This window comes from Pelmatolapia mariae, linkage group LG10_11, assembly GCF_036321145.2.
Source record: "Pelmatolapia mariae isolate MD_Pm_ZW linkage group LG10_11, Pm_UMD_F_2, whole genome shotgun sequence".
NCBI lineage: Eukaryota > Metazoa > Chordata > Actinopteri > Cichliformes > Cichlidae > Pelmatolapia > Pelmatolapia mariae.
This window is the reverse complement of record NC_086236.1, coordinates 9666260-9738348: the sequence shown is the minus strand read 5'-3', so window position 1 is coordinate 9738348 and position 72089 is coordinate 9666260. Positions and strand designations below refer to the sequence as shown.

At 37.9% G+C, this 72089-nt stretch overlaps 3 protein-coding genes across 4 annotated transcripts in view; 1 reads left to right on the top strand and 2 right to left on the bottom strand.

Annotated features, from left to right (window-relative positions):
* trim37 (tripartite motif containing 37) overlaps positions 1–16015 on the bottom strand; it is a 24854-nt gene extending 8839 nt beyond the window's left edge. The window contains exons 1-20 of one of the 2 annotated variants that reach the window (XM_063485326.1): positions 15803–16015; positions 13913–13982; positions 13647–13748; positions 12301–12341; positions 11813–11929; positions 11410–11497; positions 11171–11293; positions 9261–9384; positions 8079–8146; positions 6961–7085; positions 6646–6696; positions 6186–6267; positions 5967–6043; positions 5170–5349; positions 4956–5070; positions 4505–4696; positions 4030–4163; positions 3822–3904; positions 1905–2144; positions 146–454 (exon numbers count right to left, since the gene is read on the bottom strand). In XM_063485326.1, the coding sequence (XP_063341396.1) occupies positions 146–454; positions 1905–2144; positions 3822–3904; positions 4030–4163; positions 4505–4696; positions 4956–5070; positions 5170–5349; positions 5967–6043; positions 6186–6267; positions 6646–6696; positions 6961–7085; positions 8079–8146; positions 9261–9384; positions 11171–11293; positions 11410–11497; positions 11813–11929; positions 12301–12341; positions 13647–13748; positions 13913–13933 (2272 nt within the window). In that variant the 5' untranslated portion in view covers positions 13934–13982; positions 15803–16015. The remainder of the gene's footprint in view (positions 1–145; positions 455–1904; positions 2145–3821; positions 3905–4029; positions 4164–4504; positions 4697–4955; positions 5071–5169; positions 5350–5966; positions 6044–6185; positions 6268–6645; positions 6697–6960; positions 7086–8078; positions 8147–9260; positions 9385–11170; positions 11294–11409; positions 11498–11812; positions 11930–12300; positions 12342–13646; positions 13749–13912; positions 13983–15802) is intronic. The other variant, XM_063485327.1, reaches the window with a different exon arrangement.
* Positions 16016–29313: 13298 nt separating this feature from the next.
* On the top strand, positions 29314–47866 carry pou2f3 (POU class 2 homeobox 3). Its single transcript, XM_063487783.1, has 13 exons — positions 29314–29384; positions 29708–29764; positions 35739–35767; positions 37415–37516; positions 38392–38497; positions 39096–39184; positions 41616–41792; positions 43284–43425; positions 44499–44632; positions 45309–45473; positions 45753–45795; positions 45902–46016; positions 47761–47866. The coding sequence occupies exons 2-13, from the start codon at positions 29716–29718 to the stop codon at positions 47801–47803; spliced, it is 1194 nt and encodes a 397-aa protein (XP_063343853.1). The 5' UTR covers positions 29314–29384; positions 29708–29715; the 3' UTR covers positions 47804–47866.
* Positions 47867–51276: 3410 nt separating this feature from the next.
* slc37a2 (solute carrier family 37 member 2) lies at positions 51277–71804 on the bottom strand. Its single transcript, XM_063485912.1, has 18 exons — positions 71330–71804; positions 69431–69512; positions 68443–68533; positions 66763–66841; positions 66535–66670; positions 64557–64633; positions 61937–62103; positions 61802–61839; positions 61564–61725; positions 59731–59821; positions 59559–59621; positions 58268–58353; positions 56348–56396; positions 55791–55864; positions 55627–55705; positions 54564–54661; positions 53356–53420; positions 51277–52691 (listed from the first exon to the last, which is right to left on the bottom strand). Exons 1-18 carry the CDS (start codon positions 71386–71388, stop codon positions 52676–52678), a joined length of 1512 nt encoding a protein of 503 aa, XP_063341982.1. The 5' UTR covers positions 71389–71804; the 3' UTR covers positions 51277–52675.
* Between the last annotated feature and the right edge of the window lie 285 nt (positions 71805–72089).

Below are 72089 nucleotides of genomic sequence, written 5' to 3'. Positions count from 1 at the left end.
ATAAATTCATTTCCTCAAACAGAGATTGAGATAATCAAACAGACCAACTGTAGCGTGGGTAACCAGATAACTCAGATTCCCTGTTTGGTTGAAACTGTCACTGTTTACACATTAACACTGAACAGCCTGCAACAGCAGTCCTCACCGGGGCGGCAGGGTCTGGATCGAGTCGCAGCTGCTCTCCCCACCAGGTCGAGCTCGCTGGGTTTATGACAAGCTGCCATCTCTGAATCGCCGTGATGAGACGGGAGCTCTTCAGTGCCAAAGGCCCCAGATGGGCCAGGCCTGGGCTCCGCTGACCCCCGCACCTCCAGCACTTGACTCTTGACATCGGCCATCTTGCTGCGGACCTCAGCCATCTGAGCCTTGAGGCGGATGAGGACCCCCGAGTCCGGAGCCGATCGTCGCACCACCTGCGGACGCCGCTCTCGTTCCTTCCTCGAGTGAGGATGAGCTGAAGACACAAGAAACAAGTTGGAGAAGCAGATAAGGTGAAGCCCCAAATATACAGCTTAAAACTATGTTTGGGGCTATGGTCTCAAGCTGCATGGTGGTTCGGGGACCAATCAGAAGCTTCCCTGTTGGTATTGTGAAAAATCTAAACATCAGTTGTACCTTAAGTCTTTTCACAAACTGCATGGCAGTTATGCTAAGTCCGGTTTAAATTCTCCAAATACTCAGGAAAACACTTCAATGCTTCCTTTATTACCTCCTTTAGCAGAGGATAGCGTCCTATAATTCACAACAAGTGGTGCAGATCACATAAATGTTAATTAACAGTCTGTTTCCTATTTCACGCAATAAACTGCTGAACTAAAGGTCTCAATGTGGCAAACATCTTATTTTACTTTATATTGTTTTTTAATGACCTGTAAAAGTACGTAAGATGAGATTTTTGTAGTCCTTCAGATCACTGTCGTTTCAGACTTAATAACATCGGCTGTTACAAGGTGAGAGGGCAGTTTGTTTCCCTAAAATCTGTTTTTCTCTTTCCACCTTTATTCAACGCTTAAATCGATCAGGTCAAGAGAAAGTGGTTACAAAAGGATGCTGGTGGTAATGGTTTTGACCATTTGTAACCATTTAAAACAGGTGCTGATACGACTCCAGACAACTCTCAACTCCAATATTTTTTTTAAATCAGGTGAATTTTTGCTAAAGTGTGATTGGTTAGATGTTCATTTTACGGTGCTGAACGTGCCACTTAAATTTTCATATAAACAAAAGAATTTCACTTACATTTGTTGTTATTCAAAAGCCTTACAGTATGTTCACATTAGTTAATATTACCCTGGGAGTCATTTGTAAGAATTGCGGAGGTTGTCTGTGATCTTAATCCTGTGTGAATTTGAGATGTCTGCAATTTTTAAAGAAAAAAAAAATCCACAACAAATTAGCTCCAATGTTTCTCCTAGCAGAGGTGCTGTGACAATATTAGTCCCAAGCAAACTGATTTTGGTCTTTTTCTTTGTTCTTTTCACAAAATTCTTGGCGTTCGCTGCACCCTTCTTCCTCATTCCTGTGAGTTTAATTTTCCACCCTGAAAATGAAAAATTAAAAGTTTGGTCTAATGCATTTTAGATGTAAATTCTTGTCCATAGAAAGCAGCAAAACCGATTCATATCAAAAGCAAGTTCAAATCCATCAGAAGAGAAAAAGGATGAGATTGATAAGAATCAGCATGAGGCCCTCTGGTAATCCTGTGCAAACACAGCCTTTATCCCCAAAGCCTACAGAACATCCTACATGTGTTTTCTATGCTTAAATATGTTGAAACCAGTGCTGTTTACATGCTAACCTGTGACCTTACAAAGTGTTTTTTATTTTGAGGAACCCCTATGTCAGAGTCTGAGTAATGACTCCCAGTTTAGTGGGACTGATATGTTGTTAGCGTGCCTACAGACCTTGGCTGTGGAGGAGAGACACCGGAGGCCGAGGCTGAAGACCCCACAGGGATTCCACGCTGCTGCGCTCCTTCAGATCCAGCAGTTGGATCAGGATGACCGGGTCGATCTCCAGGAGGCTGTTACCACCTGGCCCAACAGCACCGGTGGCGGCGGCAGCAGCTCCACTGCCACTAGTACTACGACCGGCAGCAGCTGCAGCACTACGGTGTAATGATCGCACACTGGAGCTGGAACCGCCTGCAGATCAGACACAAAAACAGGGTTTATATGGTTCATGTGTGGCTGTGCTTAAATTAAAAGAGGAATAAGGGGTTATTTAAGTGATTATTGCTCTATTTCTCCTTCCAAATATTCATGTTCATGTGTTATTTGAGCTGTTTCTTTATATTGGAGATCTGGTGCTGTTCATTGTTACTATAGGTAACTAAAACTAAACTAAAAGTTATTGTGAAAAACCTTTCAGTTAACTGAAATAAAAACTTGATTCAAAAGTAAACATCTATAGGATATATTGTGTCCTTAAGTTTTTAATATGGTTAAATTTGCCAACAAAAAGCCTGAGGAGGTTTTAGCTGTCTGAACTTCTTATATTTTTTAAAATACTTTTTTTTTCTTCTTTTTTTAAAATCTTTAGACCTACTGAATCTGGGATTCAAGTTTAAGTGAAGCTCAACAGAAACACTGATCTGGTTTCAAGCAGCAGTGAGTCATGTTATTATCTGTACAGTCCACATGAGTCTCTGACTGGCCGGGTTCCAGCTGCTGGGAGAGAAAATTCTCTAAAGGTTTTCCAGACAAAGAAACCTGCATCAAAAACCGAGTTACAAAACAGGCTGGAGTCTCTCGCTGAATTGTAACCTAATCATAAAAAAATAAAAATTACTCCAATGTGGGATGTAAACAATATGCAGCAAAGATATGTTCAACTCTGACATCTAACACCCCCTCCCCACACATGTACACACACGGACACCAAGTGCTTCTATATCGGCAGGCTGCGAGGGGCATGGTGCACCAACACTGACTCATCCTCTTCATGCCTTTCAACACCAACACAGTCAAACACGCCTGAAGGAGCCGCTTTGAGGTCCACCATCATATCGCTGTGATCTGCCTCTACAGTTGTCAAACAACACAAATAGATTCCTAAAATTCTCAAACAGAGGCTGGCTTTTATTTGCCTCGACTGAGGAGACAACAGGGCCTTTATTTGAGAAAGGACAATAAATATTTGATGGTTACACTCCGTAAATGGAGGGAATTGTTCAGTAAACCCACTGGGCTTTTGTAGCAACTTTTAGATGAACATTTTTGTAATGAAAATAATCAGATTTAACGGTTTATCTGCCCTACTGAGTTACAATAAGAACAAACACCATATTTTATTTAAATAACTGAAATATATTAATTTATACTATTAACCACAAGTTACAGCCCTCTAAGAAGAACTTAAGCATTTAGAAATCTTTTTTTTTCCTTTTTTAAAATCATGCTTTCACGTACTATGAATTAAGACTGGCTAAATTGCACTTGTATTTTGATTTAAGAGCTTCCATTTGATACTTCTAAGTAAGTAAGAAATAGAGGTTTATAATCAACTTTAATGTGTGAAAATGTCCTTATTTAGAACATCTGCTGTAAATGTACAACATTACACCTCAAGTAATGTGCATATTTAATATTACTTTAATTGTGTTCTGCTTTATAGTCATTCATTATTGATTTCTCCTCCTGCTGATTTATACTTAAGAACAAATTAATGAAAGCTTATATTAGGACAAAATTAGCAGGAGTAAAAAAAAATAAACAGTTCTGACATTTTTAACACTGCTGTGTGTTAAAAAAAACAAAACAAAAACATGTCAGCTGTGGGAGACTCAAATCAAACAGTTTTATGAATGTTTTAAATTATACCCGTGGCTCCAGCCAAGTCATCAGGAAGCTCTCCTTCTTCTGTGTCCAGGTTGCCGATGAAGTCGACATCATTCTCCCCGGACCTGTGAAAATATTTCTGTTAGTATCCATTTCTTCGGCTTAACAAAGAAACCAAAGCCTTCATTATCAAATTACCACCAAGCACATTTTTTGTAGAAAGTTTCACAATAAAGCCATTTCTGCTCACATTGTCTCCTCGTCTATGTCATTCTCCTCAGTGTTGCTGGTGGCTGTGGAGCTCCCTGAAGTGCTGCTGCCATCCAGAGGGTTCACCTCCTCTTCTGTCAGACAGTCCACCTCCAGGTCACCGTCTGACAGCTCCTGGACAACAGAGGAGCCAGACAATTAATGAGCTGTATCCCGTACAGGAAGACGCTGGATCCCAAAACCTCCAGCTCTTATTCATTTGATTTTTAATTAAAATTCAATGAAATGCCCCATAAAAAGAAAATTTTAACATCAATAAATTAATAGCTTAATAAATAAAATATCTAAATAATTAGTAGTTTTTGACATAGTCATAACACCTCCAGTGAAACCATGATGCCCATCACCTAAGAAAACTTGTATAAGCTCAGCTATGCAGACACCCTCTCGAATAAGAAAACATTAAGAAGCAATCAGCTGGTTTTTCAAAGTCAAGCAGTATTTTCCATCCTCACATTAGAGTCATCGTGTTGCGTCCTCTCTTCTTCTTCTCCTTTCTTAGTGTTGCTCAAAGTGGTCTGAATCTCATCGTCACTCTTCACCGAGCGAGGGTCTCTTTCAGAGGTCGTTGTGCCCGCAGCAAGCCTCAGGTCAGGAGGCGAGGAGCTGCGTGAGGTCTGACGGCGAAATAGCTCGATAGCGAGCCTCTGGAATCAGAAATACAGAGATTCAGGGAATATTATTTAGCTCAAAATAAACAGACACTTAATTATGGAAGCAACTCCAACTAGATGAGTCAGAATGACTCAGAGACTTCATTTGGCATCTTTGAAAACTTTGGAATCTGTTTACTCTAAAACAATGGCTGACGAGAGTCAGTGAATCCTAAATTCAACAAACAGTAAAAAAACAAAACAAAAAAACATACCTAAAAATAAAGAACACAAACACGGACAGACAGAGTACCTCTTTGAGATTGTTGATCTGCTGGATGTAGCCACTCTGGGCCGACTCCAGCTGGCTGATGTACCAGTACTGATCTCGGCACTTCTGGAAAAAGGTAGGTGAGCGAACCTGATAGCTGAGCAAAGAAAACCAATGACACTCAGTCACACTGGGATAACAGATCTCCAACTCAACTTGATTCTACATTATTAGAATTGTGCGTGCGTGTTCTCACCGGAGGACCAGTGTGTCTGTCTGCATGTTCAGGTATCCCTCACTGGCTAGAAGATCAAGCCTGAAGAAGCGGTTGTAGCCCCAGCATTCACCGACCTCAAAGTCAGAGGCAAACTCCCGAATTATGTTCTTTGCGGGGTCACTGGAGGCCTGATGGACCATCTCCACACGGTACTCATATCTACGCATATCAAAGAGAATATCAACACACAGGAAATGTAGCAAAAGCAGAACTCATCCAGAACTTTTGAGGATGTATTTCTTTAAAGAACTAAAAGAGAGTGAACGGATATTTAACACACCAAACTAGAAGTGATTACTTTTTCAAATCGGCTAAAAATGACACAATTTGATACAGTTTTCTCGTTAAATATTCATCCAGGGGTTCCCCTGTAGCTCCCCTGGTTGAAGAGGTAACACGTCTTTAAAACATGAAAGAAAAAGTATTATCTCCTCACTGATGCCAAACTCATTTTTCAAACATCCTATATCATGTAATGTAATGGTTTTTGTTATACTGTGCATCTATTAGGACCAGATTTTCATTTCATTTTAAAACAACCTTGACGCTTCTATGAAAAACACTGGCTGAATTATAACTGAACATTTTTAATCTATGTGTCTTCCTGCGTGTTAACTGTAAATTATTCAAATTGGACTTGAAAATAAACCTTTTACACAAGTCAATTTAGCCCCAGGCTTGACTGTAAAAAAAATAAAAAATTGTCACAGAAAGAAAACAGAGCAGAGGAGGAATTTATTGAAAGAGCAGTCAAGGTACAACAAAATATTACATACTTTGATGTTTCGGGAAGTCCTGCAGAGAGTTCAAGGAACACAGACAGATAGTTTCCACGAACCACACCGTTACCGTCCTGCAGAAACACAGAGACATGTGCTGCTTTAGCAAAGACAACGTGATTTCTGTCTAAGTTACTACAGTTACAATAACCAATCGATGTCAGCTAGAACTGCAGCCAGGTTTTAAAAGGCATACATCAGCCGTTTTAAACTCACTGGGTAGACTTTGAGTCTCCAGCAGAGGCCAGAGATCTGCAGGGGAGGGCTGTAGACCGGGTCAGCCCGCTGCCTCAGGGTGCTACAAACAAAGACACATATCAAACGAGCTGAAACCCCATCAGGATGTTTTGATAGATTTCCCATTTGAAGCTTTTAACTGGTTATTATTTTTACTCTGACTCATTTTATTTTGCATTTATATTTGAGTTTAACTTGTAACATTGTAATAGTGTGTAAAGAGATTTTAATCTCAAGGAACTTCGTTAAATAAAGGCTAAATAAATTAAAAAAAAAAAAAAAAAAAAAAAACACAAACAGCACATCTTTCCATAGTTTATAAAATCCTCAACAAAACTTAAGGATGGTGTTTGAAGGTAGGAAGAAGTGACAGTATGTCCGAGTGAGAGTTCCTTGTTTGTCTTCTCTATGACCAAATGCAGCCTCAGAGATGATTTACCTGAAGTTGACTAGAACAAAAGTGCTGGAGTCATAGGCAGGAACCAGCTCACTGAAAGTACAAAGAGGAAAGATGACTGCACATAAAAGCACAATAATTAACTTGTGGTTTACAGTCACTGTCAGGTTATTCCCTTTAGTATTATGAGCCATAAAATTTAATCGATTGATTTAAAAACAAAAAAACAAATGGGAATATCCTGCCACATAACATTTATTATTGATGATCATTTTTGTTATCCCTAGTAGCTAAGGCATTTCGTTGAATCCTTCCTGGACCATGAAAAGCGTCCGGTGTTGCAGCTGAGGATATTACCTGGTGAAGTCTGGAGGGACGGGCGTGGTGACGAAGGACTGCATGGGTTTCCGGTGGACCTGCTGGAACATGAGGAGGATCTCTGGGCTCTTTGAGATCAGTTCGCTCTTACTGCAGGAGTGAAGCTGTTCAGCACACACACAATACAGGAAAATCATCTTTTTACTGCCAGCAAGCAGCTGAACAATCAATGATGTGTTGATTTTTGCTCAGAAAAAATAAACAGTTAACTGAAATTCAACTGAATATTTTACTTACTTCAGTATCAAAAGAAGCAAAGTTAGAATATAAAAGTTCATTCCTTAAAACAAACAAAACAGTCTCCCACCTGACCCCCTCAAAATCTGATTCTTTTGTACAAAAATTTTAATACATTTATGGCAAATGGCCTAACATTTTAGTAGAATGTTACATTCATGCTATGAATATCTATGAAAAAATAATAAAGTGCAACTTTTTAATCACTTTAAGGACCTGTAGTTCATATTGTGTGAATGCCCTCTTTTAGAATATTTTTTGGAGACATCCAAAGTTATTGTACAAAATAACTTCGAGATAGCAAGTGAGATGACCCATCCCTCAACGCTGCCAGTATTTCTGTATTTAATGTGTTGTAGTATTTTCTGGCTGCTACTCTTAGTGCAGAAAAGCTCATGATTCATCACATCACATTGTAAGAAACAATCGTGCAAATACAACATGCCTGCTCGCCCGATTTGTCGTGCAACATGCTCTGCTACTCAATAATGAATAATAGAAGTTCCCACAGTGTAAAATAAAGCACCCCAGTGAATTCTCACCAACTCTGCAGCCATTACATCATACTTTTGGTTTTATAACTTGCAGATGTATTGTTTGGATACACCTCAAATTTGTCGTTTCCTTTTTAAAAACAGTTAACAACGCAGTTGAAACTTTTAAAATATTGCACCAGACACTTGCTATAAGAGAGGATTTAAAATATACCTTGACCTTAAAGACTGTAATAGAGTTGAATCAATGAGACAGCATGTGCTGCTGTATTGTGTGTGGGGTTTCTCAGCTTTAATATTACACAACTAACAATATGCAGTAGGAAAAAAATGAATGGAGGCTTTGATCTGCTGCAGACGACCAACCTGATGCTCCACCTCCTGCAGCAAAGACTCCAGCAGCTCCGTCTCCTGGGTCAAGGACGTCTTCTGGCCTGATGGGGAGGAACGCAGTTCTATTTTCAGTACTCTTGTGCTGAATGTCAGCCCTGATGGAAGCTGCTGAGTGCGAGTGTGTGGGAGTGCAGGTTGTGTATGTGGGCGCCGAGTGCACGGATCCACTCAGTCCAGATAAATATTTCATATGTATATTACTCGCAGCTATAAAGGGCGCCTCTCACTGCTTTCAGTGGGGAGTCTGCGTGTTTTGTTGGGTGAAGGTCTCGACCTTTAGACACATTTAAAGCCAGTCTTGCAACAACAAGAAAACGAAACACTACCATGCGTCTCTAACCTGTTAAAATTATGCTTATTCTATTGGGAATGCATAACCAGGTGGCAACAGAACTGGGATTAATTTATTTAACTGCTGAATATTAATTAATGACTACAGTTAGTAAGGGTGTCCCTAACACACCATTCTCTTCAGGTGACTCTAAATATGTTTTTTCAGCAGTTTCATCTCTTATTTTTTGCAAAATACTGCTGAATGCTCCTTAATTCATGTTTAATTATATTTTAATGGTAAAAAGATATTATGTCACCCCTGTCAGCAAAACATTCATTTTTTAAAAATACTCCTGGCTCTGTATGATAGCCGAAATCTGGTCATCTCAGACACGCAGTTCTGTCTGTGAGTGCCCAAGCCCCACCCACCTGCTTTTCAACCAGTCGGAAGACAATTGTTTGACCTTGTTCTAAACAGAGTTTGAACCGTCTAATGGGCTGCAGGACATTTTTTTGAACAGTTAATCATGCAAAGCTACTCTGGTGAAGTCAGAAATATGCAGATGAAAATGAGAATAATGTGTCCTCTCCTGCAGCCTAAAAGCCAGTCATTCAATTCAGCTTACCAGAGTTCTTTCAGTATTTTTACATAAAAGTAGGCAAGTTGTTCAGACATGGAAATAATGAGCTTGAAAGTGGTCAAAAATGTTTTTAAAATAAGATTTGAGGTCAGCTCTTTTTCAGATAAAAGCAATGCACTGAAATTATGTGTAATTAATTAAATTGAAGGTTAAAATGTATATAAAAAGCTAAAAATGAAAAAAACATTTATCTGGACATCTGCTTTTGACAGTGAGTGCATGCGCACAGTGTGAGTCCTACCCATGAGGGTGATGAGCTTATTCTTGAGCTGGTTGTCCAGACGAGCGATCATCATTTCCACGGCGTTACGTATCTCTCGGACCCTCTCGTCTTTTGCACCCCTAACTGCCTCAACGTTCCTCTCCTGAACCATCAAACAAAATACACAAACACACACACTGTGTTAAATATCCGTTCACTGTGTCAACTTCACTGACAAGCTTTTATTAAAACAACAGTGCCATCTGCTGGATGTCAGCAATACAGCACACCCATACTGACTAAACTCCAAAAGATTTTTTTAAATAAATCTGACTAGGTTTGGAATTAATTGATGTAGGCTGCGGATTTGATATCATTTTGAAGCCTAACCCTGTGTGTTGATTAGGACTGTTGTGGTCGCTATATCACAATGTCACATCTATCATTGGATGTGAAGCATAGGAAATTGGGGGTAACAAAATAATTCCACTTATATGATTTATCAAGATGATATTTCATTTTCGAATGGCAGTATAATCACAATATACCTAGAGCTAAAATTTGACCACTATGATAATCTGGGATATGGAATTCAGATTAATGCAGTCCAAAGATTTTGGTCTAACAGACGAACATGAAGGTATCCTGAGGCTATAGAAGCATCCTAAAAACTCTCAGGATACATCATTCAGTAGACACACAAACCAACAAAGTCAGGCACCATCACAGAAAGCATTTAGCCTTTTAAACAGGAGAGTGAGCTCATCCTCTCCCAGGACGTATTATATTCAAACAAAAAGCAAAAGCAGACTCCACAGACACTGAAACTGAACACAAGCTATGACGCAAACAGACTGAGTGGTTTTGCCTTGTAACTGACTTGCACTTATTTCAGCATTTATGGGCATTTTAATTTATTGTGTTATATTTTATTATTATCTATTCTTTGTTTCATCTTTCCTCTCACTCTGTCCATCATGTCAGGTGACACGATACATGTGAAGAAGCAGGTAGAGAGTGGATGCTTTCATAAGAGAGATAGAGAGACAGGCAGTCTTTATACAACTCATCTATGTGCATCTTTCAGGAGTATCATGATAACAGTTCCCTGAGTTCACTGCTGTTTGCTTTAATGTCACTGCTCAAATTGAGAAGGCCAGAGTGACCCTCAGGTGCTCCTGAATCCCACCACCAAACTACAATAATGTAGCAGTTTAATCACACAAATAATGACCAAGAAACACTGCAAAGTGCTTTGTCGGGACATTTCATGCTGTACCCAGTGGAAGTTAATAACCTGAAACTTTAAAGTGGGCCTCAGAGGTCCTAAGTTAAAACAATTTCCACAGGCTCTTTGACTTAAGCTTTCCTCTACAAGTGGGTCATTAATTGGGCTCTATGGATTATGGAGCTGATTTTATTTCTTTGTGCAAAACAAAAATGCTAGTTATTTTTTATATTAATGTCAGAAAATAAAAACATTTATGCATTTTCTGCATCAAAAAATGAATGTGTATAAATTCCTGTGGCAGACAGTGTAACACATTTGCTTATCATAACAGTGGCATGTAAGATACAGCAATACATATAAAACCTATTCCTTCAGCAGAGAATCTAAACTCTACTTAAAGCAGCATAAGTCACCGTGGTAATCTAGACAGCTAAGAAAGGACACCTTTGTAATACTGAAAACTGAGTTTGCCTCAAGATAACTCGCCAACCCATTAATAATTCTTCATAGTTGAGGGAGAGAACATCCCTCAAGTCCCATGAATGTCAAGAAGAGTTCAAATATGTACTATGATATGAATCTGCAGTTAAAAAGATTTACTGAAGAGGTGAAGGTGAAGAGTGACGAGTGCACGAAACAGAAGGAGTTTCATCTGACAGGACAGTAAATATCAAACTATTGAGCATTTGTTGTTCATAAGAGAAAAAGCAGTCCTCACCACTTCCTGCACCAGACTGATGAGCTCCATGAGGCGGCGGCGCAGCTTGGCAACCTCCTCCTTCACCTTGGTCACATGCTGCTCATAAATCTCCACCAGGGGCTTAAAGGTGTGGCCGCCGTGCTGGAAGCAACCGAAACAGCAAAATTCACCGGACGCCATCTGACTTTTACGTAACGGAAAACTCATTAATGTGAGCGTTTCTGACTTTGCCAACTATTATATAAGTGAAGCATTACCATGCCTCCCCACAGGGCACACTGGTGACAGATGCATTTCTTACAGGTCCAACAGAAAACACTCAGCTTCTCGTGATGGTTCTCACATCTGCAGAGCAACAAGACAACCACTGTTTGTTTCCCACAACTGTACCAAATATTATCGTTATTCTTTGAGCTGAGCATCACAGAGCATTTATAAGTAACCCCAACCAAAAAAAAAACCAAAAAAACAAACCCTGACAAATATAAAGCAATGGTAACACAGAATGAACAAAACTTCTTAAAATAACTTTTCATAGTTCTGGAATTAAGATTTTATTTATGAAGAGAAATTTAAGGAAGACAGGGATATAAAAATGACAAGAACACTTTCAACTCAGAAAACAGGACTGGGACTGAAAGACACTTGTCAAGAACTCACTTGTCTTTATCGTTGTCCTCATGCTTGGTGAGGCTGCAAAGCTGCAGGGTGTCCAGCTGCTGGGTGACCTCCTCTGCCCAGCGACAGTTGACAAGCTCCCTCAGCTGAAGTGGAGCCCTGTACAGAAGAATGCACACACATATTTTAATAACTGCATAGCAATTCTAACATTATGAAGCAGATCAGAACGTTATCTTGAGGCTTTTTGTCTGTTTCGCTACGTTTCATCAGTTTTATTCGTGTTCTCCTTGCCCATAGGATATACTAAAGACATAATATGCTTTATGTCTTGCTGAATGAACTCACATCGAATTCATATGTATTCCACGCTGTTACATTGTGAGTTGTATAGCTCTTACACACTGTTTTTAGTCATTACTCTGGTCCTACCAGGTACCTTATGAGTTCAAACAAAATTCATATGGACCTTGAATTTCCACCAAATGTGATTAGTTATATGAAGCAGATGTGTGTTAGCAGGTGCTTACCGACAGTGTGGACACTGTGCTCTCTGCTCCGTCAGCCATCGCTGTTACACAGGAGAGATTTCAGTTTAAATACAAGCAGCACAAACAGTCTGCCAAAGATTCATGATTCAGGACAGAACTGGAATCATTTTATATTTTTTTCTTATTTGTACATTTCTTATAAAGACCAAGAAAAACTAAACTACACAAACTGATCCTACTGAGTGTGAGGATAAGCAAAGACTGACTCATGTGAATCATCGGCATCACACTGCTGCACTGTTGACCAAATATTATTGAAAGGGAACAGTAACAACTATCAGTCTAAGAACTAATACAAAGGTGGTTATTGACTTCATAAAGTCATCTCAGTATTTATCAGTGTAGCTATAAAACATGAAAGTAGTAGTGGTGGCAGCACGTGACCAATCCCAAAACCAGTCACCATCAAATTTTACAAAGATAAAAATAACATATAAAAAACCCCACAAAGATCTTACACACATAACGGTGCGCTGAAAGATACACAGGTGTGCTGTACAGTGTGTAGTTTATTATTTTTTAAAAAGTGCTGTCTGAATGTTTGTGTGCTCTTTAAGGGTTTGGATAGTAAGACTGGAAAAGCTCTACATAAATCCCAACAGTGTGATTTAACAGACTTATCTGTATCACCGCTTTATCATTAATGGCTCAATCACATTAGAGTAAAAATAGGACATCAACCTCATTTCAAGTTGGAAAAGGAAAAAAACAGCCTAATGCCTGATGACTTCCATTATTTTATTTATTTATTCCCCACATTCAGTGATTGATTTCAAGTAGTTGCATGAAACCAGTTGGTTGACCAGAGGCTGAGCGTGAAACACCCTCAACCAGTAGGTGACCACTTTTAATCACAAGGTGGCTGCACAGTTTGGCTGCTTTTGGCTGAAACCTCTCAAATAATTGTGGTCTAAGTCTGATTCTATGATCACTCACGGACAGATTGGCGAAGTTTTGCAAATATCTCCTGTCTATAAAAATGGACTAGCAACATGCTGCAAGCAATCTGAGTCAGTCTGCACTAATAAGCATCTGCAACATGTGTTTCTGCAACAGGGGACTCCACAAAAATTGTTGGCAACTGGTTGCATTTGGTTTATATTTCTCTATGAAACCAAGGTTGTCAAGTACGTATTCTGTTTTGTGGCCCTTGTCTTTGAAACAACTATTAGAAAAGCAACAAGACTGTACGTTCATTGCACATAGTCACAGTAATTTTGGTCACGTCGCAAAATTGATTAGATAATTTACTTGTAAAAACTGAATGCAGAGTTGTGGAGTGAGGAGAACATTTTCTGATCGCTGCTATGTCTAAACAGACTCACTCGTATACAGCTGAAGCAGCAGAGTTTGGAGCAATGTGGACAGAGGCGAGCATCCCTCAGTTTCTCCATGCAAATGAAGCATCGAAACACCTCAGCGATGCTCTGCAGAGAGACAGAAGAACGTTTTAAACCGACTACAGCCACAGAACTCAACACCACAGATTATGAAGATTAAACCATGTACATTACATGAATTTGGTAAATAAAACACTATACAATAGAATATATAATGTAATACATCATAGAAGTCTAACAGTGAAACTGACCTCAACACTTTGCTCATCCATTTCAGCCAGTTTGAAGTTCTGGGCCTCACAGACAAGTCAAACAAGTATTCTAAAAACGAAAAACAGTATAAGGATATATCAATAAACAAACTGTGCTTTAGTTGGACAGTTGAAACTAGGCACCTGGCAACTGAGATCAAGGTTTGCAGGATTTGAAACCTCATAAGCAGTTCAGAAGGTTCACAGATGTGAGGTAGAAACTTGATGGTTTTACTGCAAGCACACTGAGAATGGACCCTTAATTTTTGCTTTAATTACCTACATTTTTTAAATGAAACATCACTGCATAGAAATAGTGTTTTTAATCCAATTTAGTAATTTTAAGTATTTCTAAAACAAGTAATTTTAATTTTTAAAATAAAAACATCACTTAATTGTCAAGTTTAAATTTACACTCACCAGCCACTTCAGTATTACCCCCATTCAACTGGTAGTTAACACAAATATCTAATCAGCCAAACACACAGCATCAACTCAGTACATTTAGGCATGTAGACATGGACAAGACGGCCTGATGAAGTTCAAACCGAGCATCAGAATGTGGAATAAAGGAGATTTAAGTGACTCTGAAGCATAGCTATTGGTGCCAGATAGGACCTATGACTGCATAACACGTTGAACCTTGAAGCAGAAGATCAGAAGACCACACCGAGGGCCACTATTGACAGCCAAGAACACAAAAATGAGGTTCACCAAAACTAAACAGGACAACAGAAGATTGTTGAATTTAGTGTAAACAATTGGTGCTATAATGATGTGGGGGACATTTGTCTGGCACACTTTGGATACGTCATACTATGTGAACGTCTTTTAAACACCGCACTGAGTATTGTTGCTGACTATGTTCTAAAAGGTGCTTCTAACAAGCTAATGTGCCATGTGAAAAAGGTCAAATCCCCTCAAACTCGTTTCTTGAGCATGACAACGAGTACTCAAATGCCATTTACAGTAATCAGTCCAGTCCAGTACCTTTGGGATGTGATGGAACAGGAGATTCACATCATACATGTGCAAATGAAACACCTGCAGCTATGTGATGCCATCATGTCACTATGGACAAAATCAAAGGAACGTTTCCAGCAATTTATGCCACAAAGAACTAATGCACTGCTGAGGGCACAAGGGGGTCAAACCTGGTACTAGGAAGGTGTAAGGTAGCTGGTGAGTGCATATGGTCCGGCATGTCTGGAGCCTTTTTTGCAACTTTAAAAAGCAATTTACTCAAATACTTAATGAAGAGAAAGTAGCATAAGTTTTATTTATTTATTTTTATTATTCTTTAATTATTTCTTGTGCAAGCAAAAATGGCACATCTTTTACGTTGTCATATCGTATATTAAATGGGGTTTGGAAGGTCTGGCCACATAAAAATCCAGGAATGTGCAGTAGTAAACAGCAGTTTTTCCAGGTATTTTTTAATATAATTATTATTTTTATGTAATATCCGAGTAAATGGGGAAAACGATCAAAATTGTCACCCCTGCAGCTCTGATCGATACTCAATAGTTGCAGGTGGTGAAGATGAATGTAAACCTCAGTAACATCAGTGCAACTGTGTCTGTGTAGCACAACACAAACAGTGGGCTCGCCTACATTAGCAACAACATGACAGTTGTTGTGAACGGCAGCCTGCAATCTGTGCCAGAGGCCCAGCATCAGCAGACACAAAACCAGTCCGACAGCAGCAATGACAGCAGATATACATGGAAGGAAGAGATACCCTGAGAGTAGCATATAGCAGCATAGCCTGGATACAAAAACATATCTAAGTGCGTGTATGTATATTTATATATATGTCGAGGGGGAGAGAGAGAGAGAGAGAGAGCTTTCATAGCTAGCTTGCTCGCATTAGCAGGGTCGTTCACTCACCTACCTACACGGAGTTTCGGCTCTGTCCACCCCGCCAGATAAACAAACCACTGCTAACGGCTACATTATAATATATTACAACACCTCCGTCGCGTAAAGCACCGCAAAAAATAAAAAAGACTAAACTGCTACTCAAATTTAGCTGCGACAAAGTAGACCTCACACTGTGCCGCACCAGGGATGGTATACAGCTGCCTTTCTACCTAAGCTGAAGATGTAACAGTGGTTGGTGAGAGGCTGTTTGTCCCCTAGCAATAACCAATCGAATGGCTTTTTTTCTTCTTCTATTAATTTTATGTGTTTGCAAGTGACAGAAAGTCTGTGGGGCTTTGCCGCCCCCAAATGGAAAGTTGTGGAAGTACAGCGTAAACCTAAGGCAGGGCAAAGCACAAAGTGTATACTGTATAATGAAAGTAGTGAATTCTGTTTTGTTTTGTTTGTTACATTTTTTTATATTATATTAATTCATATATTGATTTAAATGTATACTTTATTTATATATCATATAAAGTTCCTTATTTCCACTGGGATCGACACAGCAGATAAATTACTTTGCTTAGCTTTTACTGATGCAATCTGGTTATTTATCCAGTCTTTTATTTGTCATAGTATATTATTATTTTATTGATTATATAGACTCTTTTACTTTAAGCAGCTATACCTGATGACGACAGTGACGAAGAAGAAGATATAGATAACACATGACACACTTAATCAACACAAAAAGTTGGGAAATTCCAACTGCAAAACCATTAAATTCAAGTGTAAAAAATACAGTAGCTTAATAACATAAATGTAACGTGATTCAATATAACTCAGTAAGATATGAAAGTAAAGCCACAAAAGAAGCATAATAAAATAAAAAATAGAAAAATTCTAAATAATAACCTACAAAAGAAGCTTGAGATGTGAAAAATAAACAGGTATTTTTGTGTGAGGTAGTAAGACTTAGTATATATACAGTACTGTGAAACAGGAATTGCCCCTTCCTGAGTTCCCAATTTATTTATTTATTTATTAAATATTTGTGACACATATTTGCCTCTATATTAAAAAGGGAGCTGGGGCCATAATATTAGGTTAGCTTAAAGACTGGAAGGGGGAAGCAACTAGCCTGTCTCTGTCCAGGGGCAAGAAAATCCACCTTGAAGAAAATGTAAAGCACAGTATTTACTGTGGTATTATGCTTGTTTAATCTGAACAAATACTGATGCTTGGTAGTGACCTTAACAATGTCACAGCTGGACTTGCTGGTGTTTTTCACATCATTGTCCTGCTGCAAGTGCACTTGAGCTTCCTAGCACAAACTAATAGCACTTGAATCTTTGCAAAAGTTAAACTTTTGTTTTGTCAGTCCACAGATTATTTTCCCAAAAGTCTCGTGAATCATCAAAATGTTTTTTGGCAAATATTAGATATTTTGTCTTCTTGTTGGTCAGCAGCAGATTTCTCCTTGGAAATCTCCCATGGATGATATTTTTGTCCAGACTTTTTCTAAATGTTGAATCATGAACTCTGACCATAACTGAGGCAAGCAAAGCCTGCAATTCTTTAAATGTTGTTTCGGGTTCTTGTGGGACTTCCTGCATAAGTTGTCAACAGAGTGTTTTGCCTTTGGAGAAAATTGGAAACAGTGGTGAACCTTTCCAAGGGTAGCTGGCCCACCAATTGTGGATAATGGCTCTCACTGTGGTTCGCTGGAGTCCCAAACCTTTGAAACTCTTTGTAACCCTTTCCAGACTGATAGATGTTAATGACTTTTTTTCTCGGCTGTTGACATTGATGTGTTGCTTTTTGATATATTTTATCTGACTTTGTCACACAGATTCTATTTTAATACAGTATTCAGGCCTGAAACTTAACTCAGCTCTCCTGTGGCCTAATTAAAGTCTGGACTTAAATCTGATTAAAATATTTTGAATTATTGAATTATGAAATATTTTATAGAAAGTAAGAAAGAAAGAAAGAAAGAAAGAAAGAAAGAAGTGGACAAAAATTCCTCCACAGTGATGTGAAAGACTCATTGCCAGTTATCACAAATGCTTGATTGCAGTTGTTGCTGACAAAGGTGGCACAAACAGTTATTAGGTTGAGGTAGCAATTGCTTTTTCACACAGGGCCAGGTAGGTTTGGATAGTTTTGTTGCCTTAATAAAGGAAATTATAATTTAATGCTACATTGTGTATTTACTCGAGTTACCTCTGTTCAATATTCAAATGTATTTAATGATCTGAAAATGAGAACTCAGAAAAGAGGCAAAGAGCTGTGCGACATGAAACATGTAATTTGAAAACATTCAAGGAGCCCATTTTGATTACTGAGTACCTTTATGAATGAATAAGAATAAGCCTTTATTTGTCATTTGCAGTTGCCTGCAGCAAAATTGGACATTGGACTTTATTTGTATTGTTTGTGTTAAGGCTGAAGCCAGAATGTGAAGTGGACCCAAAAGCAGACTCAAACGGAGGCCAGGGGAGTAATGATCTGAAATTCCAAACAGAGACAGCAGGGGGGACATGCAGATAAGACTGGAGAGGACAAACTGAGAGTTTTACTGGCTGTAGAGATGTGAGGCGAGACCAGTGTCCAGGTGAGTGAGGTTATTGCAAGGATGACAGCATTTTCCAAGGAACCAGTAGGTTAGCAGAAATTCTGGCAAAGGCTAGCTGTGAATGCTGGTCTTAAATACAGCCAGTGTGATTAGTCTCAGGTAGTGATCCTGGGACAAATGATGAAGACTCCACCCAGAGGAGGAGAGCCGGGGACTGTGGAAAATTACTGTGACTCACCCGGACCATGACAGTTTGTGCCATTTATTCTCATAATTAGTGTGGATGCTGATTAAGCATCCACAGTATTGTTCTCCATATTATTATCCCATCTTCCATTCGTTTTTCAGCATCTACTCCTTCAACACCGTTCAACTTAAAAAAACCATTCAACCAACGTTAGGTTCCTCTTCTTTTGGACATTACTGCTTGTGTTTTTCTCATTTTTAACTTTTATATTTTTTAAATTATTCAACTTTATTCAACAAAAATTTGCCATGTATTTCAATGAGGAGCCCCTTCAAATCCTCATTCAACGTACTCCTCTTTCAACTCTGCTTCCACATACGTTGACCTAGAGCAACCATTCAAATTTTAAAACGAAGCCAAGACATTGAACTATTCATCTTGTATTTATCTTTTTAGTATCTTTTATACTTTTTCTTCAGCTCCTGTTTAAGTTTCATGCTTTTTTCAGAGTTGATAATGGGTGTGTATGGGACATAATGTTAGAGGTTAGAGTGAGACAGTTCAGCTGCTAGACTGGGGGTAGAGGAAAAATTTATCTTAAAATCTTCTCTTTAAACTGCTGCTGTGTCCACAGCGTTCGGTCTACAGCTATTATTTTACCCTCAAAACGTAGCCATCGTTATTCTCTTTCCAACAGTGTGTCTTCCAAAGCTCAGAGATGTAAACTTTTTGAACTGTGTGGATCCAGGCAGAGGGATCACATTTCAGTCATTCAGTGACTAAAAGAATATGAACTTTTAATATTCATTCGGTTGTTTTCTGACTCTTTTTTCGTTTGTCATTATTCAGCTTTTTCTAATTTACATTTTAAACATGTTCAGCTACTTTTCAACTTCTTCTGTGTGAACGTCAGCTTTCAACAGTTCAGGTGAAAAATTCTGTATTTTTCAGCTCATTCAACATTTTTAACTTAACATTCAGCAAATATTTCATTTCAGCTTAAAACATTCAGCTATCAGCATTCACACTGCAGTTTCTTCAGAAAATGCATTTTCTAGTATTCATACTGAGAACATATTCATACTTATTTCATCACTGGATTGTTATTAACTAAATAGCTGGGAGGCAGTGACTACACTGGAACATTATTAACAATTTTGACACATAATAGTTTGAAAAAAATCCCCTGGTTTGTTCTCCACACCAACTCACAGAACCGTATTAATTTTCATGGCATAGATAAAAGAAGGTGGTGGAAACATTCCTCCAAGATTTTGGTCCATACCAACATGATAGTATCACACAGTTTTTGCATTTGTTGGCTGAATATCCATGATGGGAGTGCCCCTTTTCGCCACATCCAAAAGGTGCTCTATTGTAGTGGGATCTGGTGACTTTGGAGGCAATTTGAGTACAGTGGGGTGATCGTGGCTCAAGAGTTGGCAGTTCGTCTTGTAATCGGAAGGTTGCCAGTTCGAGCCCCGGCTCCGACAGTCTCGGTCGTTGTGTCCTTGGGCAAGACACTTCACCCGTTGCCTACTGGTGGTGGTCAGAGGGCCCGGTGGCGCCAGTGTCGGGCAGCCTCGCCTCTGTCAGTGCACCCCAGGGTGGTTGTGGCTACAATGTAGCTTGCCATCACCAGTGTGTGAATGGGTGGATGACTGAACGTGTAAAGCGCTTTGGGGTCCTAATTAAAGCCCTATACAAATACATGCCATTTACCATTACAGTGAACTCATCATTATGTTCAAACCAGCAAACCAGTTTGAGATGATCTAAGCTTTGTGACAGTGCTGGAAGCAGCCATCAGAACATGGGTACTCTGCTAAGGATGAATGGATCCATGCTGTTACTATCACTGAATGCATATTTTTGTTTTCTCATCAGTCTCTGTAAATCCCAGAATTGGTTGTGAAGGAAAATCCCAGCATACCTTACCACCTATAATGGCTTCAGCTTTTCTGGAAAGACTTTCAACATTGTTTAGGAGTGTGTTTTGGGGAATTTTTGACCGAAAGCACATTTATGAGGTCAGACACTGATGTTGGACGAGAAGGCCTGGCTCACAGTCTCCACTCTAATTAATTCCTAAGGTGATGACAAGTTCTCCTGGGAACTGCCAATCCCAGACTAATCCGTTGGCTCATCAGGCAGAGAAGCATGATTTGTCACTCCAGAGAACACATCTCTCCCCTGATGCCCTGATTTTTTGGCTCATGATCAAGAAAGCATCTACCTTAATGCATTTCAGTTGGCCTCTTTTACCTTTCTTTGAGGTTAACGATTAGTTATGTAAACTAAAAAATGAACACCATGTCAGGCATTTTTTTCTAACCCCCTTTGTTCTGTTGTTGTGTTTAAGTATCTGCTGTGGTTTAATGTGCTGCAAGGAGATGTGCCACTCTCTCAGAGATATGAAAACAGTCATCCCACAGAGCAAGAGGGAAAACAAAAGGAGCTGCGCAACTTTGCAGAAGCACATGACTAAAGACAACAAGTATGTGAATGAATCTCGTAAAACCCAGGGAGTTGAGTCAGATGCTGTCTAACTGCAGGGTAAAAAAGTAAAACAGCAAAAATGTTAAACATATTGGATGGTTAAATGCATTTGGGGATGAGGTGTTTTATTATTGCTTAAATTAAACAACAAAAAATAACTAGCTGTGATCATCAGCAGCATCTGCTTCTCATGTTAAAAACTGTTACAAGTTTCATCAGTTTCTCATATAATGTTGTTACGACTGCTGTCGTAATGTTGTCTAAATATGCAAATCTCAGTGTGCAGGTGCCTCTCCGTGATTGGTGGATCCAAAGGACTGACCATACGGACTGGCTAAGTAGTTGGACATGACTTATACAATGGCAGTGCATCAGGAGATCTTTTGTTACTTGCCCAGTGCCGTTCGCCTTATACAGGAGTATGTAGGGGTGAACTACCATTCTGTTTGATTATATTATGTTTTCCATAGTTAGGGGGGCATGTTGCTGTCATTTGGTTTAATTCTTTTGAGCAGGTAAGTTTGTTAAATCGTTGAGGTAGGCCCCTTTTTTTGTTGTTTTAGCATTAGGTCCATCTTGAAGTTATAACCACCTCCTTCTTTTGTGAAAAATAAACTAACGAATCAAATTATTGTAAATAAATCATTGTCAAACTTTACCAGTTGTGTGATGTGGCTGCTTGGGGTCTGACGAGGATAGATCACCCTTATGTTGTGGTCTGGCCACCCCTAGATGGGCCATAACAACGTAAATTTGCATGTTTTTTTGCTATTCCTGGGTTTTAGATGAATTATTGTATAAATGTATTCAATCAAAACCTACAGCACAGATCTAGATGGGCAAACATGAGCTGTTGAGTTAAACATATATGTGCTCCACCAAGCAGCACCTAGTGCTTTCATAGGTTACTAATATACACTAATACTATAAACGGCACCTGCTTAATGAGGAGTTTTCTAACACGTTTACATGAAACTTAGTATTTTTTATTATTATTCCCCATTTAGTTCTATCGTTTTTTCAAATTGCTCCATATTTTAAACTTTTAAACTCATTTCAGTCCTCCTGTTATAGCATACAGAGCCAGGACAGAAACGTAGGACAAACACAGCAGAAATAAACAGAAAAACAAATCAATTATCAGCGCAGGAATCTAACGTGAGAGCAAACCAGGAAATAACACGAGTGCAAAGCTGATATGAGCATTACATAAAAGAGGAAAAATGGAAACAATGCAACAGAAAGTCTGACAAAGACAGGTGAGGACAGGATAGACAGATGAAGGACAGATGGTGAGAAAGAGTTAAAGAATGAGGTGCATGTAAACATAATCCTACAGACATGAAGATGATCAGTAAAAAATAGACAAAACATGTGAGGAAAACCCCCAACAAGGTAATACAGGAAGTAACCAAATGAAATATACTAAATACAAGATGATAACAGAAACATGTAGGCGAGCATGTAGATGGGACAGGGTTACCATCTGTCATGGGCTGGGTCGTGTGACCCAGTGTTTGAGTTTTTGTATCTTTTTTATGCATTTGTGCCCTGGTTTATTTTGAGATTGCTGTTTAGTCCTTTGTTCCTTAGTTGTTTATGTCATCTTTCCCTGTACTAAGTCTCCCTGGTTCATGCGTCATGTCTGTGTGGTTATGTTTAGTTCATGTCATGTCTAGTCTCCATGTTTCCTGTTTTACTTTGAAAGTCTGTATTAAATGTCAGTGCATTTAGTTTCACCTCTCCTGTCCTGTCATTAGGTTCATGTGTGTCAGCTGTGCTCCCATGTGTGGCCACTTCCCCTGATCATCCCTCATGTGTATTTAGTCTCTGTGTTTCATGCAGTCTGTGTCACGTCGTCTGTGTTCCCACCCTCCGTGTTGTCACAGCCAGTCTTAGTATTCACAGTAATGGTTTCCTGTGTCTTAATAGTGTTTCCTAGTTTTACTTTCCCAGTTTAGTCATAGTTTAGTTCGCCACTGCGTTTCTGCCTTGTTTGCACTCCTTGTCACCAGCCACAATAAAGGCTCGCTTTCAGTTAAGTTTACTCCAGTCTACTCTTGTGTGTTCGCACCTGGGTCCACCACACACACCACCGCTCGGTCTGCTTCCTCAGACCGTGACACCATCAAGCTTCTGGAAAGGCCTTTCCAAAGCCCTTACCTCAACTGCATTGAAAATTTGTGGACTATGTGTAAAAGCTGGGTCCCTGTCATGAAACCAACCAGTTCAAACTAACTGTGCCACTTCTGCCAAGAAGAGTGGCCAAAATGTTCAGCCAGAATTATGCCTGATGGCTACCAAGCGTGAATAGGTGAGACGCAACTTGCAAAGCAACATTTAACCAAATATTAGTGACGCTGTATGACCCTGTGTAGATTAGAGATTACGTAAAGTTAAACTTGCACCCAATTCTTGTCTTTTTTGTTTTGTTTTGTTTGTTTTTTAAGTAATTAAAAATGTACGCTTTACAATCATTTTGCCCTTGAAAAAGAACAGATGAATTAAACAAAAAATCATTAAATTACCGTGACATTAATGCCCATGATGAGTATATGAAAACTTCTGACCAAAATGACTTGCAACAGGTGGTGGCTAGATTCTATCTATCTATCTATCTATCTATCTATCTATCTATCTATCTATCTATCTATCTATCTATCTATCTATCTATCTATCTATCTATCTATCTATCTATCTATCTATCTATCTATCTATCTATCTATCTATCTATCTATCTATCTATCTATCTATCTATCTATCTATCTATCTATCTATCTATCTATCTATCTATCTATCTATCTATCTATCTATCTATCTATCTATCTATCTATCTATCTATCTATCTATCTATCTATCTATCTGTGCGTATGTGTGCATATATATATATATATGTGCGTATGTGTGCATATATATATATATATGTGCGTATGTGTGCATATATATATATATGTGCGTATGTGTGCATATATATATATATATATATGTGCGTATGTGTGCATATATATATATATATATATGTGCGTATGTGTGCATATATATATATATATATATATATATATATATATGTGCGTATGTGTGCATATATATATATATATATATATATATATATATATGTGCGTATGTGTGCATATATATATATATATATATATATATATATATATATATATGTGCGTATGTGTGCATATATATATATATATATATATATATATATATATGTGCGTATGTGTGCATATATATATATATATATGCACACATACGCACATATATATATATATATATATATATATATATATATATATGTGCGTATGTGTGCATATATATATATATATATATATATATATATATATATATGTGCGTATGTGTGCATATATATATATATATATATATATATGTGCGTATGTGTGCATATATATATATATATATATATATGTGCGTATGTGTGCATATATATATATATATATATATGCGTATGTGTGCATATATATATATATATATATGCACACATACGCACATATATATATATATATATGCACACATACGCACATATATATATATATATATATATGCACACATACGCACATATATATATATATATATATATATATATATATGTGTGCGTATGTGTGCATATATATATATATATATATATATATATATATATGTGTGCGTATGTGTGCATATATATATATATATATATATATATATATATGTGCGTATGTGTGCATAGTGAGAGTGAGTTTGGGAAAGCTCCATGAAGGCAACAGAAAGCAGTGATGAAGATCTGACCTGTAGAAACCTTATAACAACTTTTAAATCTATTGCATCAGTATTGCTAACCAAACACTCTCTTTCTGGCATGTTGGATGATCTCTAAGCCAATATATATATATATAAAAAAAAAGAGCAGGGTGTAAAACTGAAAATAAAACAAAATGGAGTACATCCAATCAGACCCCACCCCATGAGATCGTACAAGTCATCATTTTATGTATTAGTATCAGTGTTTCTTTATCGGCCTCTCACATCATTATGGAGGAATTTTGGCCCACTCTTGGTGTTTGTGGTCATTTGATTATGCATAGCTCTCTTAAGTTCCTGCCACACAATTTGACTTAATATGGGCTCTGGGCTATTGCAACACCTTGACTCTTTTCATTTTCTCATCTCATTGTCATCCATAGGCTTTTGCAGTTTCTGACGTCTGATGAGGAGCAAGACTTGCTTCTTTAAGATGATTGCTGATGTCTTTCTTGCTTGGCACTGTGTTAACACACACTTGAATGCTGCAGACCAGCAAACTGCCAAAACCTCTGTTTTTTTGGTGTGTGGTTGTTTTTTGTTGACAGTTAAGCCAATAAACTCAAAGCAAAACTGGTGTGATGATGAAGACAATAGCAAGCTACTATCTTTATTTGCATACTTGAATTTTTAAGATGTCAAACACATGATGAGGTTACTTCATGAAAGCACAAATAAAGAAGAGATGCATGCACTCCTTAAGGCAAAACAGTTGTTTACTCTTGGGCCCACAAGATCAGTTAAGTTTTGGCTCAGGGGAAAAACATATGGGGAATTTTTTTCTTTGTCTTTCTTCACCTGTACAGCACTACAGGTAAAGAAATATCCAACTGTTGTATTTTGTGGAGAATAGGACAGAGATGCAAATGGTAACCAGTACACCAATAATACATTTGTTTATTCTGGTCTGAGAAAAGCAAGCAACAGTATCTTCATATAACTATACAAAGATTGTTCCACATTAATATTACATATTAATAGATGTATGACACCATGCTACTGCTGTTTGTGTAATGCTTCAGCTGCCAATATTCCAGTAGGGGGCACTATAATCTTCATACTACACATTAAATTAGTGAAGTAATAAAATAACATATGATAATATGTTATACTACTCCCTACCCGATCCTACTCCCAAGAACAACAACTACCTCCTAAAAGTTCCACTCAACCGTTTTTTTTTTTAAAACTAAACTTACATTAAATTCATTCGAGATTTTCTAAGTGATTATTATTGATCAATGGAATCATTGTCAATAATTTTTTTTGCTTTTGATGACATATATACACAGGCAAGTAGTTTTAAGTGCTTAAAAGTAACTATCAAGCGAAAGCAAAAGTAAAAAGGGGAACAAAAAAAGATAAACAAAGCGCAAAGCATGAAGAGCTCAGCAACTATGGTCTCAGTCCTCTTATTGTAACAACATAACAATTGACAACAACTCTAATAGAAATCCACGTGCAAAAGAGTTAAAATAGGAATGTCATCCTTTGGTGGTAGACATTAATATTGCTGCACAAATGTCTAGGCTTGCAGTAGGTGGCATTTGACAAACTCGCATTGTGTTGTGCTCCTTGATGAAAATACACTGCATGTCCTATGTGCTCTCATGCTCTCAGGTCTAAGGCTTAGTCATGATTTGTAAAAGTAGAATGACAGGTAGAGCCTTTAATAACAAAGTTATTAAATCCGCCTATGAAATTTTGCCCATTTTAGTTTAGTTTTTGTCAAATTTTCCCCAAGTTCTTTTTTAACAGAGGGAAACATAGCATTTCTAAACATACTAGTTTTCTTTAGAATCATAAATGATTTCTATTTGCACACATTAGCAGTTATTTCAGAAAATAAACAAACAAAAATGACTAATTGATTAGTCTCTTGAAAAACTGACCTTTTTATCTGCGCCATAGCACAACCCGCAGCTGTCCAGTGATGTGCATCACTTTGTAATGCTCAAAGTTAGTAAAAGCTGTTCAAACTGAGGGTTATTTTCAAATTTACACACAGTATAAAAACTTCAGCAAGGCTCTGAGCTGTCACACCAGAAAGCACTATGGCAAAGCCAAAAGAAATCAGTTGTTGGTGGTCACAAAGCAGGAGATGGATATAGAAGATTATCACAGAATTTCTTGAGAAGTATCAAGAAATTACAAAGTACAAAACAGTACAGATCAAACCTGGCAGACTTAGGAAGCGAAATATTTCAAAGACTTTGGAAAGAAAACTAGTAAGAGATGTGTCTAAAGACCCCAGAACAAGTGCCAAGACACTACTGAATAACTTAGCCAAGTGAGGTAGTCTCAAAGAAGACGATCACTAGACCCTTGCACAGCTATGGACCGCGAGTTTGTAGACCAAGAAAAATTCCACTTCTGCAGATGAGACACCTTCAAGCCAGAGTGAAGTATGCTAAAGACAACCTAGAGAAAGATTATACAAGCTGAACTTTGGTCTGATGAAAAAAAAAAAAAAAAACTAGAACTCTTTGGCTACAGAGATGCTGCTTATGTTTGGAGAAAGAAGGGAGAGATGTACAACCCAAACACTGTCCCCACAGTGAAACACGGTAGGAGTCCTGTGGGTGGAAGGAATCATAAAGAAAGAAAGACGTGAAGAATTGAAAGAAAATGTCAATCAGTCCACAATAAAAAACTGAGTCTGGGTCATCACTTTGTCTTCCAACACAACAACAACCCATGCATACGTCGATGGAAGAAGTGCCTCCAGAAAACCAAAAAGAATGTAACTCACTAGCCTGCACAAAGCCCTGACCTGCATCCCATGAACTAAAGACCAAGCACCATGCAGGACCATCAAACCCAGAGGACCTTGAGAGATTCATCAGCGAAGTGTAAGCTGGGATTGCTGAGGAGACGTGTGTGAGACTTATCCAGCAACAAGGATACATAACTGACTACTAGCATCAGGAGGCCTAATGATTGTACTCTGGTAGTTTTTGATTTTTGTGAACGAATTTTGTTTCTGTGCAAAGTAAAAAACATATAAGTATCTAAAATAAAAGTATGATGTGTTAAAGATTCCTTAAAGATTACTTAAAGAAAATTTCATTTTTATTTTATTTCATTCAGCCTAAAAATAACTTTCTCTTCTGCATCCAGCAGAAAAGAAGGTAACCCAAGGTAACCCTTCACCATCTCTTAAGTTGTTGGGAGACTTCCCGTGATGCACCGAGTGTTTATCCTCCACTCCTCTCTTTTCCTTCCCCGTGTTCCTTCCTCTTGTCTTTCAGCTATTTGTCTGTCCCTTCCTGAGCATGGTACTTGAGGTCTTGTCCTGCTGAAAAGGAGTTCTTCCTGCTCACTATTGCCATGTGCTTGCCCGTAGGGATTGCTAGATTATTGGGGTTTTCTTTCTAATATTTTTGACCTAATGTGAAGGTGACAACTCTTCTTGTAAACTGGTGCCACATAAATAGAGTAAATTATACCACATTACATGTAAATAGATGTACTTTCTTTTCATAACTTGGGATGTTCCTAACTTTCATGTAGTACTGTAAATGTAAACTTAGAATAAATAAATGACTAAAATGTTGGATGTCTCAAATAACCATAAAAACACTCTATAGTTTCTAGCTAGTGGCAAGGCGATATGCCACAGTCACCTTTGTCTCTAGCCCTGCACTTTTTAATTCACAGGAATCTTGTTTCTCACCTAGCGCCTAGGACCCCTTCAGATGTAAACACAGCTCCAAGCTGCCCAGCTCCTAATCCTCACAGCTGCTAACTACTGTGCAGGTACTGCAGCCTAGAACTGTTCCCATTATCTCAACATATTTTAGCTTTGAATTTCAGCTCCTTGACTGCTGACTCATTTTTAAAAGGGTGTCATTTGTTCTCTTATTTCAGTTTTGATTTAGTGAATTATTTGTTGGAGGGCTTTCAAATCTCACTCTAGAGTAGTGACAGAGCCAGTGAAATTTACTGCATTTCAGTACTCTCCCAAATGTCTCTTGTCCATGGAGCCTTGGTGTATTTTGTTTCTATCTTATAGTTTTGCAGCTGTTATTGATTACATTTGTTTTTTTTCAGCATGATTTAGCCCCTTTGTCTGTGGTCTGTCAATTTTTAGTATTTGTTGCATGATATGAAAATATATTTTTTCTCAAGAAAGCCAAGTTAATACCTTCATGAAGGAATCACACAAATATCATTTAGTTATTCAAAACATACAAGGATAACTCCACATGAGGTTTTGGTACACACATGCGCTCACACAAACACACACACACACACACACACACACACACACACACACACGCATGCTCTAAAATTTAAAGCAAGCCCATTGTTGTTTTATGCAAAGTGTCTGAAGCTGGATAGGTCGCACAGAGACATATGCAAATCAGCCAGAGTCATCAGCAGGGTGTACTGCTGAGGTGAATGCTTTCCCACTTAGGAAAATCCAGATGAGCAGCAGTAAGAATTACAAAACTTCTTATTCCAACATTCACTTACTTCCTTTTGAATACTTAGAGAGAGGGGGAGACAGCAGCAGGAGCAGCACAGGCTTTTAACTCAAGGTGAGTCACTACTCCAACACCTCTGTTCATCAATGACATTTTAATATCTTTATTTAGTTTTAAATGCACAAGTTGAGTTTTAAGAAGAGTTCCTGTGCCGCGTGGTTACGCCATATGGAGATGAGTGCTGTATGGGGCTATCGGCCTTGCTTATGAATATTACAAGTAGGGATCACACAGGAGTGTGTAAAGTTTGTGCGGTGGTGTGGAGGGGAGGGCGCATTAGAATAAACTCAAGATCATTTTCCTGGGTGGCCTGAGTGCTTCATTGTCCTGGTAAAGTTACAATCCTGTAGGAAAATCAGCTATATTTATCATTACAGATATTAAGATGAGCGCAGACACGGCAGAGCACACGGAGGCTCCAGGTGAACAGACGGGTAAGGATATTTTACCTTCTTCATGGTGCACGGATGGAGTTTGGAGTCTAGAAAACTGTAGATTTGGCCACTGCTGCTATCTTTGGGGAAAGATAGTGAAAAGTTACAGGTTTATTTAATCTAATGTTGACATGGCGCCAACAGCTTATTAAAATCTCTTTTAACTAAAATATTCTGAAATTTTAGGCACTTTTTATAAAAAGGTGAGCATCTTTAATATGGCCTTTTAATGTGTGACTTTAAAGTCACACATTAAAAGGCCAGATTGAAAACATAGATGGGTCTATGTTTCATCGTATTCAATAATATGCGGTGCAGAAACATTTGCTGCTTTTAAAACAAAATAAAATGTTATTAATGCCTCATGCGATGCATGTAAAAAATGATAAAAGCAACATGCACCTGTCTGGAAAAGGCGTATTTGTTTGGGGGAAATGTGACAGTTGGTTTCGCTTGAGGATGCCCAGAGGCTGAGGATGCCACGCAGCCACGACACAAAACCAGGAACCAGCAGCAGCAGAAAATGTGGAACTTTTACTCGGACAATAGCTGTGCGAGAGAAGTGAACAGCTCAGTTTCGTGGAAGTGACAAATGTCTGTACTTTTGCCAACATATGGTCAGGTGCACAGCTGCGTTTCTTTTCCCCACAGAAGATATTTTGATGCAGCTAATCATTTCATTAGTCATGTGATGATCTATTTTAAATGGATTAGTCACCAAATTAGTGAATACAGATTGGTGTATCTGCAGATATTTCTATTTGTCTGGATGTTTCGAGTGGATTTTAGCCTCCACTCAAGCGCAGTTGAGGCGAATAAAATGTAGACTCAAAAACTGAGTGTTTTAAGAGGTGCTTCTTCCCAACAAACACAAAAATGGGGACATTTTCTCTGGAAATAAATTGCCGTTGACGGTTTTGACATTGTTTTCAGTGTTGTGGGCAAACAGAAGCCCCATTGAGGTGGAGTGCAGATAGCAATCTCAGAGACAAACCTAAACAAATCAAAAGTATCTGCACGCTAACAGAGATACAACTAGATTTTCTTTTTTTTCCTATGTGAACTTCATAGTCAGGAGAATCAGGATGGGACAAAGTTGCCCTTTCTTAAAGGGGAGAATCCACCACAGACGCATGATATGGGAATGTGTGCTCTTGTATACAGCTTTGCCTGGCAATGTCTAGAAAAGTTCATCTGTATGTGAAAACTGCTCGCTTTGAGATAAACTAGAAAGCAAAAACGACAGAATATGAATTGTTCTTATCTCAGGAGGATCTGCACCTGCACCTGCTCACTTACTGCAAACCTGTTGCTAAGAAATAATGTTTACATTCATGCTGGATACATTCCTTATGTTCAGAGGCGACTTTTATTTTCAGTGCAGGCCTGTGACAGCGGATGCTGTTGCCTGTATCAGATCCAGGTGTGATTAGACAACAGAAGATTGCAGTGAAAGGACGATAACCTCCTCTTTCATATTTGTACTATTAAACAGGAAATAAAACATTTGTGTTTTCCCCCCACTTTCCAATTTAATTAAGCCCATGCTCACTTCATTTAAACTGGGTGCTGGGTGCGCCTCACGTGCCTCACAGCACGTGTGATTAATAAAATATTTCCTTGTTCTTATCAGAAGAAATCAGCTGCTTTTAAACAAAATTTCTGGAACACCAAAACTTGATATTCAGTTTAAATTTGCAACATTGTCATGTTGCATTCACTAGCTTTGTGTGTACTAACATGTGGAAACACTATGAGCTAACGGCAGGACAAAAATCCGTTTACAAGTTAAGGTCTTCTCTGGAGACTGTGCAGGATCAGAGACAGGAATCAGTGGGAGGATGCAGTTTTACAACCACACTCCTCACTGACACAGTTCCAGTGAGGAGTGAACATTATTGCCATTTTCCTTTGTTTATCTTTCTTTAAAACAAAGTCTTCCAGAGGTCTGAAATGCTGCTGGTATTTAACCTTAAATGTCACCCAGTTTCACTGAAAAGCAGCAAGCGAATATAGTTTTCCTGCAAATATCTGATAAAGTATTGACTTTAACAATTTTTTCAGCATCTTTACCTTTAAAAGGACAACTACTGTACATAATCTATATCTTGCAATAACAGCAAGAATTTTATCAGGATATATTCTTCATTTTTCTAACAGATGCCTATTTAAAAGCCATTAGTCCTGTTCTAGACTATGAAACACAGTGTGCGAAGCATGTTTTTATGCTAATATATTGTTAATTACAAAATTCTGTACAAAGCAGCGACATTTAACACTTGTGTTTTAGCCAGTTTCATTTAAACTGCAGTTGTTTTATGCAGAGAAACAGGCTCATGGGAAACACAGGACTCAGACTTGTTGAAGAACTATTTGGTAACTAGATAAGATTAGTAAAGAGAGGAACCACGAAAAGCATAAGAAGAGAGTTGAAGAAATTCTAAGGAAAATGAAAACAGAAAAGCAAAAACGCTACAAGAGCCGGCCTTGGAGTTTACATGGAGCTTGGGTGAGGAGCAAAGGGGCAGGGCAAGGTGAAAAACACTGAAGCTTGACGAGTATTTGATTGAGACCAGGTGTGCCAGGTGGGGGAATTGAGAAGATGACATCATCATTCAAGAGGAGGAGGGGTGGGGAGTGAAAGAGAAGATTCACAGAGACAAAAGCAGCGACTGAGTTTAACTTTTACCAGATGTAACAAAAAGGAAAGAAAAAGCACTGACATCTTAAAATTGATATTTTAGGTGTTTACAAAAATGTATATAAGTCACAGGAATATAAATAATATGGGCTTCATATGCAGACTTTAATTAGTAATTTCATTGCTGCCATTTTTATGCACCCTTACTCTCGGTGGCCTAGAATTGTAAAGGGTTTTTTCACGGGCATGGAGTTTGATTATTTGTTTTTAAATTAATTTTGTTTCAATTTAAAAAAAAAAAAATTAAATTAAGTTTTTAAATTCAGTAAGGCAAGGCAAGGCAAGGCAAGTTTATTTATATAGCACAATTCAACAACAAGGTGATTCAAAGTGCTTTACAGAGACATTAAAAACAAAAACAAATAAAAAGCAGTAGGTAAAGGTGTATTGCATGTGGGCCCATGTGAAGCCACACTTGTCAAAGCAGTTCTAAAAAAAAAAGGTATATTTGGGCTGCAAAAGAAAAAAATAAAAAATAAGGCACATGTGCATCATTAAAAGGCCTTGAAGGTCAGGCCACAGAAGTAATGGATGATCACAGGATCCTTTCCACTGTGAAGGAAAACTGTCAGAACTTCCATCCAATGGCACAACGAATCTAAAATGCCAGAGCATCTCTGAAACAGCACTATTGGACAGATGAAAGTACAATCAACATATACCAGAAAGAAATGAAAGATATAATATGGAAAACGCTTATGATCATGATCCAAAGCATATTACATGACCTATAAAACATGATGGGAGGCAGAGGGCTGTTATAGGCATGCATCAGGCAGAAGCAAGCAACTATCAACAGGTTGAAGACTTCAAACAGTAACTTCCTGCGAGAGATTCTCGATAAAGATTTTAAAAAATGATCATTTTAATTATGATTATGTCAGCTTGTCCTGGAAAACAAGGGACTGAGTATAAAAACGACTGCACCCATATCCAAAACGTTCAAAATGTGCTTTGGTAAAAAGGTAAAATGATCGTGTGGGTGTATCCAAACATATATGGACCTAACTATATCTCATTAACTATATCTCTCAAATAAGTTAACATGTTCAAAAAGGAGCAGGAAAAGGTTTATTTAATTGCTGTCCTTTCCAACTGTTTGGTAACTAATAATCATAACTTGTCTTTCCCGTTTATGCCCAATCCTTTCATAAATCCTTCCCTGCAATTTGCTGACCAGAGCTCCATATTTAGGCTTTTTTGATGCCATGATTTTACAGGGCTTCATTATGGAGACTTTTTTTTTTTTTACAGTGCAGGTGGAGCAAATTAGTTTGCTGATAGGAAAACAGGGAAAATCAGAGTGACTGATTATTGTTAGAACACTTTGTCCATGCTTCACAATGTGAACTGGTGACTATAAGCAGATTTTTAGGTCATTTGGAGAGTTAGGCAAGAGGTGATGATACTCAAATATGGACGCTTTTCTTATCTGAAAGACCAAAAATCAACAATGAACACATTCATTAACTGTCAGATATTTAAAATACAACAATAGATAAATACACATTTACACAAAGTTAGTTTCTGTCAACATATTGCCACAAATACTCACCAAAGCATCATGATTTGTGCTATTTGTGCATAAAATAGTCCCCAAAAGGTGCACTGTGTACTTCTGTTTGAGTAATGGTGCCTGATTTAGAATATGAAACTGTGAACATGTCACTTATTTTTAAAGCCTTTTCTTCATTTGGGCCATAGCCAGGGTATTTCCAGATGAGCTAACACATCACTGCTTCCGGACCAGCAGATTATTCATACTGTTTAGAATGTAAGCAGGAGGAGGTGGGAAACCTCTATATAATATTTACTTCCTAAGACAAATTCAAAGGAGTAGAGTGTTGATATTGTCCCATGTGCAGTTTGTAATATCTTAGCTGGATTCTGTTCATTGTTTAAGGACTAACAGATGTAACAGACAAAACTTTTTTCTTTTCTTTTAGTGTGCGTGACTTTTTGTGTCAATGCACGGTTTGCAAACATCGTTCCGAGTATCTATGTGTGTGCGTAGACACAGGCTTCCTGCGCTCACAGCTGATTTGCATGTCTTGGTCATTTCCATACTGGAACCTAGGCTGTGAAGCTGGCTGTGCCATGGGGGAGGAGGTCTGGTTGGGAGTGGGTGACATAGTGATGGTGGTGAGGAGTTATGGGTGTATTTGCATTATGTGTCTCCAGCAGCTCACTGCCTCTCTTTCCCCCAGTGCGCGCACACACGCAGTGCAGAGGGATAAATTTGACATTCAAATGATGTGAATTTATCCAGCACACCTCTGTGCTCTCCTCCCCTGTGAGATCGCTCACTGTCCATTTAACATACATTTAAAAGTGACTTTTCTTGAAAAGACTTCTGAACATCTGTTTGAAGAGGGGGCATCTAGATACTTAAAACACCATTTAAACCATTTAAATATGGGATAAAATAATAAATATTGCGCAAAAGCTTAAAAATTAATAACCTAAATTAGTTTTCTTTCAATAACATTTAACTAGGTGCCGATTTTATTATCATTAACTTGGTTGTTTAAAAACTTCAGAAATACAATAAACACAGTTGAATGTGTACATGTATGCTACCAAACTGATTCCTTCAAGTTGTATTGTCTGATTTAAGATGTTTTCACACTTGCACTGAAGCCCTAAAGTTTCTTGTGGGACCATAAATGTATGAGGTAGCAGCATGTGACTTTAAACAGTCTTTAATATTCTCACCAGCATGAGAACAGAGCAAGTAGTTGTCCTGTGAGTGTGCAGCAGGTGAGTGAGCGCCACGGTTCCTTCCTGCTGCACGCTCTACCCAGGAACAGATCTGAAGTGGATGTCACGTCGTGCTGTGTGCTACGCGTGAAGAAGGGCAACTGCAGACAATGTCCTGACATTTTTCTTCAACATCTTAAAGTCAAGAAAGTCAAACCTCAAAAGTGATATTTTCTTCAGCCGCAAATTCTCACTTTTGAAAAGCCAAAACCTGAAATATTTGATGTTGTTCCATCATAAAAAGCTAAACCTACGGCCTTATAGCGATACATTTAACCTAACTCCAAATCAGTTTTTGCTGCATGCAGTCCCATTGTTACTTTGCATTTAAAATGATACAATTCATTTACATTACGCAGGTTTGTGTAGCTTTAAACTGTTCAACTTGTCAGACTGCCACAGAAACTCCTTTATTTAACAGCATTATTTCACTTTAATGTAAAACAAAGGTTTGTCACAAATCAAAGTTTGATTAAGTCTGAATTATTAATTTTTTTCTGTTTTAACTTTCAGAGCGAAACGGAATCGACTTCAGTCGCCAGGTGAGTAGGAGCGCTCACGATATCACTCCCTGTGCTGAAATTCCCACGAACGAGCTCTCTGTTATCAGCAGCATGACTTGTATTGCTTTAAATACAGTAACGGCTTTAAACTACGATGTGTGTGTGAACCTCACTGGTGCCTTTTAAGGACAAACATGGATCAGATTCACATTATTGACATGCACACATTTATTCAAACAACACATATGCTACATATGCTAAACAAATAACTGAAGAGCGCCTGTAACGTCTGACTGAGAGCAGGAGGGAGTGGATAACAGGCTAGAGCATCAAGCAAAGATTAAAGATTAAACTCAATCTCCAGCATCATGATATTGTTATTATTATTACTATACTGCTTTGGATGTTACGATTAAGCATTTTCTAACATTTTCATATTAACAGCTGCTCTCTGCAGCACCACAGTCCAGCTTGACATTGTAGGTTTTTAGCATTTTGGGACATATCTTCAGTGGTGAAAAAATAACATTTGCTGTGCTGTCATTGGCTTTGTTCCCAAACTTTGTGGTTTGGGAAAAGCAACACTACTTACAGACCCAAGATACGGAGCCAAAAGTCAATAATTTCCCAGATTACTGATTCCCAGACTGTTGTTAATTTTGCATCTCAGTCGTCACTTTTTGGAACAAAAGCTGACTGACCTGAGCTTTAAGAGTAGACAGAAGAAATAAAAATGATCTTTGATTGTTAGTTATTTGAAAATTTCCCAGAGTTTTTGTAGAACTTAGATCAGTGACTGATGATCCCTTTTGCTTATTCTTTTACCAAATGTCACTGATGAGTAAATGGTAGATTTTTTCATTCTCAGATTAATACACATTTGTTATTCAGACCGTGTGAGCCTGCACTTGTGCGACTACTTTTTCGATATAGACAGTTTTGGTCTTAAACAAGTTTGCTGATGATAGGAAAACTGTATAACTTTCTGTAACCTTTGACACTCTAAATAACAAAGCTCATTTGCAAAATAAATATCCTACAGGCATGGGAACGGTGCTGAACTGACTAACTTTTTGACAGTTAACATCCTCAGGAAAATCTGCCTGCTCGCCAATGTGAATATTACTGTAATCTCTTTTGAAACAGTCTGCGGCTGTTTGGATACTTCTCCAAACGTTCTCTCTGGTAGAGGAAAACAGGTCTTTCAGTTCTCGTGCTTTCAGGAAGTGCCATCGCTCTCAGGGGTTAGTTAGTGGGGGGTGTGGGGGAGGGGATATTTGCATACTGACTTACCCAAAAGCAGGCAGAGAGAGTCTATCGTTCTTTGTATCATGTTTAGTTACCAAACTGGTCTTGGCAAGGGTTCACAGGTTTTCTGTTTATGTGGTCTGTCTCTACACCAGTGGTTTCCAAACTTTTTTCTAGCAAGGCTTCTTTTTGAAATTAAAATTATTCACAAACCCCACTTACATGTTTTTGTTGGCCAGAAACAATTAAATAAAGAATTTAAATTCCGTTAAAATGAGATTAGATGTCAGATTCACTCATGTTCACTCCCATGGTTCCACATGCCTGGTGGCTCTGTGCCACGGGGGTCTCACACAGCTGTATGAGGAACGGTTTTTAATATCTTCATCAGAAGTTAATAGTTTATTGTGTTGTTTGGCTTTGTTTTCCACGTCTTAGATAAAAACAGAGGACATTCATGACTCACCTCATTCAGGCTCCACCGTGAAGACATGCCACCTGACACAGAGCTCTCCAGTGCATGGAGGTCAGCTGACTGGGGTAAGATATAGACTTAGATTTAAAAATGGGAGTGTATTTTATTTTCTTATAGGGAGTACTATAGAGTAACTCTCAGGGAATCAGTGGCATACTCTTATATTAATTTGATTGTTATTGCAGATGCATTCATTTGGAAACAGTTCTGTACTGAGGGTGCAGGAACTTTACTTACCTAGAAAACAACATGCTAACTAACATTATTTTCTGCTTTTACCTTTAATTTATATACTGGATATTTATAAACTAATGAAACCAAAGTGCTATTACAGATTAAACAACCCAAAACTGATTGATTAGTACCATCTCAACCAGCTACAGAGTGGAATTGTACTTACATAGTTATGTATCCATTATGGTAAAACAATCTCTGTTTTTAAATGATGTGTACAATTTTGCTTTAAATACAAAAATCTTCAGCTTTAACTGAAATCTTAGAGCTGAGGAAAACTTTAAGAAATGCATTGTGCTCTTAGGTGATTAACTGACAAAAAATATATTTTTGTTTTAATATTGTAAATTTCTACTTTTGCGTTTATATTTGTAATGATTTTGTATAATTTTTAAATATTTTTTAAATTTGTGAAGTTATTTTGCATTTTATAAATCCGTAGTCATTATCAAAGTTCTTCAGCACATTTTATTGCTTTGATAATTAAGCATTTTTCTTTAAATTGTGTTTTTGCTTTTTGTAAGGTAAGTGATAAAATGAGAAATCAAATGCAGTTTTTTTATTACTTCATCTCGTGTTTTATTTTAACACAATCATCAGGAAAAAGTAGCAACAAAAATCTAAATATAAAGTACAAGTAAATTCAAGTTAATTGACTTATTAATTTACTTCTTACTCATTTTTCTTGTGGTGCTTTCTGCTCCAGGAGCTCACATCTCTCCACCCCATGCAGCAGCTGGTTCTGATGCCTCCTTCTCACCTGTCATCTCCCTCCCCCTTCCTGCTCTCCCAGAGTCCCTCAAGTCACCAAGGTGAGGTATCATAAAACATCCAGTCAGATCACAGCTGGAGTCAGAGGCCTGTATGAATAGTTAAGACCAATGCTTTCCTTTCAGGGGTTAAAGGCACCATTACATAATAGAATAGACATTTAATAGACAGCAACTTTGCACATCACATCTACACATCAGTTGGTTAGCTTACCACAAAACAACCTCTTAACTTGTTATAGCTTGTTTTATAGCTTGCTATCAAGCTTGTATAAAAACAGAAGCATAAAACCAAGCCTGCAGGAGAATTTCTTTCAGGCAAAGTAAGTTAAACAAATGTCTTAAAAGAATAGTCAAACATTTCGAAAAATAGGCTTGTTTTTTCTTTAAAATTGTTCAACGGGAAAATACTCTCACAGCTTAAAAGACTGAAAACAGCAAAAACATCAAGTTTGCTAGCAAACATCATGTTCATTTGAGCTGACTGGTTAGCTTATCCAAAATCTAACAGATGGCGGAAAACAAGAACAGTTTACCTGCTTGGCCTTATGTGGACACCTTAGGCTATGTCAAATATTTAAATATAAACACACAGTCACAAAACAGTAATATTATTATTCTGTGCTGCTTTTCTTTGCAGCCCTTCTGCAGCAGAACCTGCTGTCTCTTCCCAGCCAGAGTCCAACTGGTCTTCTTCAGCATCAGCCTGGTCTGGCTCTGACTCCACAGGTAAGTCCAGAACACTTCCAAGTGTGCTGCACCAGAGGCAGACAATAAGACTACAGGTGTAAAACTGCACAGATGTAAACAAGTCATATATCGAAATGATCCAAACACCTTCATTCATGCTTCATTTCTGTGGAAGCACATTTGACAAACAAATGAATTGTGGTTAAGCTTTGGCTAATTTTAGATAATGGACAACTTTGTTAAGGGTTTGGGAGGCATCGTGGTCATAATACATGTTAAAAAAAATAGTTTACATCATCAAATCTGAAAAATGTTTCCACCTGACCTCCTCAGATTTAGCTGATTTTTATTGTTTAGTAACTTTGGTCTGTTTTTTGAAGGCATGCAAAATTTTTACAATCCCTTCAAAGGTAGGTCGGAAAATAGAATTTTCCATCAGAGTTCCAAGTCAGAATTTTCATCTGCAACTTGGAGTCCCAACTCGGAAAGTTATAGCAGCCTCACTAATCTCACATTAATGGTCCAAGATGGTGGCGGTGAATGTAAACATAATAAAACTGCAAAACTTGTAATCTGTCCTTCCTCTGTTGTATATTTGTAACTTGCAAAATAAACCATATAAAGAGTGCTGACCAGGATCTATACACGAACATGGTGCAGCATTGTGTTTAAGCACCAATAAAAAACTACTAGTGCTACATAAATTGCTACAGCTTACTTAGCTGAGTTTAAATATGTAAAATTAAATTATATAGCCATTTTCACAGATAAAATTCGTAAAGTGTGTCACAGTAAAACACAAGAAATAAAAGTATAACATAACTTTACTACTGGAACAACTCAGGAATGACGTCACTCCCACCTCAAACATCCGGTTTCCAAGGTATCTGGAATGTGGAAAAAATAATACATAAAAAAATTAAAACAATGGTACTCTCCTTTAACACACGCTACCCACTCTCAAGCTATGTCTTCAAAGCTTCAAAGGAAAAAAAAACATCTACTTATAACTTCTTTTTTTTTTACTTGAGATATTTATTGAAAAGTAATCATTTCAATCTATGAAAATCTTCCACTTCCTCTTGCGTGCGCCAGCGCATCACAAACTTCTCCAGCATCTAAACTTGTTTGATCCAAGCTGTCATAAAGCAAATGTGAACACCGGTGATGTTTCTCTATTTCACAACCTTAAGTTAGATTTGCATATGTTAAATTAAGGCTATATTAGAAATTTACATTGATGCAGAAGGAATCACAGCTGGAAAATGAGCCTTTTATCAATATGTAGGTAAAAAGGAGACCTTTCATGTGATATGATCAATTGTTTTGACCAGCCACCTATCAAACAACATGATGACATTTTAAGGATTCATGCCATGAAGCTCCCAGCGCACAGTTTTTGTGCTGATGTTAATGCCAGAGGATGTTCAGAGCTCTGCAGTTACTGAATCAGCAGAGCGTTGGTGACCCAGTGACCCTGCTCTGTAACTTTACGTGGTTGCCACTTGACGGCTGACTTCTGAACGTTTCCACTTTGTAATAGCGTCACTTACAGTTTATCGCAGAATATCTAAGTTGGAGGAAATTTCACAAACTGACTAGTTCCACTGGTGGCATCCTCTTACAGCACCATGATCGAATTCAGTATGCTCTTTAGAGCAATACATTATTTCACTATTGAGCTTATTTTGTGTTGTCTTTACCTAACCTTGTATAATCTTCAGGGATAGTGTTGCTTTTAAATTGGGAGAAAAATGAGTCAGTGAATTCACAGCAAGCCAAGTCAAATGTTCTGCATTTTGCACACTCTGTCTAAGGAATCGTCCTTAATTTGACCAGTATTTCCAGTAGAGAGGAGACTCTAAATAGTCAGAAATTTGTATATGGGCTTCACATCTTAACCTTTTGAGCTAAAACAGAGCAAACTAATAATGCACTAAGATACACTGCCAAACGGAGGTTCAGAAAGCAAAAGAAGACAGTTGTTTAATTAAGTTTAGATATATAATAAAGGGGGGGAACAGTTACTACAAAGGATAATCCTCCTTTCTGACTCTTAGAATGATCATAATTTACAAAATGAACATGTTTTATTTATCGTGGCCTGGAAGTAGTTACCAATCACAGAAAGTCATCAGGAAAGTGTTTAATGAGGGATGCAAAGGACTGTTTTTCCACAGACTTCTCCAGTCCATTAAACTCATAGCAACTCCAGAGAAGTCGCCCCCTGCTGGCCATTAAACAGAATGTGAGTTAAAGGCACCTCGGCTGGCTTCACTGTTCAGCCCAGAAAGCGACATCTATGATCCTGCCAGGAAACTAAACAGTAAAAGCTGAAGTTGAAGCTTTTGTCCTGCATATGCATAACAGTCGTTTTTTGTCTCAGTACAGTAAAAACTGTATTTTTTTTTTTTTACCTTACATCACCTGGAAACTGAAGATTTCCCTCTGTGATGTTTCTCTGATCCAGGCTATGGGTCGCTCGGGTCTGGCAGGACCTTCCATGGAGAACCACATGGACATGTCCCACCTGCAGATGCCCAAACACATGTCGGTGCCTCCACAGGAGGAACCTAACGAGCTGGAGGATCTGGAGCAGTTTGCTAAAGCATTCAAACAAAGACGGATCAAACTGGGTTTCACTCAGGTAAATCAGGCCCTATAAAAAGACCTGAAAGACTGTATTCACTCATTCGGCTCACATAAATGCATTTTGCATTGACTGTTTTCTCTTTTTATGCTGCAAAAATATAGAGAAAGTTACACAAGACTCTGGATGTTGCAACATGCTCATGAAAACCAGATGGTAGTTGTGTGGTTTTGGCCTGTGGTGACCACACTTAATTTATTCAGTTATGCATCAGAGTCCTGATTTTTTTAAGACCATGTTTACATAATCTTATAATTAGAAATTAGGAGGCTGGAGCCTATCCTAGCCAATAATCCACCAATAATAATAATAATAATAATAATAATAATAACAAAAACATATATGGTCACAGTTAAGCAGGTTAAAAAAGAGGGCAAAGAAGGCCACATGTCCACCCTCATGATTTCATAACCACAAGTCATTTGGGAGGGATTAAAGTTCATTTAGATAAACGATAATAAAGTTCCAGAAGAGTAAAACAAGACTCTGGCACCACTAAGTGTTTATTCAATATTGCTGGTTTGCTACAAGGGAATTTCCATAGTGCATAAACCTTGCATGAGAAAATAGAGGGGCGGATGGATCGTTTCTGACAGAGTATTTACAAATTCGCCAGCACACCAGGTCTTGCCTAACCCCCTGCCAGTCCTATGCAGTTTTATTTATTTATTTTTTATTTAAAAGCTACAACTAATAATTTAGCCAATGCCTCTTTATAGCCTATAGCCTTATAAAAACAGTTAATAAAGAACTTTAAAGAAAAAAGCTACAGATCCAAATGTAATGACCATTTTTCACAGTATCTAAACCAAACCAAGTAGTTTTTAGTACATAAATTTAATGACGAAGTTCATAGTGCATAAATCCAACCAAGAAGTTGTATCCGAATAGTGACGAAACTTATCTAGCAAAGGACAGCGCAAGTGAGAAAGAGATAGAAAAAAATAAGTTAAACAGAGTGCAAAACTCAAAGTCATTAGGGAGGAATTTTAATTTGCTGCAATGAGCCATGATCAGTTGTGTAGGAGAAAAACTAGTATTTGGCACTCCTGAGTTTTTATCAGACTTTTTTGGTTTGGTTTTTGAGAATTTCAAATAGTGCAGAAACCTTCCATGGAAGAATAGTTTGGCAAAGGGATTGTTTCTGCATTGCAGGCCTTGGTTGATCCCTAAATGTAAACAGCTGTAATTAGTAGTAACTAAAGCTATCTAGCAAGTTCCCATGAAAGTCAAAATAGATGGAAGTTGGGGGGAAAATAAGCAAAACCAACTGTAGGTCGAAATCAAACACAAACGGGGGTCTCATGGCTTAAAAACCTGTAACATCACGGCTCCATCATCAGTAAGATCTAATTATGTGCCGTTTTTCTTTCCTCAGAGTATAGGAAGTCAGAAAAAGCTGCTGAATTTACCATGATTTGCTGATTGAATTGCTTTTGCATGAGAGATCCATCAATGTTTTGTGTTCTGTTGTGTTTGTACTCACAGGGAGATGTTGGCCTTGCAATGGGAAAACTCTACGGGAATGACTTCAGCCAGACCACAATCTCTCGATTTGAGGCCCTGAACCTGAGCTTCAAAAACATGTGCAAACTCAAACCTCTGCTGGAGAAATGGCTGAGCGATGCCGGTACGCAGCAACTCTTATTATGTTTCCTATACTACCATTAAAATTGTAACAAACTATTCTTCCTCATCACAACAAGTTTTTTCACCTATTTTCACGAGCATTAGTTCATATAGTACACCCTCTGCTGATCACAGAAAATCAGGATCTGAAAATCTGCACAGTAAAAAAAATGTTTAACTGTTAATTATAACTGTTAATCCACCAGAATGTGCAAGCTTTTTAATCAAGATGATATTTGTAATGTTAAAATATAATTATTGCTTTGATTCATGAATTTGTAAATTTACTGTTTTAAAAAACAGAAAAATAGTAAATCACAATTCTATTTCTATTTTTATTAAGATGCTAAACTACGCTTATTTACCTCCTTCCTTCGTGAATAGAATCATTAGTTTTAGTGGTTGAATGTTATGCTTGATTAATTCGTGACTTCTTAGTAACATCCTCAAATTATGGGTATGAGTAACATGTAACGTGAGTTTTTTGCCTATATAAATAGCAATATAATTTTTTAGTTTTAAACACATTTTAGTTAGATTTCTAAAATGTGTGTTTTCTAAACCTAAATAAATTGAGCAATATATTTTTGTGCAATAAATAAATTGTTAAAAATGCGGGATGCTGGATGGAGCAAATGTGACAAATTAAACTCATGTATGCAAATTAATGTTTTTTTTATTTTTTTAATTGTCAGAAGATTCAATAAATATTCAATTTTCTGGCTATCATTTCATAGTCCAGGCTTTACAGGGTGAAGCACTATTTTATTTTTGTTATTTATACCTGAATTGCCCCTAATAAAATATGAAATGCCTGATCAGTCATTACATGAGCTAACATGCAGACATAAGAAGTCTGGATTTAACACTAAGGAATGCAGATATGGCTGATGTTGTTAATCACACCCGTGGATTTACAAAAATGTCTGCTACAACTAAACCCATCAGATATCATCTTCCCAGAAATGTTGAATATGTAAAAAACTAATACTGGGGCACAAAATATGTTATAAAATCTAAGAATCTCATTTTATTAATTCAATTTCCATGATGCTTTTCTTTTTTTTACATCAGAGAACTCACCTTCTGACTCGATGAGCAATTCCAGCTCTCTGCCGACCCTGATGGAGGGCTACGGGCGCAAACGGAAAAAGAGGACGAGCATTGAAACCAACATCAAAATGACTCTGGAGAAACGTTTCCTGGATGTAAGACTCATTCATTACTTGTCTTGTTTTCATGGTGAGCATAGTGAAATCCTTTATAACTGAATAGGCGTTACTCGTTAATGAATAAAACCTGGAAAAATCTGTCCTGTAGAAGAAGATATCTAAAACTTGGGTTAGTAAAACACATGATGATGCAAACAAACAACACTGTTATAAGCTCTCCTCTGTTAGAGAACTTGTATTGTGGGAGGGAAGGTAATAAAAGAGGTACATCGGAAATGTTAAGATTGTGGATGACTGTAGACATGAGCTGGGTGAATCCATGAACACAAAGAAATTAATAGGATAGTCCTGACAGTTGGCCTTCAGCCTCTACTCTTTGTTCCCTCTGCTGCCGTGCAGGCGTTTTAGTTTATGCAAATGTGCAACTACCATCGGCTGCAGTTTTGAGATGGGCCTCTCAGCCAAGAACATCCCCCGTGTGGACCTAACTCTCATCTGTTTTTATATTTGATTTTTATTTATAATTTAATTAGAATTTTATTTGAGTTTTCAAATCTTTTTAGCGATGACCAAGTAATTTTCTTTTATCATTGCTTAATACGGAGCTTATTCAAATGTCTTGGACACTCATTGTTTGTCAGGCAGATATCAACGTTATGCACCTCCTATGCAAAATTACAAGGTCGAAATCATGCATATTTTTGAATTTCAGAACCCTAAGCCCAACTCTGAGGAGATAACCCTGATCTCAGAGCAGCTGTCCATGGAGAAGGAGGTGGTTCGAGTTTGGTTCTGTAATCGTCGCCAGAAAGAGAAGAGGATCTACTGCCCGACGGCAACTCTACCTGTCAAGTCTCACACCTACAACTCCAGGATGGTTAGCCACCTGATATATTCTTTCTTTGACTTAGGTGGCAGAGCACTCTTATGTCTGCAGAGAGGAAATGTTTAATTATCTTTAATTATAAAAGTCCAAGTATAGTGTGTAAGCTGTTAGCCACGCAAAGTAAACAGGTCTTAAGTTGGACTTTTCTTTGAGCCAAGCACTTTAAACACCTACGAAGAGGATTGGTAGATATATTAGAGGGTTACCTATAACCTGCTCTTTGTAATGCCAGTATGTTTAACCATCCTAACATCCATTTTATTGTTTCAGGCCTCTGCATCCAGGTCCTACAGCCCTCTGGCTTCAGGTGGAGGCAAGTCCCATCCAGCTTCAATAATGTGCCTTTCACTGTCACGTGTATACAGTAATCATCTGTATATGTGTACATGTTAAATAATATTTTAACCTTGTTTTCACAGTTTCTTCAAGTTCATCCCCAAATAGTATGAGCCGTGAGGCATCTCCCAACGGTCTGTCTGCAGCCTCCACCTCTCTAACCTCTCCAGTCAGTGCAGCTTCCTACAGCACGCCAGGGTAAGAAAGAGTCACACAGACACCCCGTTTTTCTGTAAAAGATATTTTTCCTTCACCCCAGCATCAATATTAGTTTTAGGATGTCAGCTCAGGACGTTGTTACCATGGAGAGAGTGTTTCACAAGCCGTTATCAATAACTGGCTGCTTCATATCCACTCCAAAAACAATGGAAACTGTTTTTTTAACTTTTCCTCAGAAACTGAAAAAATAATTAATTTGCTTAGATATCCAATCCGTCAGCACTTAAATAACGTCTGTCATTTGAGATTTAAATGAGCAGTTTGTCTTTTTATTGGCACAAGTTAAATGAGGAGAGTGATGCCACTTCCAATAAAAATAAAAATAAAGCCAATAAACAGTTAGCTCAGACAAAAAGGGTACTTGAGATGGATTATGTGCAGGATTTTAACAGATATGAAAAAGTGGCATTGCTCTTTTTGTTTAAGACTTTTGCAGCACTCTTTTGCAACACACACAGACGTATTGTCAAAACTCTGATTATTACACAAGCGTAGGAAGTATTTCCTCATAAATCGGCTGTGTAGCAGGCAGGATATGGACACACCATGCAAGATTCGGGGATGGAACATAAACTGAAGAACTGCTTTAATGCTGAAGTCTTACAAAAATTAAAAAAAGCAATGGCAGAGCACACAGCCGAGAGAGAGGACGCGACAAAGGGCAATAGGAACACTGTATAGTTATAAACACACACGAGGTGACAAGGGGAGCAGATACACCGGGGATGACAGCTGAACCTAATTGAGAAAACGAGACAAGGGAAGTAAAATCTAAAACAAGACACTGAGATTCAAGGAATAAAACACAAGCCAAAATGAAGTCATTAGGAAAAGCAAAACCTCAGAATATAAATGTAAAGGAACAAACCAGGAAACACTGTAATAAGTGAAATACAAAACTCAAAACAAATAACTCACAAGGAAGAGTCGGGGACGATGACAGTTTCCTTGTTTGTGTATTAATTTATTCAGTTTATTCTTCTGATGATTTGCTTGTGGAGCTTGATTTTCTGTATCTATGTGGAAAAACACTGCGCTTGTAGGTTTTCCCCTTGACTGATGAGCTATTAAGATAAGTTCAGGTTAAAAAATAGGTCCAAAAATGAAGGACAACATATGTATATTTAGAATAGCATGGCTTTCTTTCATTAGTTCTGCTCTTGTTTACATATACAGATTTAAATGCCAATATTAAAAATAAAACTTTTTAAAAAAAATTGTGTTTATCAAAGCTACTTTCAGCTGCACTTTTATTCACAGTGGGCAGCTCCACATGTTTAAGTTGGTCCAGTTCTTTTACAGTGGATGCGTTTTTAACGTATACGTTAAAAAACTGATTCTTACAAGTGTGGTGTGTACTGACAACATATAGAAAGTGCCTTATAAAGATTTAAAATATCAAATCACATTTGGCCTCTGACCTCTTCTTCAAGCTAAATAGATTAATCTGAAGGTCAAACTAATAATAATGCCATATAGGGCTACTTGAAATTTTGTTTCTTACTGCCATTATTTGTATTGACAACATACATATAGGGAATGATATATGGGGATTCTAAATAACACGTTACTTTGGGCCTTTCACCTTCCCTTCTCTGCTGTACCTTTAAAGCCGGGCACTCTGGGAATCACTCGTCTACAAAAACATATTTATCAGAATTTTTTCCTGTACTTTTTAAAGACATTTGCCTAAGAGCTTGCGATCTTCCCTCTGGTCTTTCAGGTCATGGTACCGCACATGGAACCATCCCACGTATCACCACTGAAAAACTGTATGACATGAAGTTTTTGAAGGTAGTTTTCTTCTAGAAGGATGCACACTGAAGATGGAGTTGCTCATTGTCCCGTAACACACATGGTTACAGCTACAGGTGAAAGCTCACACGGACACATGAGACAAAGAAGCGAGAGCAGCACAAGCAGAGGACTGCGTGCCACCACTCTTCTGTCAACACTCACTTCATTGCTCATGCAAGTCCCAACAGCCTTCAGCTGTTTGATTTGTGTTCAAGTGACTCTTTATTCAGTTGCAAATATGAAGAACACACACACAAATCACACACACACACAAATATCCTAAACAATGGAGGGAAACGTCCTGTCTGAGCCTGTAACTGCCACCACTTCAAATAATTTATGTGAATGTTGAAGGAGTCCAGATTTACTCAGATTGTGCATCAACCTGTTTATAATGCCATCTTTCTCCTCTCATCTGTTGTTTTTTTAATGTTTATATTGTATTTAGTGTTGATTTCAGGGTGTTTTTAGGGATTTTACAGGTTTCATGTATGTTTGTTAGTGCTGCAACTTGCTTCTTTTTATTCAACACTGTACTCTCGCTGTACCTGAATAAGATCAGGGCATGTCACATGAAACGACTTTAAGTTAAAAAAACAGGTATAAAAACGAACAGAAATGCCATGCCCTGTGTCAAGCTCATTACAGATGAAACTTTGAACCATAATTTGAATTTCATCGTGCCATCTGGCTCTTATCAAAGCTCTGAATGGGCTATTTGCACGGTTCATTAACAAATCACATATGTGTTAGACACTTTTATGGATATTGAGTTTTATGGCAGATGTGGAGGTTTCTTCAAACCGTTTAGACCCTTTGCGGGCAACTCAGTGAATCCTAGCAGTTAACATCATTAGTGCGGCATCTTTAATTATAGGAATTATAGACAAAAAAAAAAAGGTGGGGAAAAAGGATTATGAGACCGATTTTGATGATAAAGTTGAAGCACTGGTGATGGTATTGCACTCTTTTTATTACCTACATCCTGAAATAATAACTGATGGGGATTTTTGTGCCATTTAACACTCAAGTTTTCCAGAGAAATAAACAAATCTCCTTTGTATCATAATTCATACGTAAAAGGCTCTTTTATATTTCAAACAGAGTAGTTTGAATAACGTGTGCCTGGATCACACTGCCCTCCATTGTGTCCTATAGCTCTTCTCCAGAATGCCTGCCTCTTTTGCGTAACTTTGCAGCTTTGACTGTTCTGCAGGTCGTTGCAGAGCACAGCGCGGGAGTTTCTCAGCTGCTAAACGCTGTTGGTTTAGGGCTATATTAAAAAGATACTCAGCTAATGGCTGAGAAACACCATCATTGTGTTTTGCAGAGACTCTTTATTCAGTGTGGAGGCAACAGCGGGGAGTACGTGCCCAATCAGATCTGCTTAGAGCTGGCTGATCTCTGCATTAAGCACGTATCCAGTTTTAAATGTCGTCTCTATGCATAATACACTACTTTAACAGCTGCAGTCTGAATGTTTGAACTTGGTTACGACCTGTAAGAGTGTTTCATACTGACACTTTCTTGTCACTTTCTGTGTTTAGCTAAGCTGTCATTTCCTGTTATCGTCAAGTTAAAGAAAATAACTCTAACAAATCACATCAAAGTAGCAAAACTGCCTGCAATGCGCCCTCTGACATGAATCAAATCACAGGAACTACACACAATGCTTATTGCTGGTTTTTGGGGTCTTTGTGGGATTTGTTGACAGTTGTAAAATATAAAATATCACCAGACCTTTTGTTTTGTTTTGTTTTTAGTTTGGAAGTGGAGCACTTAAGCAAGTGTTGACAGAGTTTCTCTTTATTTTGTAGCTCGTAGCTTGCTCTGTCCTCAGTTCACTTGTGTTTGCCTCTCTACAGTTTCTGTTTTGAGTGTCCATTGTATATTTTTTGTCCGGGGTTAATGTTTTGCAGTGGGACCAAACTCCAACTTCAGCCATAAAATGAAAACAGCCACTATATTTACTGTATGTTATGTAATGTCACAGCAGAGTCATGTTTTTACTGATGTAACTGAAGCTACCACTGTAAAGGTGAAAATGGAAACAGTGACGTGTGATCCTCTGAGTCTCAGAGAATCGTTTGTATTTACCTCATACTGAATGTTTATTAACATTTATTTACTTTCTTTCAATAAAAAGAGGTTGAACTTCTGTGTTGTTGTTGGGGGGGTTATTTGTCATGACTGACAGTGTTTCATACCCAGCATTGGCAGTGTGTTCAGGATCGTTGTCATGCTGAAAAATGAAGTTGCTGCCAATCAGATGTTTTCCATATGGTATTACATGGTAGGGGATCAAAATCTGATTTCATAATTCCATCAATTTTGACAAGATCTCCAATAGCACTGGCTAAGATGTTGCCCAACACTATGGCAGAGCCTCCACCATGTTTCACACTGACTGTTGTACCTCTCTCTTGACCTCCTCCACACACACTGATGAAGAATTGAACCAAAAGTTTAAAATTTGTTATCATCCTTCCATCAGACCTGTTGCCACTGAGCCTATTTCTGATGAGGCTTCAGTGAAAAGTTGATGGATCAACTGATTAGTGAAAAGTAGACAGTGTCCAAAGAAACACTTTCACAGACTTTCAGAAAACCTGGAGAATGATCGCTCAAGGATACTTTAAAAATGACATATCTGGTTTCTTGAAAGCAAAATATAAAGTGGTGAGGGGTGACTCAAGACTTTTGCACAGTTAATTTTTATAATTAATTACCGAAAAAGAATTTCAAATTTCAAATTTTTTGAGATGCACTGGATTTTAATTTATTCTCTGCAAGGCAGCAGGTAAATTAACGCACTCACACAAAGAAATAAATAACATATTATTAAAATCACCCACATCCACTGCACAGTAATATCTTTAGTTAGACAATATCTCAGTCTAATATCTTATACTCAAGTTTCCCCAAGTCTCAGAGTGTGCATAAACAACTGACGCGTTCAATTCCATGAAATCTGACTGTAACCCACATCTGAACCTCCCAATTAAACACCAAATGCAAACATCCAAAAACAGGGAAATTTCCAGTTTGACCTCCCACTTAAATATCGCATAATTTGCACAGATTGTTAAAAATCTCAGATTTCCAGTTTTGCCTCAGGAAATCAGGCATCGTCATCTCAGCTGCAGCTTTTATGTTCCTGTCATTCACCACCCTCGTATATCCCCATGAGTAAGGAAATCCTATACAATCAAATATTTGTTTTTAACTGACAACGAATGAGGCACATCCACTGTGGTTTAAAAACACTTCATGGTATTGATTCTTTAACTCTGTAATGTCAAGTTATTCATATTTGATACATGGCTTTTACATCAGTGTGACTTTTTTCCACCTGAAAAGCCTGACGTATACAATCAGACACATGCATACTGTAAGCAATACATTACACAGAAATGCCAGGCGTAGCAAAATCATGTGCAAATTTCTTTTTTTATTTGTCAGGAGGCTTAATAAACATTCAAGTTTCAAAAAAATTATGCATTTCCGGCGGTTTAGGCTTTACAGTGTTAAGAAACAATATAAGAAAAAAATCATTTTTCTGTTTGCTGTTCAATAATCTACACTAGAAACCGATCGTCTCTTTTAGTTTAAATCTACCACATACAGCAGCAGAACTGACAGCATTTTTATTCAACTTAAAAAAATCTTCCTTCAAAAAGTTAACATGAAAAGCTTCAGTGAAGTAGCTTCATGACCCCATGCCTCATGCAAGACTGGTAAAACCATCTGATCCAACAGTCTCTAGCTTTAGTTAACTATAAGTAAACTACTGTGTAGTTAATTTCTTGGTAATTTTGTGGAAAAACAATCAATAATTCCCCAGCTTTCATCATAAGTACGTCGTACTATGGGCCGTATTATAGATTGGCTTAACCTTGCCTAACTTCCAAGAAAATAAAGGAGACACAAATTATACTGTTAGTAATTTAAGTATTGTGCAATTTCCTGTTATTTGGGCCAAAAACACAATATTTCACAATAGTTTCCGCTGTAATTTTTGAAGCTGGGGTCATATTACTTACTTAGCTACTTAAAATTACATAAAATAGTATTTGTAGGTAAGTCATTTTTAATTTTCTGGAAGCTCTGGAAGGTTAAACCAGCCCATAATACGACCAAAACACTGAAAAGTACAACGTATTTGCAATGTAACATACGGAAATATTGTTTGTTTTTCTGCAAAATTATCAAGAAAAATGTTAAACAGTACTTAAAATTACTTATTCACAACTTAAATTTTATTACAGTGTACTTATGTCTGTATGCAGTATTTAAAATTATTTACAGTATCATTTCCTTTCACACCACTGATTGTACTGACTACACACGTCGCACGTTACACGAACCCTGTTGGTCACGGCCACATTATAAAGTGTTAGCCAATTTCCAAATTTGAAATCACAGAACGTCCTTACTTAGTTCCTTACACTTAGTTTTCAGTTACACGGTGACTTTCTACTGCATCTAAAACCCTCTGAAGCAGTTTCTGACTCAGCCAGTGTTCCAGCTTGTTTGCCTAAAATGGCATTGAAAGGGCACAAACACCAAGGAGACAAAAAAAGACCCAATAAGAAAAAAACAGTGTAAACCATTTAATGCTAAAAGAACATTAAAAACAAGTAAGAATGAGTGGATTAGTCCTTAAAAAGACATTTGTCTCCTTATAGAAGCATACTGCCGTACAGTTAGAAGGCTTCAATCATCAGCTCAGCAGAAGATTGTCCAAGTTGGAAGTTAAAAAAAAGAGTTAGTTGGTTGTACGGTGAGGTCAGTTTCATCATTGTTTCCTCCCTTTGTGTGTTTTGGTTTTCACTTTGATTTCAGAGCTCATTGAACCTGCAATAAAAAGTCACAGTTAGTTTAGAGGATGACAAAATTCCTGCAGGTAGAGTTTTACAACGCGGTCATTTGTCAAGAGGCTGATCAGGAAAACCGATACTATAATCATATGCTACACTGTTAGCTTAGCAGGCAAACAACAGAGATGCACTGATTTCAGATTATTTCATTTCATTCTGTGAGTATATTCTGAAGAATAAATGACTCGTGTTTATAATAAAACACCTAATCTGGATTACTGTGCAGATGTGTTCAGGTTTACAGAGGAAAACAAATTACTTCAGGGTTGGATTAAACTAGCACAATATAACTAATTCCTGTGCTTTACTTTTTCTCGAAAGTGTATTTTGTTGCCTCTGGGAAGAGCCAGGCTAGTGGCTTCCACCTGCTTCCAGTTATTATATTAACGATCCTAATACATTTCCCCAGCTCCCTTTTTAATGCACAGGCATCCTTCTTTTCATGCAACCTCTAGAGAAACTGGGGCTTTTTTGTAAAAAGCCTTCCTATTGTGTTCCATTTTTACCGGCTGTGTTAAACATATTTAAACATCAGTCTTTTCTGTATTGGCTTACTTAATCTCTAGGGTTCCCCGAAATGAATGTAAACAAAGAAGGTAAAGGTTGAAAAAAGAGACAGTGGTGTTGACGATGATACTCACCCTCTGGCTCTGGGTCCACGCCCACACCATCTCTGAGCTTCCTTGTAAACAAGCCTGGACAAAAACTGGAGCCAAACAAAAGAAGTGTCAGTTGGGGGTTTGAGTTGTTCTCATAAGTTCTCTGGCATGCTCACAAACCACAATATTTAAAAATCATTAGGAATAAAAAAGGATCCATGTGGAGCTTAGTGAAATAAAGGTCCACAGGACAGCATTGGCAAACTATTGTTTGCTCCTTTTCTCAACATAAATCAAGTGAATTGAGTTTAGCTTCGCATCTGCAACGTCTCGACTTAGGCACCGATATTCTGCATTGTACCAGTAACATACCAGTAATGTTACACAAAGACTCGTCATGTAACTTACATTGCCAATAATGGACTATTATGACATGAGACTGTTACTATGTTTGTGGTAAATATAACCGACTCTGCAGAATTGTATTTCAGATTGAACGTTTCACAGACTCAGCCGGCTCCTTCTTTATTCAAGACGCCAGTTTCACCGGTGCCAATTTATTTTTAAAGTAAACTATATAGTCTATCACATTGTTTTGTTTTAGACTGTAAGAAGTTCTGAACAGTTTTTCTTTAATGTCCATTTTGTACCAAAGGAAGCTGTCAAAAAAGCTTCCAACTGGAATAAGTTGCCTTCAGATTTTTACTGTTCCTTTTCAACTTTTTGCCTATTCAGACATGCTTTGTTTTGCTACCTCACACCAGTCTGCTTATGTTTTCAATGTGAAGACTGTTGATTCATTCTGCCTACTGCACTTTATTTCTTTGTTAAATGAATGAATTACTAAATTTGTTTGTAAGGTTGTAATTTTGTTTGTTTGGTAACTTTAGCTGTCAATTTCGTTGTCTTTGTTGTGTTACACTCACCCACTTTATTAGGCACACCTTGGTAACAACCACGTTCATGTTCGTGATGCTCGAGTTGCTGCTGTGTGATTGGCTCATTAGATATTTGCCTTAATAAGCAGCTGAACAGGTGTACCTAACAAAGTGGCCAGTGAGCGTACAATGTTTAATATCATTTTCCCGTATACATGTTTGTTTGCAGCCATTCTCAGCGGTTTTATGCTGATACAATAATAAATTTAGGATGAACCACCACAACAAGCCTTAAATTAACTGGTTGGCATTTGCATTAAAAAGGAACAAGTTTATTCTATGTGAGTGAACAGATAAAGATTGCTCTCTGACCAGGCAGGCTAAGACGTCAGCAGAGATGAGCATGTAGAAGACATTGTTCCAGCCAGTTGGTGAGATCACACCGGCCAGCAGAGGACCCAGTGCAGCTCCTGCAGAGAGCATAAAAATAAGTCATTAAGTGTAAACGCATAAAGTCATCAAGAATTATTCAGACTTAAATGAAAAAGTCAGGAGGGAAAACACAAAATGGAAAAATAGCCATTTCCTTTTAAATCACACATTAAGTACTCAATTTTCTAGTCTCTCAGGACTTCATCAGTTTCCATCTTCTTTTTTACAGTTACACAAACTGCTGTCCTGAGTACAAAAGACAAAATAACTGTTTATGTTCTATGTAATGCTTTTAATTTTAATTTAAACCATGTGGACAGAAATGCAAGGATGCATTAATTATATTAAAACTAATAGTCTCCATGTTTTATAAAGAGTATGATATGGATACTAGTACATGACCACGCTACAGGACTGTTTAGTCTTTTGTTATGTGGTTGCTAGGCAACATGATGACACATCAAGCCTAATTAAAGTTTTATGGATATACATTATAGATGTCATTTTTGTGAAATTACAGATCATACAGTGCTTTTATATGGTGCCATAGGTAAACTATGAGTAAAGTCCAATGTCTACCTCATTGGCAAGTGGTTGCTGGGCAACCTGATGACATCATAATAACATCGGCTATAGAAAAAAACCTCGAGGGGAATAAGATATACCTGCGTGTTGGGTTTCGTTTCTCATCTCCTGTTCACACAGGAGGAGTTCATGGGCAAACAAACTAACAGTAAGATGTAAGCACTATTTATAGTGTCCAACTCCTGAGGGCAATACAAACACTTCCACCATGATCAACAGATGGGTGCTAACTTTACCTGTCTGCAGTTTGGTGCTGAACAGGTGACATCTGGAAGTTTTGGGGGCTTTTTTTTTTAGACAAAAGAGGCTTAAAATCCTCTGCTGACTTAACCAACTCGTTTGTTCCTTAGTTATTATGATAATTACTGATGAAAGAGTTAAGATGAAGATTTTTACCATTCAGCCATGATATGCATACCTATTGATCCTGTCCCATCAATAATTGCGGTCACTGTCGACAGCGCCCTGGCGTTTCCTTTCAGACTCTCATGTGTCCCCTGTGGCAACAGAAGCATCGTTATGCCAATGGCGGAGACATTTTTAAGTAAAGCAAAGGATTTCCCATGATGCCTTAGACCTTACCAGGTCAGCAGATACAGCAGTTGTGATAAGAGCATAAGGTCCATTCACCAGGGCTCCACACAATAACAGCATACCTACACAGAAAGAAAAAGTATAAGTGAGGGCTGAATCCACAACAAGTCTATCTAATCTATTTTCAGTTCGAGCTGGGTTCAGATCAGGCCAGTGTAAGCAAATGTAAAGCATCTGTGAGTTATCTATACTCAAATAATGAATTAATAACTCTGAAATCTTTCTTTCTTCTGAAAACATGATCAATCAATCAATGAAAAACCTCATTGCATCTTGTGATCAATTTCAAGACGTCTTGATTATCAAAAATGCTTTACTGTGCAATACTTCCTGTCTCCTAATATTCTTGAATTTTACTTTGATGTTGGCAAAGTGTCCAGTTTACAATCATTACCATACACTACATACACTCCATAATATTGTGTCATAAACTCTTAAACTTTATACAAGAATGTAATTTGAGTAAACATTTTAACAACAAACAACAAGGTGTTTTTAATGTGATTAGTATCAAAGTTAAAAATGACAAAATAAAGCAGTCTTACCGATTGTAGTACCAAGGCTCCTCTGCCCAATGTAATTATAGAGGAAAAGCTGAGAAGAGAGCAAAACAAATAATCAGCCACTCCAACTAATTGTGGAAAATCTGCACATGGGTGACAATTATTACATCGACCTACTGCCAGAAACATCTCTCACATCAGTGTGAAATATCATCCTGTCAAAAACATTAAATACACTTTAATCACCTGACCTGACACAGCTGGTAGTTCCTAAATGTGTTCAGTTGCTGCCCGTTGAAACCTGATTTGCCTCTTTTAAACTTTTAAATCCTCGCTAAAAGCTTCTACTTTAACCTGTCAGAGCTCAGACTTTATTTTATATAAATACTGAGTACAAAACATGTATATTCAGATTCAAATAATTTTACTGATCCAAAAAAGGGTGATTCATTTGCAGCTTACCCGCACACTGATTACAAAAAGTGCTGCATGTCAAGGCACAGATCAACAAACAATGAGAGTAGTGAATCTAAATGACCCCTTTCAGAGTTACATGATCGAATATTCAAAGGAATAACAGATTTTAAGTATCTCCTTGTTCCTTGGGTATATGGTAGTGGCAACCTGAGAGCAGCTTCCTGAACTCGGATGACAAAATGTGGTCAGAATGATTAATAATTTTTACCCCAGTGAGAGAAATCTCCCTGCTTTTGGAGCAGGCGTTAACAATGCTGTGTCATTATTACTTAAAACCAGCAGATTTGAAAAAAACAAAGACAAAAACAAAACACTTAAATCTCCTTATTTTTTCTGATTTTTATGATTTGAGCTGTTGGTGCTCTATCTGCAAGTCCATGCTATGAATAACACTGGCTTTGCATTCAATGTTACAGTGTCTGAGATCAATAATCATTTCTTCTATTTGTGTTTTTTTGGTAAAATGACCTTATTGTGGTTACACTAACATGGAGCCAGTATCAAAATAACACTTAACATTGATACAGTTTTACGTATAAGCTGCAACTAAATTAATTTCTCTGTTTTGTTTTTTTTTACTAGATGTTACAAAAAAAATTGCATGAACACAAAAAAGGCTGTACAAAATATGTAATCCAATCAAAAACACCAGCACACACTTGTGATTGACTTTTGTGAACAGCAGAATATACTGTCTGTATATATACTGTCTGTTTCCATATTTCAGCGAGTTTTTCTTATTTTGAATGGAACAAATCTGGTCCCAGTGGACAACAACGGTCCCTCAACTATAAAGCTGAAGATAATCCATGTTTTTTTTCTTATTGTCACCACATGATCATAAGGAGTATCAAAAGCGTAATACATATATACCTATCCTTTTTAAACAGCACTCTTAGACTGGGTGTTGATCTTTCATGAAGCATGACATCACAGTGTTGTTTTAGTCACACCTCCCACACACTTAGTGATTTTCTGTAAAAAAACTTGAACTTGCTGAAAACTTATTTTAAGTTTTTACACTTGTTTTTAACAACTTCAAACGGTTTCTTGAACATAAGAATGAGTTCACTGTGCTCAAATGGCCTCCACAGTGACCAGATCTCAATCCAATTGAGCACCTTTGGGATATGGTGGAACGGGAGAGTCACATCCTACAGAAACTGTGTGATGCTGTCGTCTCAATATGGACCTAAATCTCAGATGAGTGTTTCCAGCACCTTGTTCAATCGATGCCATGAAGAATTAACGCAGTTCTGGAGGTAAAAGAGGGTCCAACCCAATACTAGCAAGATGCACTTAATAAATTGGAGTTTTTTTACCCATGATGAAGGCTTGTATGCAGAAGCCTCTAACCATGACAAGTGTTAGTTATTTAAATGAAAGTGCTGTAGACCTCTTGGATTTTTAAAACCCTCCCACCCCCCGTCCATTTTCACTGCTCCACAATCGTATTATTAATCTAATATAAGAGGTGACACTCACCATGGGGGCAGCAGCAACCAGCATGACGCAGCACGTCGATGCCCTCCCCCCAGTGTAGTCAGACACAAGGCCCGCCAAGATGCCTCCTGCAGACACAAAGACAGTTCAGTCAGATTATTGTGAAAAGTTTTTCCTTCTTCCCACAAATATTTTCAGAGTTACGGTCTCTTGAACTACATACGGGCGGGTTGAAAATTTGACACCTTTTAAGTTGTCTTATTTTTTCCACAATTGTTGAACCCCCATAACTGTTTAAGAGCAGGAGATACCTGCATGAAATGTTCACGGCTTCAAAACTTCACATCTACCTCACCACCCACTCAAACTTCACAACCTGAAATCTTGCCTAAATTCAGAATCCTTTTGTTCTATGGCTATCACTGAGCATCGATATTATGCGATATATTAAACTTTGAATAGTGAAAACTGCACAAATTTAAAGGTTAATTAAAGGTTATTTAAAGGTTAAAAGCTGAAGTTAAGATTTTGACCGCATAAAATTGGGAGATTTTAATATTAAGAATTCATTAAAAACAAGTGTTCAAAAAAGTTTTTAGTTTTAATTTTAAAGGTCTTTGTTTCTACAGAAGACTAAGGTATCACTACTTATAATTGTTTATATTTAGTTTAATATAACTATATATGTATTATATATTTATTTATTATAATTTTGCTTACTGCGTAGTTTTCACCTTTGTATATTTCACTTGTATTTATCCGCTGTTACAGCTGTTGTTGTTTGTACTCGGAGTTTGGTCTTCAGGTCTCCCTCATGTTTCCCTGTACCATATCTGACCATCTGTCTCTGTGTTAGGTGTCCCTGTCTTGCTTTTTCCTGTATTATTTTTGTAACCTTTGTCTCGTGTGTTTAACATTCAGTTTTCCTTTCCTAGTCTTGTATCCCAGATTTGTACAAGCTGTGTTCCCAGGTGTTTCTGATCTTCCTTATTATCTTGTGTGTATTTATAACCCCAGTTCTCCCTTTGCCCTTCCTCATGTCGTTCCTCAATGCTCTGCACCTCCTTCTCCTGTGTTTCATGATATTTCTGATATTTTGGTTTCCTATTGTGCAAACATTTTTACTTTTAGCATTCCTTTAGGGTTACAGCATTCAAGCTAAAGTCTTGAATTTATTTTCTGCATTTGGGTCCAAATCCCGCCTGTCACACAGCCGTATGTGACACAATCACACTGCAATGATGCATTTTTGCATCACGTTCTGCATATTTATTTCTGACAAAAACTGAACTGACTGAGTGACTTTACAAATCAAACAAGACTCAAAGCTTACCCAAGATTCCTCCGACATCAAATAATGTGGACATATCTCCTGCTTCTTTTGCCTCAAAATGTGCTAAAAAAACAAAAACAAAACAAATGCATTAACTCTAAAAACTACTTTAAATCACGTGAACTGATCATTAGGTTATCTTAATAGTAAAATGATGTGTGTAAATACTGACCAACATTTGAGATGTAGAGGGGAAGCCAGTAGAGGAAGGTGTAGCTAACCAGTTTGGCAAAAAGCAGACAGAGCGAGAACTCCACCACACCCTGAGAGACAGAAAACATCATGAAAAAAACCCCAGAAGCAACTTAAAGTGTCTGTCATCCTGTAATTCACCGTTAACCATCAGAGAGGTGCAATACAGGTGGAAATCAAACACCCTCCCCTTCTGATACAATGACAGGAGCAGAGTTGCGTGTCAAATCCATGCACGGTTTTCAAAACAGCTCTGACTCTTTCTCATGAACCCACAGTGAGGACATCGCTTAATTCCAGTTTATTCAAAGGCATTGGGAAATGACTGCGAGTCACCTCATGGATTCTGAATTTCTTAGACCTTCTCACCTGCATGGGCCTTTCCGCATGCATAGAACAATTTGAGGTGATTAAAAAAAAACACAACCTTTTTTTAAGTGCACATATGATTGCAGATGACTATGGTTTCTCCTAGTTCCCTGGGAGATATACATGAACACAGGTACCTATAATGTATTTAATGTGTATCCATGTATCTATGCTTAACTCATTCACTGCTCAGGACCTGTTCATGCAAACCTGTCTTCATACCACTGATGAATAGCTGATCACAAAGAAAGAGGTGACTCATAGAAACAGTTTAACAGTTCAGATAGTGTAACAAACAGCAGAAATTCACCATGTTATCACTAATCATAAAACCCACTGGTAGTGTTTGTTAACCAGGCATACTGAAGAGTGGAAAAAAGTTATAACTCAGTCTCGATCAGGACTATTTGCACAGGCTAAATTTATAGAGTTGCAGTTAAACTGCTTGTTATTTTGTCTTATTTTTCCTTATTTTTCCTAACACATACTCACGTAAATTCCTGATCATTACCTGCGATTCACATTCAACGTTATTCCAACAGAATCGTTGCTGTTTCCAGCAGAAACACCCAGGAGGGCGGGTCTTTGTGACAGGGATATTTATGGGAAAGTAATTTTTTCTCATACATGACAGGTTCTTTCCTAAAGTCATAATAAACACTGACTGGAAAAATCAACTGTTTCTTTGACAGTTGAAGAAAAAAAAAGAAAAAGCATTAAGTGCCCCCAGGCGACTACTGCAGCGCTCTCCATGCTGTCTGGCGGATAAGTCGCTCGCTGCTGATTGGTTGGAGCAAAAAAAAAAGAAAAGAAAAGAAGAGGTAATCCCTTAACAGTAAAAACGATCATCATCACGAGAGTGATCAAGTCAAAGTGAGTGAAGTAAAGGTGATAAGCAGTGACGCATGAATTGGTCTCTAATTGTTGTGTAAAATTTGTCTTATTTGTTACTAGGCAACACTATAGTCTCATTATCAGCAAAGCAAACATAACAATGAGATTAAAGGACCAATCACTGTCCCTCCCATCTTTAACAGGATAAACACACAGAGCCGTTTTCACACGAGCCGCATGGATTTGTGACTTTCGAAGAAACAAAAGTCTCGTTAAAAATATTGATAACGGCTCCTTTTCATTTAAGTGACCAGTTCAGCCACACAGCTGTGACAAAAACAGTCTGACAACCTCAACTTTAATAATATAAATATAAAAACAATTTGTGAATATTTTTCATTGTTAAAGAAACTTTAAAATAGTTTTTATAACGTTTGTTTGGAGTGATATTTTTAATTAGCCACTAGGTGGAGCCAAAGTTAGCAATTTTCAACCCTTGAGTTAAACTCAGCGTGATGGGAAAATGTTACTGTAAAATACGGCACAAATATCTGCACATTCAAAGCCAATCAATCACATTTCTGTGATTAAAGGTGCCATTTCCACTCACAGGTATGCACAGCGCTCCGAGGAAGCTGATGGCCTCGCTGTGCTCCTCAACAATCACGTCTGGCTCAGTGGAGATGGCGCCATTGATGGATGGATCAACAATGGATGAGTCCCGCAAGAGAGGCGCCGTCTCACCACCCTCCTGACTCCTCTCCTGACCACTCTGACACACAAATAAACAGCTCAAACAGTCTTTTTCATGCAAACAGGGGAAAGTATGCGTTGCTTTTGTAACTTACATGATGCTGGGGAGATGAGCAGTTCACGTCTTCAGGCTCTGGAAAGAGAAAGGACGAAATGGGACGGGAGACATTAAACTTTAAAGCTCACTTTGGGGAAGTATTTTGGATTTTGTCTGGCAAACGGAAACTCACTCTCAACCAGGAAGAAGAAGCACAGGACCCCAGTGCAGGCGATGATGATTCCGGGGACGATGAAGGATAATCCCCACGCCGTGGAGACGAAGACGCCCGCAATGAGGGAGCCCAGGATGTTTCCCACTGAGGTGTGGGAGTTCCACACACCCATGATGAAGCCACGCCTGGCAATCAAAACAGAAAAGGTCACGAGAACTTGTCCTGCTGAAAGTCAGTTTTAAAAAATGAATTCATGAATGCTGAACTGGAGTCTTGAAGCTTTTCAGCATGCCTTTATGTTGTTGTTATGCACTGAGGACATTTGGAGAAGTAAAAAGTAGGCAAGAACTTAATTAGTGCTCTGCTGCATTAAAACAGAGATCACTACTGGGGTTTAAATGGGGCCTACTATGCTTTGCTTCTGTTATACATGTGAACAATGTGACAAATGTATAAGTAATGTCTGTGAGCCACAAATTAAGGCCTAAAACTGTCATGTGTGTGTCAGCTGTCACCACTTTTGTGAGTGGAAAGCCAGTAAAAACACACATTTATAAACGTTATGAATTTATAAATGGAGAAATGAAAGAGTTTTATCTGTTTCCTGTTTCTCTAGAACTATCAGACGCTGTGCAGGGTCTTGGATAAAGCCATCGGGGTGTTTTCCAGGTTTGTGTGTGCTTTTTTTGGCTGACCTTGTTGCCTTTTTATCTGAGAGAGCGTGTGTGCTGTGATGATTCACAATCATTTCTTGTGGTCTCTGATACTCTGAATCCAGGAGCACAAGAGATTTGCAGGACCCAGACAATGGTTAACATATCTTAGAGGCAGGAAAACAGGCTTAGCCAGATTACAAATGTACATAAGAACAAGCTGATTGTTTAACTGACTAATAAGCATGATATCCATTTTCTCTCACATTTTGATTAAGGTAAAAAAAACTTAAGATGTTTGTCGATATGGCCAGAAAAAATCTGGTGAAATTGACATTTGGTGAACTTTGCAGGATTTTTGTGCAGGTGCTAGAGTATTCAGTATCCAGTTCTAAAACATGATGTATGTCATTCTCATGCACCGCCTGTGCAGGACTTCCAGATGCAGCGGTTCACACAGGTTATCTCTCCACTCCAGATCTGTCAATCTGCTAAATTAGTTCCAACTGAGATGTCTGCCTGAAACTTCATATTGAGATTTTCTTTGGAGTAAAAAAATCATTATGGTCGATACAAAGCTGCAGAGGTGCCTCTACTCGTAAGCTGAGGGGAGTCATTGAGAAATTAATAGAATGACAGTAAAATGATGAGTTTCAATTCTCAAATATGGGGATTTTTCGAGAGGTTTACTCTGTCAAAATCCTCGTATTTGTTACTTGTCTGGGTTTACAAAATGATATTTGAGTTGAGTGACAGGTGAGGGATCAGTTCTGTGTTAAAAAGCAGTCATCTGCCAGAAACTGATAACAGATGTTTTTGTTTTTTATGTCCATAAATATCCAGGTTTATATTGTTAAATAGTTTGTAGTCAACCTGTAGCATGTAGCCACGTTACATGGGAAAAGTGTCTCAAGCTAAAGTTATCCACAGTTCAGCCAGCCGCAAGCCGGGAGCCTCAGTATGAGCAAAGATCAGAGCAGTTACAAGCAAAATTATGGAGATGAATGAAAAAGAGAACAGTCCTTTTATCCGTTGAAGCTAAAATTTCGTATGTAAGTGCCTCATATTTACTCCTGATGCTTTTCTTTATCATATAAATATGTTGCACCTGACATATGATTACATATGTCAGGTAAAGGCAGGCTTACAGCAATTCCCCTAACACAAAGACTCCAGCAGATTTTCTAAAACGTTGCATCGACGATTGATTACCTATTTAAAGCTTAACAATAAGACACTTCAGAGCACAAAACATGGACTTTGCACTGAGCGGCGAGAGTACATGTGAACCACTGACATCACATAACTGCTTCTAGCTGAGAATCACTTTCACGCAGCTAATCGACATCTTTGATGAATGCTTGCAAAACTACGATTTCAAACTTATGACAACTTTTGCACACCTAAGTCACATGTAAGCTTATTTTGAACTGGACACCGTGTTCAGACTCAAAGATATCAATAGTTTTGCACTCAGAATTGATGAGGAGTTAATAAGGGAACTGATCGAGAATCCGACCTATAAGCGGAATTGATAATGGCAGTCAATTAGATCTTGTCAATAGTCATCACCTATGTACACATGCAATCTTCTTTTTAGTGTAACCTAACTTCTTTGACTGGCTGAGGTGGACATAATCAATAGCAGCAGTGCAAACACTGACAGACATGTGACTGTTACTATAAATATTGTTCTTTTTTCTGTTCCCTGCCCCTTTCTTTAGTGTATTTATACAGCCAATTATATATTCTTAATCTGATGTCTGTCTGCTTGCTGTGCTTGTAGTTCTACTTCAGTGAGAACCAGTTGTTCAGGCTCATAACTTTAATTTATGATGAGAGTGTGGTCTGACCTACAACCAAGCCTGGTTTGACAATGTGCTTGTGTTTCATTCTGCTGCCATCAAAAAAAGAAAGAAAAAAGAAGGGGGAAAAAAAAAACATTTATAATGCACATTCAGCATGAATTCTCCCCCACTACTTACTTCCCCTTTCCAAACCAGTTGCCAACACAAGCCACCACTGCTGGCCAACCGGTGGTCTGCACCAGCCCGTTCATGACCTGCAGAATGAAACAGAAAGAGAACCTGGACTGTGTTAACGTTCTTCGTGAAACCCTGTAAACTCCGCATAAAGAGGAAAAGAAGAAGAGATCAACAAACACAGATTCTCAACATTCCTACACCAATCATGTGATAATTGTGATCTAAGAGTGACTAAGCCGCCATGTGATCTGTGCACGTTCAAGTGGAAAAGCTGCTAAGAGAGGTCTGCACTGACCTGCAGAGCTCTCACGCCTGTAAGAGATGCTCAATATCTATACCTAAAGTGCAAATGTTAACAGGTTAAAATATACAGGATCATAAATGAAATAAATACTGTTGACCCAGTCTTTTAAATACTTCCGGTCACAGATTTCAATTTCTCTATTGCCATAGACGGCTTTTTTTTCTTCAATTCAAGTTTGAGGTAAAGACCCTAGAATAAACTCATTCTCCATTTATTGAATGGATCTTATTTTTATTAAAACTGTGGACTTGATTAACTTTCCATGCTTTCCTGAGAAGTGCTGATGGAATTTGACTGCTGGTCATGTGACGCGTGTGAAGCTCATGTGACACTTCAGAGGTGCAAAACAATACTGCAATCTGGCAACTGCACAAAGGTCAGAAAAATTTAATAAATAAATATTTTCCTGCATTTATAGGCGGACAAACTCATCTCAAAGATAAGGGTGTGCAGCTTTTCTGCTTTTTATATATCTATAAATCAAATATCTCCAGGTTTTTTTAAGTTGAGGTTTAGATTTAAAAACTTAAAAAACAGAATAAATAGTCTCATTACTGGCATCCCTAATTTATGGGAAGGCAAATAGCCTAAGCTGTGGCTGAAGCTAATTTTTTCACTTGTTTCTGAGCTAATCCAAGCCATTGGCGTGTGATTATTAGTGGTCAAAAGGTGTGAAAAAAGCCCTGAAGTGAAATAACACTTTTCTGACAGCGCCTTTGTTTAGGACGAGGCACTGAGTGAGAGAAAACATTTCTACAGAGCTCAGCGCTCAGTAAAACCTGAGGTCAGCAAGAGACAGCTCATCTGATCACTGCACTTCCCTTATTTTTTCCACCTAATGCAGTTTTTTTGTATGCTGCAGTTGTTTCCAAAATGGACACAATTTTGTTTATAGCAAATCAAAGTTTCCTCATTCTCAGCAGAGAAAAAGAGATTTAAAGACAATCTGTTTAGAAATGTAAACAAAAGGCTTGTGCAACATAAGATAAAAGGATGCAAATCTACTTTCTCTCTTAGACTAATACAACAGCTCAATTTAACTTTACTTTATGTCACAAATTGAACTGTAAACACAGTGTATTTATGCAGCATCTCCATCTGGGTTTTTGTCTCTGAAGGAGCACTGATAGCTGATAGCTCCAGGGAAGCTCTCCACGGTCACTGCAGCTGGCTGCTGTTCAGTAAAGATTAAGTTAAATCCTGTAAAACCGCACTTCGCTTTTCATTTGTGTCCAAGTGTTAGATTAATCAGCTTCAAAGAGAGTCTATAATTTCAGTTTAGCTCAGTCAGGTTTGCAGTAGTAAAGAAAGAGTGAGGGCGGGGTCAGTCAGGTGACAGCAAAAAGTCAAACTCACTCCTTTAATTTTTTAAATCTAGAAAGTGTCAAAATGTTTCAACACTCTCTTCCCCTGTTTTTGTCTAATAGTGGATTTAACATTAAAACAATTACAGGACATTTACCCATTTACTTTCTCAAGTGTGTGGCTAACGAAACCACCACTTTCATGCTAGCAACCTAAATCAGCTAATGTGTGGCTGATGAGCTCACATTCCAGCTCTTATTTATAAATGATATCACAGTCATATGCCCCACAATTGCAATAATAAAATAGAACAGGATACATGAATCAGAAAGTAAATTAAAGTGCAGGTTTGTGGATTTGTTTGTTTACCTGGACGAAGGCGTAGTACCCCAGTGAGTGGATGTTCCAGTAGAAGCCGAGGCCAAACAGACATGTGAACAACCCACTCATCAACATCCCAATACTCAGGTAGTACCGCAGAGGGAGACGCTCACCAAATATCCCACTGAGAACATGAGAGATGATTATTAGTCAGTGCAGCACATGCCCTCTCAGACAAAAACACAACACGGTCAGCCAAAAACAGCAAATACAAACCTGAAAAACATCCCGATGGCATAAGCAACCAGAAAGCAGTTATCCAAGACCCCAAACAGTGTCTGATAGTTGTCCTGGTCTTTAACGAGAAAACAGAGAAAACTGTTACTTTTCTCCGTATCGGCACGTATGATTTTGTGAGGTCTTCGTCAATTAGTACGGCTCACAGACACAAAACTGCAGCAGAGATCTGGACCTGTTAATCTCATTCCCAGCTCCTCATTTTATTCCTGTCATTAATAAAATAATTCTTGTTTATCTTACTACCACATGCCTATGCTATAATGTTGTTTGGTCAGTGAACTTAGTCTGTTGCTAGGCTGTTGCTAAACAACATCATAATATATGCCTAATTAATATTATTAATAGCTCTTCTATCTTTAACGGTCCCCTTTATGTCAACTTTCTTCTGATTGGTTTATTCGCAAAAAAAACATTTTGAATGAACTGATGGGTGGGACGTCTGTGTTCACAGGCAGATCTGTGAACACAGAGTTGTCTGGCTCTCTGGTCTGACCATATGATGGACTACTAACCTATTACAGGCTCTCACACGATCACAGCTGGACTAGATTCAAGCTGCAAACTTAACCCCAGACTTAAAGTTGCTTAAGAAAGAAGAAGGAATGATAGTAGGACCCTTTTAATGTAATCCCTGTAATTTAGCTGCTTTTAAACTTCCCAGAAAAGTAACCACAGAGCACAGGAACTATGACAAGTGCAACTGGTGGTAATTCTCTCTGTTGTAGAAGATGTAATTGTATCTATCTTATAGCCAGTATTATTCCAGTGCAGCTTTGAACACTTAACTCTTTTCTGTGTTTCTGTAACATTAACTAAAAGTTAAATATTTATCAGCTGCAGGTCCCACATGATCAGCTCAGTTTCACAGCAGCTCACAAGCACAAACGCAAACAACAACCTTGGCCACGACAGTGCAGCCTCTATGTGGATTTAGAGCATCAACTAAGCTTAACTCTCCACCTGACTTTTCCCCAAAAAGTTCCAGGTACTGCAGATTTCATCTATTAACCTCAACTTCTGGCCACAGTGTAGCTGTGTATGTGGTTTAAATGACCTATAATACTAATGCCAACAAGTAAAGACAACTATACGTGAGTCAGCAGCAGCTGATGGACTTTAACCAAAAACTCTAATATAAAAAAAATATAAAAACACAAATATAAAACCAGAGCAAAACCACCAGTTTATTTTGTAGTATCTCATAGTGGCTGATTTTGATGTTTTCATCATAAAATGATCTAGAAAAGGTGTAAAATTTACTTGAACACCTCTATAATTTGGCCTCCGGTCTCAGACAAAATCTACACCCACACTACAAACTATTTAGTTATCAGCGTACAGCATGTCCTTCGCAGTAGGTAATCATGCATCAACATACTTGGAATTTCTAGGGTACTACAGACGACAAACAAAGTCTCCATTTTCCTTGGGTTTTTTTTGAGTTTCAGAGCTTCAAGAAGCTGCTTCACCACAGCAGCTCCTCCTATGCATGCATATGCCACTTTTTCCACTGCGAACACCTAACCAACTGATAAATCATGTGTAGTAATAATTTGGTACACTGAAACTTTCTGAGAGCTGCAATTGTCCAAAATCCCATCTACTAGAAGTTGTGTTTCCAAAGTGAGCATTAATGACAGCAATTAAAGGACTTACCAAAGGGTGGCCAATCGCACCAGGTATCATTATTGGTTATATTAATGTCTTTTGGCTGAATGACGTTGGAGCAGTTTCTGTGCAGTTCACTCTGAGTGCGAGAGAAGAACGTGGAAAGAAACCAATTGAAATGACTAAAACAGTAGTTGACACAAGTAAATGAAGAGCCAAAGATAAAAAATTATCTTCTATAGGTGTATAAATGTATAAAGATACAGTATAAGAATATGCCAGGATACCACTATTACCACAAACAACACACTGCACCTCTCAGGGTGAAAGGATCACAGCCTGTGATTGTTTTATGACCAGTTCATGAATACTTTGTAATTTAAACAATGAGGGGCTTTTACAGCATTTGACTTTAAAAGCCTTCATTTGCAAACCATTGCTGTGTCATGCAAACACTTTCAATTGTTGCTTGACTATCTTTGATTGAAACAACAGCTCATGAAAGAAGACATATATGGGTACAGGAAATTAGCCGTTAGCTTTACGTCCCAGTTCAACAGGACTTACAGGCAAAACAGGCAATGGTAATCCTTTCACCTGAGTATCACATGATAGATGTTTAAAATCCCTTTAGCATATTCAGCAGACGTCCTTTAGAGCCGTTTGCTTTTCTAGCAGCTTTTGTGCTTCGGTTGTTAATTTCTATGAATTTGTAAAGGACATGAATACCTTTAATTGTGGCTGTGTCTGAGTTATATGTAGATAAAGTTATTTTTTTTAAATTGCTTATCTTCTGTTGTCTCCCTGATCATGTGACAAGCTAAAGATTGAATGTTAGAAATTAGATTTAATCACTATATCTGTAAGGAGATAACAAATGGCCTGAGTGAGCAGTGTTATGGTAAAGATTTTATCCATTTCTGAGGGTAAAAAGTACAAGATAAGAGAGACATGTTCTGTTTTCCTAGAGAGCATTTGATCCTGCAAAAACACTGTTAATAGTGTACATAAAAAGAAATTCAACTGTTCCAGTCACCTTAACGATGCTGATAGGTTTCCGTGACAAGTGATAGGCTGTGTAGAACAGGAAGGTGAGGATGAGAATAAAACCACGATACCTGCAGAAACAGACACATTAGAACCAAAATCATTAAACAATGACAATCAAATTATCTTTATTATTCAAAATATTAAAACAGAATAATAAAAATAAATCTACAAAGAGAAAAACTAAGGTATGTTTATTAATCATGCAGTGACATCAATTAAAATGCCTCCAGCACAAACATATGACACGAAACGGTAAAACTTTCCACGGACATAGAAATATTTATTTGGGTAACAAACTCACAGATCAGTTGTTTTCATGCTGGCTAAACAACACAAGTTAATTAGTGGAAAAAGTATCCTCAGTGCTCACATTATACTTGGAGTATAACGTGTTAATTTGAGATGCAAGAGTGTTAAATAATTCAAAGTATACTTTTAATTAGTTTATGACCTTTGAAAGTTTATCTGTGACTCTTCAAAGGGAATGTGAACCTTAAGTTCTTTTAGTCTAGTGATCTCACTTAAATTGCTTGGAATTTGAGAGATACAGTACAAAAGTGTGTTTAAACAAGCAGGAATCAGGACAAACACAAATAAGACGCACATTTGTCTGAAAGGATAAACTTTATGGTGAAGACTGTGCATAAAAAAATGCTTTCAGAAGGTGGTAAACAAACATAAACCCTAACTATCATCATCATTGTTTATGAAACATTCAGTTTTGTCTTATTATCATCATTTGATTATTTAGTTTGATCTTTGTTTTTGGAGAAATTTAGACTATGCTGTACATATGGTCATTGAATGGTTTTCATATTCCGGCTGTTATTATCATGGCAAACCACAATGGACTGCAGGAGTGTTCCAAGCAGATATGGCGGGAGGAGTTACGGGCACATCCTTTGTTAATAACAAACTGTGTGTGAGACAAACATTTTGTTTGTGCGGCACAATGTGGGTCAATAATTCAATCATTTGCTTTAATAATTTCAATGTGACCTTCTCAAAGTATATGAAACTGAAATAAAGGGAAGCTGAAGTTGAGTCACATGATACTCTTCCTACTCTCGTGTAGTCTCCTTTCCTCAAACATTTTAAGACTTTAAAGATGCTTTTTATCAGTCGCTGGCTTTTCTTTTGGTGGGGATCAATCTATCAGACTGGTCCGACTCATTCTGAGCTACAGAATCCTCATGAGACTCACTGATGAAAACTCTCTTCAAGATTCACCCAGTTAGTTTCAGTCTTTACTGCAGCCGCAGTTCCTTTTTTATTTTTTCATTGTATTCCATAAAATCTGTGCAATTTGTAACTTTTTGGTGGCTTGCAGTTTTCCAGCTTGGTAACCAGCAAAAACAGCCTGCATTTACAAAACATACCTGAGGAGCCTGAGTTGTCTTAAGAAAAATGTCTATTTTCTATATTCAGTCAGATTTAGAAAAGCAGGAAATATAATGGAATGGCACTTTACTGACACTTTATTTCCTGATAAATCTGGAGGTATAGATCACTTTTCGACAGTTTTTAGTTATTGCAAAATTACCCAGTGGTCGACACTGGAACCTGGGTCCAGCCACCTCTTAAAATGTCAATTTCTTGAATGGAGATTGGTGGGACTCTAGATTCGCATAGGGGAAACCAGACGTGCCGGGTATAGAAAACCCGATGAAAACAAGAAGTAGTAATACATTTATAACAGGAACTGAGACATATAAAACAATAGCTGGTTACATGATAATGTCTCTGGATTTACTGGTCCCAGAACAGTTCACATTCTGACGGTTTATCGACTAGTTTGAGTCAATCATTTAGCAGAGATAAGAAGCAGCAGTCTCCATTAGAGGGCTGCGTGTGCGCCAAGAGGACAATAAGAATGGAAACTTACCAACTATCCCGAGAAAAGTTGGTGATAAGTCTTATCCCAGGAGCCAGAGACGACTTCATTTTCACTAAATAATTTTAAATTTCTGTGAGAAAACAGACTTAGCAGTGGGTCCCGGACATGTCCTCTTGGGAGCAGACGGATGTTGAGCCGGTACAGATGAATAAACGCAGAGAGCTGGCTAACCCTGGATGAAAACAGAGGCTAACCTATGCAGTACCGCAAAATAAAAACCTGTGCCTGTGTGCCTGCAAAAATAGAGGCTCACAGGGGCTAGCTGCGGGAGCTGTAAAGCAGCTCCTGTTGGGAGGTACCCTCCGTGAATCTCCAGCAGTGCTCCATACTTTGCGGCTTTTATACTTCAAGTACGCGATCAAAAGAGCAGCTGTTATTTATATTTCAAGGCTGGGTTGATTTTCCATAAGATTTTCCAGCCCGTGTCTCCCGGTGACAGCTTGCGCGCCTGTACGTATTTAAGCCTGTGGACGCGGTGACGTGACGTCACGCAGGCGATCCCAAGAGACTCTTTTTTTTTTTTTTTAACGGGGAGGACCAAGAACCGGTTGGACGGTGGGTGGGGCTGTTCTAGGCGGAGGTATTTCTATTTAAGTTAAAATGCAATAGAGTTAAAAGTACCTTAATTAAAAACACACATTAGGCTCTTTAAAAGGTTCCACTTCAGATCAAAATCCTTCTGACCACTGCGTGGGTAACCACTCTGGGAATGTCAGCCCAGTTATTTTAAAGCAATGGCCTTTATTAA

Excerpts from the sequence above, each read along its gene's own strand:
- slc37a2 (XM_063485912.1), bottom strand. The coding sequence starts at position 71,388 with ATGAAGTCGTCTCTGGCTCCTGGGATAAGACTTATCACCAACTTTTCT. Across the intron at positions 66,842-68,442 it reads GTGCGATTGGCCACCCTTTG|ACCAGGACAACTATCAGACA; the intron begins GTAAGTCCTTTA and ends TTCTCGTTAAAG. Across the intron at positions 64,634-66,534 it reads GGTACTACGCCTTCGTCCAG|GTCATGAACGGGCTGGTGCA; the intron begins GTAAACAAACAA and ends TTCATTCTGCAG.
- pou2f3 (XM_063487783.1), top strand. The coding sequence starts at position 29,716 with ATGAGCGCAGACACGGCAGAGCACACGGAGGCTCCAGGTGAACAGACG. Across the intron at positions 45,474-45,752 it reads ACACCTACAACTCCAGGATG|GCCTCTGCATCCAGGTCCTA; the intron begins GTTAGCCACCTG and ends TTATTGTTTCAG. Across the intron at positions 45,796-45,901 it reads CCCTCTGGCTTCAGGTGGAG|TTTCTTCAAGTTCATCCCCA; the intron begins GCAAGTCCCATC and ends TTGTTTTCACAG.